General features: G+C 57.6%; 4 protein-coding genes across 5 annotated transcripts; 2 read left to right on the top strand and 2 right to left on the bottom strand.

Annotated features, from left to right (window-relative positions):
- Positions 1-9,421: 9,421 nt before the first annotated feature.
- Positions 9,422-19,205, bottom strand: ilf2 (interleukin enhancer binding factor 2). The gene is made up of 15 exons (XM_088905337.1): positions 19,098-19,205; positions 17,565-17,624; positions 16,357-16,399; positions 16,154-16,258; positions 14,439-14,516; positions 14,239-14,341; positions 13,821-13,886; positions 13,616-13,732; positions 13,105-13,183; positions 12,840-12,927; positions 12,353-12,414; positions 11,891-12,005; positions 10,982-11,072; positions 10,040-10,240; positions 9,422-9,701 (listed from the first exon to the last, which is right to left on the bottom strand). The coding sequence occupies exons 1-14, from the start codon at positions 19,100-19,102 to the stop codon at positions 10,089-10,091; spliced, it is 1,164 nt and encodes a 387-aa protein (XP_088761463.1). The 5' UTR covers positions 19,103-19,205; the 3' UTR covers positions 9,422-9,701; positions 10,040-10,088.
- A 1,363-nt stretch (positions 19,206-20,568) lies between these two features.
- Positions 20,569-23,085, top strand: LOC148815201 (uncharacterized). Its single transcript, XM_088905837.1, has 3 exons — positions 20,569-20,767; positions 21,247-21,838; positions 22,603-23,085. Exons 2-3 carry the CDS (start codon positions 21,309-21,311, stop codon positions 22,880-22,882), a joined length of 810 nt encoding a protein of 269 aa, XP_088761963.1. The 5' UTR covers positions 20,569-20,767; positions 21,247-21,308; the 3' UTR covers positions 22,883-23,085.
- Positions 23,086-23,493: 408 nt separating this feature from the next.
- adar (adenosine deaminase RNA specific) lies at positions 23,494-36,723 on the top strand. Of its 2 annotated transcripts, none has more exons than XM_088905414.1 (15): positions 23,494-23,575; positions 26,876-28,615; positions 28,715-28,895; positions 30,323-30,474; positions 30,575-30,716; positions 30,839-31,068; positions 31,165-31,318; positions 31,416-31,584; positions 32,269-32,362; positions 33,157-33,270; positions 33,801-33,931; positions 34,056-34,238; positions 34,361-34,473; positions 34,800-34,927; positions 35,042-36,723. In XM_088905414.1, the coding sequence occupies exons 2-15, from the start codon at positions 26,931-26,933 to the stop codon at positions 35,292-35,294; spliced, it is 3,729 nt and encodes a 1,242-aa protein (XP_088761540.1). In that variant the 5' UTR covers positions 23,494-23,575; positions 26,876-26,930; the 3' UTR covers positions 35,295-36,723. The 2 variants fall into 2 exon arrangements, with proteins under 2 accessions (XP_088761540.1, XP_088761539.1); XM_088905413.1 differs by lacking the exon at positions 23,494-23,575 and adding an exon at positions 25,724-26,081.
- A 729-nt stretch (positions 36,724-37,452) lies between these two features.
- chrnb2 (cholinergic receptor, nicotinic, beta 2) lies at positions 37,453-44,809 on the bottom strand. The gene is made up of 6 exons (XM_088905415.1): positions 44,131-44,809; positions 41,029-41,174; positions 40,881-40,925; positions 40,046-40,155; positions 38,937-39,966; positions 37,453-38,564 (listed from the first exon to the last, which is right to left on the bottom strand). The coding sequence occupies exons 1-6, from the start codon at positions 44,171-44,173 to the stop codon at positions 38,412-38,414; spliced, it is 1,527 nt and encodes a 508-aa protein (XP_088761541.1). The 5' UTR covers positions 44,174-44,809; the 3' UTR covers positions 37,453-38,411.
- Positions 44,810-53,851: the final 9,042 nt, after the last annotated feature.

Raw genomic sequence — 53,851 nt, 5'->3', positions numbered from 1 at the left:
TGGTACGGGCCCTGCGGCGCTGTGTGATGGCTGGGCAGCGAATGGACTCCTGGCACCGAGTGAGAGGAATGTGGTTACTTGTCATCTGTGTGTGTGGCGTGTTGGGGGCTTCAGCCCTGCCGCCCCAGTGCCCGGTGCGTACGGTTCTGTGCGGCGGCTGGTGTTGGCTCTGCAGTCTCCGCGCAGCCAGGATGGGCTGAACAACAGGAGAGAGGCCAGGCCTGTGGCTTAATCTGTGTGCAGTGACGCTTGCCGGGCACCGGCGTGGAGCAGTAAGGTGAGTGGTGGCCGTCGTGCCGTGTGCGGGGTGTAGGGGCTGAGCAGGGCACGGTGTGTTGAAGTTTACAGCAAGGTGTGAAGAGTGCGCGCTGTGTGGGCTGAGCAGTGTGAGCAGTGAGACGTGTGTAAGGGCTCAGCAGGCAGTATCTCTCCCTTACTAGTCCCTCTTCCTTCCTGTAAAGACGCGCTGTCGCCAGCTAGCGTCTTGCTCTCCGCTCCTCCGGGCTGCTCCTCCTCAGCTCCTCTCCTCGCAGGCTGCTCGTGTGCGGCGTGTTATTGTGTTCCTCCGCTTCCTCCCCTCCCCGCCTCGCCAGGCTCCGGCTTGCAAAGCCCCTTCCTGCCGGCTCCCCGCTTTTCTCCTCCTTCCTGCTCTGCTCCCTTCTGTCTCTCCCTATCCCTGCCCCGAGCTGGACGCAGACCAGACCCGGGCCGGGATCCAGGGAAGGGTCCCGGTGAGCAGACACCTCCAGTGAACTGACTCTGAACTGAGGACGGGTCCCTCCGGAGACTGAAATGAATCTGCTGCCACGTCCATTTCCCTACCTCCCCCCCCTCCCCAACAACCCCAAACTACTCCCCCACCCCTGTCGCCGCCAGATTTCAAAACTGCCGTGCGCTGCAGGATCGTGTTTCCACAACAGGATGCAACACAATAATCTGCCTCTCTCGCTCCTTTCCCCTTTAAGTGATCCGCGCGTTCCTGGCTGCAGGAAAGATGTTATCCCTTACCCTCTCCTCATCACCTCTCCCCTGGTTCTCTCCAGGCGCGGCGCGGACTCGCGGGATGAGACAATCCTCTACTCTTTACCGGTGGCGACCTCCCGGCGCGGCCAGGACCCGAGCGCGGGTCTTCCTCTGAGCCTGCCACATTCAAGTAATGGATCTGCTGATGGGACTAATGAGTCTAATCGAAAACCCCCTCTCTCCTTCCCTGCCTGGACGGCGCTCCCCTCTCTGCCGTCTGCGATTCCCGGCGCCGGCTCTCCCTTTCCCATGTGTCAGGCGAGACCTTCCAGTCGGAGGCAGCGCGGCCGGCGGCGGGGCTGTGGGGAGAGGGAGGAGAGAGCAGGTCCCTCGCCCGCGCTGGCTGCCTCTCGCTGTCGCTCGCCAGGCAGAGATCGCTAAGCAATTACTTCCCTGCCGCCTGCCCTCACCTACTCCTGCTCCAGCACAGAGGATGCGGCTGCACTGATAACACTTCACCGCTGCTGACGCGTGTAGGAGTTAGAAAGCCATCGGCTCATTTTCTCTCTGTGGATCTGAGCCCCCCCTCCTCCCTCCCTCTCCCTCCCTGTTGGTATCGGTTAGGCAGGAAAAAAAAGGGCAAATGCTGGATTCTTCCCGTGGCTCTCTCCGTGCTGAATGACTCCTGACAGACACAATCCAGCTCCTCGCTGACAAACTCTCCTGCCTTAACCCTGCGAGCGCCGGGGCGCTGCTGTTCCCGTCGATTCTGGATCGGCAGCAGCTAGTGGCTGCGGGAGAAGAGAAACAACGGTTAGGGAGAGCAAAGGCTTGGGCTTCTGCTCCTGCTCGGCACTGCCTTTGGAACAGCTGGAACGGCTCCTAATTGTAATAATAATGGATCAATGAGGGAAGGGTTTGCAGTTTACTGCACTGGGGGTTTTAAGTTACAGATCTACTCCATGTTTGTTTCCTCTGAATCATACACGAATGATTCAGAGATAGTTTCTGTGCGGCTGCTGGTGTGGTGTCCTCTTTCGAAGAGGCGTGAAAGTGTGAAGGGCAGGGGGCTGGGTTGAAGTGCTCTACCCTGACCAGCCCTGCAGGTTCCATTCTTAATTTCACACAGATCTGCGCTCGCCGAGGTCCCGACTTCACAAGCAGCAAAATCTCTATCTGCAAATGCAATACACATGAGGATGTCCTTGGCGGATCCACTCTGCTGGGGACGGTCAGGAAGATGAAGAGCTGGGCGTGGAGAATTCACCAGGAAGAGCCTGTGGCTTTGGGAACGGAGGATTACGCGCGTCTGTAACAGAACCGTGCCCTTTCTCCAACGGGCTTTAGTGTGTCTGCACTGAACAGTGTGCGATTCTCGGAGAGAACAATTCTGCCAGTTTTATGAGCAAATGTAAATACTTAAAGGTATAAGTCTAGCAAGAAACAACACCGGTGAGCAGCAGGGCCTGCTGCTATGTCGCCCAGGACACACCCACGTGAGGCACAGGGATGCCCGGCAGTCTACAGCGCCAATGGCCACACGAGACACTGCCTTTCTGCCACAGGACTGCGGTACGCACGCTGTTGTAGGGACACTTCGTGCATGTAGACTTATATCATAGACTTAACCGCTTCGCTTTTCTATAGTTTGTTTTTTGGCGGGGGGCTGGGGGGGTGTATATCTATCATTTCATTCTAAAGAGCACGTAACCCACTTAAAAATCTTTTGGTATTCAATGTGTATGCATATGTATATAGAGCAGAATCAGGACCACGAGACCCGCCAACTCTGTACCTTTGGAACTGAATGGACACATACAGTGTATGAAATAAAATACATTCCTGAGAAATCCGTTAATATGGAGTTCAGAAATGGGGCGGCACAGTGGTCCACATTGCTGCCTCGCAGCACTGGAGCCCTGGGTTTAATTCCTGGGCTGCTGTCCGTGTGGAGCTTGCATGTTCTCCCTGTGTTTGAGCGGGTTTCCTCCGGGTGCTCCAGTTTTTCTCCCACCGTCCAGAGGTAGGCTGGTAGTGTACCTGCCTTCTGGGAAAACTGGCCCTGGTGTGAGTGGGTGCCTGTCTGCGTCTGCGTCCGTGCTTTGCGACGCACTGGCGTCCCCGTGAGGCTGTACCCTGCCTTACAGAGCAGGCTCCGGCTCCCCCCGACCCTGAACTGGAAGAAGCTGTTTGAAAATGGATGGATGGAAAAAAACAGGACGAACACTACAGCTGGCACATAAAGAAAAGGATGGAAATTCGCTGATAGCTTGCACCTGTGTCTGACCTTAGCCTGTGAGCCTCCACAAGGCTGTGGACCTGATGCAAGCGCTCTGGGTGGCCCTGAAAGGCACGGAGGAACGCCAGCCACCCAGAGCTGCTACTGCCGCGGCCCGCCTGTGCATCGGCGATCAATTAAGACATCTGAAAGTGCCTCACCTTTCACTGCGTCACCACCGGCTCCCGGTACGCACCTGCCGTACCCAGTAATTATCCAGGCGACGCTAAATGCCACCTCGAAGCGCCACTCTGAATAATTATACAGCCTGAGCCTGGGGAGCCTGTCCCTGTGGGGGAGGGAGATGCAGAGACATTCAAAACGGAAGATTGAAGGGACTACAATTTCGGTCAGTGGAGGTCCAGTTCTCTCTGACACCAGACAGCAGAATTGCTCGTCAAAAAAGAAAAATAATAATTCGTAGACATTCAATTGAATTTTTTTTTTCACTCTGAGAAAACAGCAGCTGTTAGCGTGGCTTATTTTTAAGCCTTTTTGGGGATTTTTCCAGAGCCGGTACCAGATTCCTAAGACCCTTTCCTCCCAGTCAATGAGCCATGAACAGAAGCCCCTGCGTCACGAGGTCTCCTCCCTCGCCGGCCGGGGTGATGCCAGCGGACACAGAAAGGCTTACTGTGGGAGGGGGTAGTCGCTATTGTGTGGTGCATATGGCAGCCTCTGAGAGGAAACCTGTGTGCAAGGATGCATGCACTTCGCCCAGGGACGGGGGCACGCTGAGAGAGCCGGAGAGAGGGCTCTGCTGGCGCGCCAGGGCAGGGAGCTGGGGGCCAGTTGCTAGGCTTCTCTGTGCGAGAGGGGAAGGCATGTTTTTCAGGTCCCGGCCCACCTGACGAGTCCCCTGATTTATAAGGGCATCAGCGTCAGCGCTGGCGTTCGGGGGAAGCCCAACCCTCTGAACAGCCGGCTCGCTCTGGGCCACTAGGAAGATTTGAAACTCTGGAGTTCAGGACCACCGTGGCTCGGGCTGTAGCGTCCCCTCTGGAGGGCCGTCAGCTTGTCCTGTGTGTGTGTGTGTGTGTGTGTGTGCTGCGAGTCGGGCCTTCAGCACTTCATCGATCTGCTTCCTCTCAATCCCTGAAGGGGCTTTGGGCATGTATTCCCTCTGCGCCCTAAATCTCTTAATTGCCCTAATTATTTGTTTAATGAGGCCCTTTAGGATCCTTTGAGGATGTAATCAGACACTAATTCAAAGGCAGAGAGCACAGTGAACCAACTGAATCATGGGCAAGCAGGCTGTTTCCTGACATGCCGATGATTACAGTGCACAGCGTTCACATCAGGAACTCCAGGGAATGGGGTTACTGTAGCAACCCTCTGGGGTGAGGAACTGGACCACATCTCCTCGGCTCAGAAATGAATACGGAGCTCTGTTGTATTAAAACAATCCCACCTTCCAACATCTAGGAATTGTTAGACCAAACACGTCTGCACCCTGTGGTTGTACTATCATATACTATAGACTCCACACAGCCCACAGGCCCAGAGTACAGCTATGAGTGTCCCTCCACATGAGCATCAGTCTATATCAGACTCCACACAGCCCACAGGCCCAGAGTACAGCTATGTTTGTTTCTGCTCCATCTCATCACCAGTAGTTTACAGACCAAATCCATTCAATGGAAGCTCTAAACTGAGGTCTAAAACGACAAACGAGCCTATTTCACCCAGCTGTTCTAAATCAGAACTATTACCCGCGTCAGTTATAGAAAGATGCGAGTCTCACGGAGACATTTCATCTCACACATCCCTCCCCCAGCACCTGTGCAGCTGCCCCAGGCTCACGCCTCTCTCTGAACAGCGGTCCCAGCCTCCTCGTCCTGTGGCCAGGGGCTGTCCCTGAACCAAGCAGGCTCAGTCGTAACTCGTTTTACGAGGTCGGCATTCAGAGAGCCTTTACTCCTTGGGATTGAGGACTGGCCCAGCCTGGAAAACAGCAAACGGGATTGGGGCTGCTGCCGCTGCCTCCCTTCGCAACCCTGCGGTCTTTCTCCGCTAGAATCCATCCATCCCCCTTTTCAGCTGCTGTATCCAGTGCAGGGCCACGGAGGGGCCGGAGTCTATCCCGCAAGGCAGGGTAATACCCTGGATGGGATGCCAGTCCATTACAGGACACACACTCTCACACCAGGTCCAGTTTCCCCGGAAGGGAGTTAAACTACCAGCATGCCTTTTGCCAAAGTATCATCCGGGAGAACATGCAGACTCCACACAGACAGGCCTGGAACTGAACCCAGGGCCCCAGCTCTGTGAGGCAGAAATGCTCACCGTGCCAACCTTTCGCTGGAAGGGTTTAGGAAAACCAATTGGCTAAATGCGAGCTCTAGGAAAAAGGGGGGTGTGCAGGCTGGCTCACAGACACCAGAGCCAGAACCGACAGTCTTTCTCATTCTGCGCCAATCTGAAACACACAGGACCCACTGCGCCAGCTTTTACAAAGGATAAGGAATAAGGCTGTAATTATACTAGAGGAAAAACTTGGTCTCATTCATTATTTCATTACTTTTATTATTATTATTATTTAAATAAAGATTACTCGGAAATTAACTAGTTTACCTAGGGTTCAAAAGAGAGAGATGAATTTGCCCCCAGGGCAAGACAGGTCGTTGAAAGTCACCCTGGACGTTGAGGCTCGTTCGGTTAATGATGTGTCCTCCCTTCAGATATTTATCTCCCAGCCGAGAGGGACAGGGCCGCTCTTATCGACCCCCATAAATTAGCCGCTGTCTCGGCCAGCAGAGCCCGACCGGGCGGCCCCGCCCCCTCTCCGAGCCCAGGAACACCGCGCTCCGGAAGTCTTGGCTTTCTGCAGCCCAGCGTTTCCTGATCATTAGCCTTATCACCGGCTCTTTTTCTGGAGCGAATCCGCTGTGCTCTGCTTGTGGAAAGGCAGGTGCGTGTGCCCTGCTCTTGTGACAGGTGAGCCAGTCACTTCCCTCAGGAGCTGGCCGGTTGCGGTGCGGTCACCCCTGAAGGACTAACACCAGCTCCCGCACGACCGCGGTGGCGGAGCCAGGACAGGGGCAGGGCTCGGACAACAGCGAGTGGCAGGGCTCGGAGGGTCTCTCTAATTGTGCCAATCCAGCCCCCGTTTCCACTCGCTCCGATTGATCAAGGACAACCACCCTTTCAACAACATCTGTACAGTAGCAGAGATTGCGTGACTTTGCATGACTTGTTAAGAGTGAGAACTTATTGTAAGGTGTTTATTGTGAAATAAACTTTATTTCACAATAGAAAAAAAATAAAACACACCAGCCACTTGCGGCGGCTCGACCCAGCTAGGGCTGCGACCCCTCCGTCGTGCGCTTCGGGCTGGGTTGGGGCTCACACGCTGGGCGCAGGGACGGTGTCTTTAGCGCCAGTATATACAGTCTACCGACGAGACATCTAGGAGCGATCGAGGCGAGGACGCAAGCAGCCCCACGCTAACCACCCCACCAACCCACGCTGCCTGCGGGGCTCTCGGTGACCCGGGAGGCGGGTGATCGGAGAGATCTCTCCCCTCTGGAAGAGACCGCGGCTTGAATAATTGATGGCGGCGCTATTAATACGCTTTTCTGGCTGGGATCAAATAAGACACTGAGAAGCTTCAATAATTAAACACGCCGTGTACAGAAATAGGACAGTCCACACGTCAGCTGTGTATTTCAATATTATTTTAGCGCACTTGCGGGGAGGGGAGGGGAGGGGTGTTGTTAAGGATGAGGGCGCCGCCTGGCGGCCAGTTTAGGCTTTGAAGGGCTTGAGCTGCAGCCATCGATTACGATGCTCTGATGTTTCTGATTATTTCTAAACTAAACAGAAACTGAACCACTCTGTCCAAAATGACATTTTTACCAGGCCTCATCTAGGAGTGGACGAAAGCGGGTCATCGAGTCACACGTAGCAGGCTAACGGTCTAAATTTTTTAAATGTTTGAAATACCTCCAAGTCAATTTATTTTTAAACGTATTTTTCCCATTACCGCTAAACAAAAACCTTAATAAACCGAGGAATTCAAGTAAAACACTCAACTACAATAAAGTAGTTTCTAAAGACTGGGGCCAGTTTCACTGGTGATGGTTGACTAATTAAGAGATCGGTTAGAAAGCAACTCTGAGAGACATAATCCCCAGAGGACCAGACCTCCCTGAATTTAAAACGGCATTTAATTGTTATATAATAATATCTCACAGGCGCTCCCATTTTAAACTAAATCGTTGTGAACTAGGGGCACGTAGCGTTGTTTTTTTACAGCGATTTTCCCTTGAGATGTTTAGTGCAGCATCTGCACGAACGAAAATGTTCATAACCATCGGAAAAAAAATAAAAACACCACATTTCCTTAATACGTTCAGCTTTTAAATGAAGTCGCAGTCGATAGAGAAGAACACCAGAAGAATATATTGTCCGAAATCAGTCCAGACCCATTTTCCTGGCCTACCACATTCTCCTTCTTTAACGAACATATCGCTTGAAAACATACCTTTCAGCGAAGTTTTCCTTCTTCCATATAAATGTCGATATCCTCTGATAAAATTAGCCTCTGAGGAAATTATATATTTGGGGAAAACTCTCAAAATCGGTAAATTAGACGACAGGGCGTCAATCCGCCCAAATTTAAAAAAAGACCGGGAACGACGGCGGCAGTGCGCTCGCGCCAAACCGTCGAAGTCTCGGCAGAATTAATACAATATTTTATTGGTTATATTGGTTTGACTTGATCAGATAGCTGTCTAACTGGAGATCTTCCAGTTTTCTAGGCTGTTTCAAACGTAGCCTATTGTAACTTTTCAACTAGTCCGGTTTCCCACAGTATTATACCGGACACTTGCAGAAGTATTTAACCTATAACCACCTGTTGTACGTTATAAGATTTCACCTAGTTGCCGATAAAATTAAGGTCAAAGGGTCGGTTGTGCTGTTATCCTAATTATCCTTCATGTTTTGTTAGTGGAAAGCTTTACATTGTCAAAAATGACAAATCTAAAACTTTCAGGAACAAACAAGTTTTATCTGAGCAGTATTTTTTCTATTTCCTGTCGTAAAAAAACAATAGCTACAACGTTACAAAACTATTCCGTTTTGTCAGGACATTCTTTTTTTTTTAAACAGAAAAGTAAAACAAAAACTCCTGAAACTGGAGACCACATTATATCTGGCGGGTGGTTGTTTTCTTCCTAAACCTAGCCACTTGTCTGCAGTTAATTTACAATTTATTACAGCTCCCCCGGCGACCGGTTTTCTGTAATTCAAATTGTCTGCTCAGTAAACAGTCTGGAGTTATTACTGGCACAAGAGGATACTCTCGCTTCCTTTCTGGGTAATGCAATTAAATCTGAACAGACTGAACTTAAAACAAAAGGCGCAAGTTTGTAATCCTCGCTTACGGCTCATGATTTCCAGATGCACTTAATTACGTTAACCATTAACCAATCGCTAACCTCCACCCTGAATCATATCCGTTATATTGATAGAGCAAAGCACATTAAACGTTCGTAAACCCTTAAACATTTAAGTATTGAAAAATAACAGAAACCAGCTGGGCAAATCACATTTTTTGCTCTTATGCTTTGTAGTTTTAAAAAGGCACAGGGACACCCTGTACTGATAAATCATAAAAGCATACTAAATATGCATATATGGTATTGCTTCTAGGCAGCTGCAGCTGGTAGTACAAGCTGGAGTGGATCAGACTGCTGTGCACTGGGAGTCTGACAGCACTGTAAATCCTGGAGTGGATCATGCTGCTGTGCACTGGGAGTCTGACAGCACACTGTAAATCCTGGAGTGGAGCATGCTGCTGTGCACTGGGAGTCTGACTGACAGCACTGTAAAACCTGGAGTGGATCAGACGGCTGTGCACTGGGAGTCTGACTGCACTGTAAAACCTGGAGTGGATCAGACGGCTGTGCACTGGGAGTCTGACAGCACTGTAAGACCTGGAGTGGATCAGACGGCTGTGCACTGGGAGTCTGACAGCACTGTAAGACCTGGAGTGGATCAGACGGCTGTGCACTGGGAGTCTGACTGACAGCACTGTAAGACCTGGAGTGGGTCAGACTGCTGTGCACTGGGAGTGTAATTTTTCTTGCCTCTTTGTTTGAATAGATCAAATACGTAAGACCAGAGAAAAGAACAATGAGGCAGTTCTAGAAACCAGACACCAAGTAACCAAGCTAAAAAAAAAAAAAAACACAGAGGAGGATTTATTGAAATTACAAAAATCAAGGTAAAAGTAGTAGTATTGACAAGATGTGCCCGCCCCTCCCCGAAACCTGACCCCCTTGGGGAGGACGACTCCGGTATCACCTGGCTCGGTCCGGATTGCTGTGGGTGGGCCCGCAGAGCCGGCGGGGGAGATGGAAGGCAAAAAAACGGGGAAAAAACTAAACAAGAACACAAACAGGAGTCTCTTAGTGGGAATCTTCTCGCTCAGAGAATCACGGTAGGAGAGGGCCTGCAAAACATAAAGGCCACACTTAAAACAACAAAATCGTTTAAAAAGCTGGAGTAACACAGCACCTTTTTCCCAGTTCTGACCCGGTTTCTGGGAAATGCCAGAGCTCCGATTTTTCTTGGCTCACTTGCTGGCTTCCCCCCCCCCGCCCCACCCTTCTCTCAGTTAATTGGGTACACCCCATGACTATCCCCGCCCCTTTTCTCATCCCTCAAACTAGATTGGCCTTTGCCCCCCCATCTTCATCTGATTGGTTACATCATCTACCACCCTTCCTCCTTCTCGATCCGCCATTCTGATTGGCTGCTGCTGCCTTGCCCCTCTCCCTCCTCTCTCACCTGTTCTTCAGTGGATCCAGGGGGACGGGGGTGGAAGTGGGGTTGGGAATCACTCCTGCGTCTCCATGCTCTCCTCCTCCCCCTCCCCCCCTTCCTCCAGCGCCTCTTCCTCTCCCTCTTTCTTCTCCGGCGGCTTCTCGTACGCCTTCTCCGAGGGAGTGACAATCACGCCGTCCCACGTGGACATCTCCGACGCCAGGTCTGCGGAGTGGAAACGGGAGAGGGCTGACCTCGCGGTATATCCCCCCCCCCCAGCACACCCCCACCTCTCAGAACAAACACCCCCGCTAGCAACACCTTCCCAGAATGCATCACAGGATACACGTGCCAGCTGTGCACGTCAGGGCCTGCACGAGGCTGAGCCGCTGAGCTGAAACCCGCAGCTCTTGAATCTGCTTTTATTTCTCACGCAGCGCCTGCTGGTAGTGTTGTCTCTCGAGCTGAGGGCCGCTCCTTTACGGAGCAAAGAAGTGCCTGTAATCACCATCGTGAGACTGGGGGAAAAAAAATAAGACTGCGGAGATCCCTCTTGACCTCCGGTAATCGGAACGAGCAGAAACCCGGAGAGGAAGGAGGACGAGAGCTGCGGTGAGCACTCGACGCTCACCCACAGCTCACAGCGAGACACCAGCCCCCTCCACAGCCACTTCACGCGCGCGCACGCACACACACACACTCAACTCTCCGAGAGCCCGCTCCGCTCCCGAAGGCCTCCTCACCCAGCTCTGTCTCCGCTCTCGGATGCAAAGAGGACTGGGAGGGGGCTGGCGAGCCAATATCCAGTCGCCTTTCTCTACAGGCGCTCCACAGCCCCTGCCCATGAGGACCTCCCCCCTCGCTTGGGGGTGACAACGGACCCAGAACCGGCGCTCCTGGGTCTGTAGATTCGGAAGATTCGAATCCCGAGAGCAGCGCCCCCCGCTGGCCCCGGCTGGTACTCACAGCTGGCGTCCCCCTCCAGGCCCAGGATCTTCCTGTAGCCGCCGTGCGACAGGATCCGCACCAGAGTCTGAGCCGTGAAGCACACCATGTCCTGGAACAGAAGCGGCCGCAGCATGAGAGAGAGGCACTGCTCGAGAGACTGACCGCTGTTGTCACTGACCTCAGCTGACCGGGCACTGCCCGGGTGACTGACCACTGTTGTCACTGACCTCAGCTGACCGGGCACTGCCCGGGTGACTGACCACTGTTGTCACTGACCTCAGCTGGTGACTGACTGTTGTTGTCACTGACCTCATCTGACCTAGCACTGCCTGATGACTGACCAACAGTACTGTCCTCAGCTGACTGGGCACTGCCTGATGACTGACCGCTGTTGAGACTGACCTCAGCTGACTGGGCACTGCCTGATGACTGACCACTGTTGTCACTGACCTCATCTGACCTAGCACTGCCTGATGACTGACCAACAGTACTGTCCTCAGCTGACTGGGCACTGCCTGATGACTGACCGCTGCTGAGACTGACCTCAGCTGACTGGGCACTGCCTGATGACTGACCGCTGCTGAGACTGACCTCAGCTGACTGGGCACTGCCTGATGACTGACCAACAGTACTGTCCTCAGCTGACTGGGCACTGCCTGATGACTGACCGCTGTTGTGACTGTCCTAGGCTGACTGGGCACTGCCTGATGACTGACCAACAGTACTGTCCTCAGCTGACCGGGCACTGCCTGATGACTGACGAACCGTACTGTCCTCAGCTGACCGGGCACTGCCTGATGACTGACGAACCGTACTGTCCTCAGCTGACCGGGCACTGCCCGGTGACTGACCGCTGTCGTTACCGAGGGGCTCCCTAGCCTGTGTCCAGCAGGAGGAGGAGGGAGGAGAGCAATCCGGCACTGTTACCTGCTGCTCCAGCGTCATGACCGTGTGCACCCGGAAGTTGCCGCTCTCGCAGGGGTCAGTGATGCCCACCGATCCGGGCAGGAACAGCCCCGCCGCCAGCATCTGCAGGCACCGCCTGCAAGAGACGCCCACGCCACGCGCGTCAGAGCGAGAACACGCCTGGGGAAGCCACGCCACGAGGAGAGCTCAGTCGGGACCTTGCCGCCGTGAAAGGGGCACCCCAGTCAGTGGTAGTGGCACCCCGAAGGGCAACAAGGTCAAGGCCAGCTGCCTTCTAGACGTAAAAGGGTATTTTGGAGCAGGAACAGGAGGCAATTCTTTACACAGAGAGTGGTGGGGGTCGGGAACAGGCCAGTCTGACTACTTGTTTCCGAAGATGATTACAGATCGAGCCCTAGGAACTCCCCCCAAACTCAGAGTTGTCCCCATGAAGATATGGGGGCGCAGTCGGGGATGACCCACCTGTACGCCACATTGAGAGAGAGGGGCTGTCTGGAGGGGTTGTTCATCACGGCTGAGTGACCCTGAAACCCAAGAGCAGAGCATTACCACAGCGCCCACGCCACCGACAGTACCAGCACCAGGGAGGCCGCGCTGAAAACGGGCCGATCCACGCTTCCCCAGGGCTGAGGGTACCGCCCGGCACGCCACGCAACAGCGCCCCCCCGTGGAGGATGTGGAGAAGGACGACAAGGAAGGAGCACATGGTGTCAGCCCCCCACAGGTTCCAAGGAGGCTCCGAGCCCTCTACGACGCAAGGAAACTCCCACCCCGGCGCTTCTCCGCTGTGTCCCCTCCCGGCACGCTTCCAGGAACATGGAAACGTCACTGCGGCTCATGTCAGCGACCCGAGCGCGCTGTGGCCAGTCCACCCGGCAGGGCAGGCCGATGTCCGATGCGGAGAGCTCTAGGAACGACAATGAGCCACAGCAGCGCTCGAGCGTCTCACCAGCAGGTCGATGATCCAGGGCGTAAGAGGCTCGAACCCAGGGAACCGGGCCCGCAGGTCCTTCAGGAGCCGGATCAGAACCTTCACTCTACAGGAATAGGAAACAGGCGGTCAGGATTCCCAGCGTTTAGGAAGACGACAGCGTGCAGTTGTAAAGACACTGCCAGCTAACTGGCCTCAGGGGAGAGTCTCACACAACACACAGAGCGCACTGCACTGGGGCTCGAACCCACAGCCAGTAACGAAGAGGCGTCGTTGTCCTTACGTGGACTGGGAGGCATTCTCCTCGAACCAGCGGGCGTGTCGGATTGCAGCCAGCGCACTCTGGAGGACCTTAATATCCACTGGGAGAGAAAGAGACACCATTCCTGACGAGGCTTCCAGAGAGAGATGCAGAGAGCGTCCAACCCAGCCCCCCCCACCACAGTCCAGTGTCCAGTCGCCCCCAGTCTGTGTGGACAGCGGGGCTCAGTGTCCAGTCCGGTGTCCAGTCACCCCCAGTCTGTGTGGACAGCGGGGCTCAGTGTCCAGTCCAGTGTCCAGAGGACTCAGTGTCCAGTCGCCCCAGTGTGTGTGGACAGCGGGGCTCAGTGTCCAGTCCAGTGTGTGTGGACAGCGGGGCTCAGTGTCCAGTCCAGTGTCCAGTCTGTGTGGACAGCGGGGCTCAGTGTCCAGTCGCCCCAGTGTGTGTGGACAGCGGGGCTCAGTGTCCAGTCCAGTGTCCAGTCTGTGTGGACAGCGGGGCTCAGTGTCCAGTCGCCCCAGTGTGTACGTACAGTGCAGCTCGGGGTCCAGTTTGCGCAGGTTGGGTGGCACGGTGGTGATGAGGATCTTCACGGTGGCGTCAGCAGAGCTGATCTCGAACCCCGTCTCATTGGTCAGCATGGACAGCACTGAGAGAGAGAGGGAGGGTCAGAGCCCCAGAGCCGGAGCCGGGGGTCAGAGTGAGCCGAACGGGCAGGAGTCTCAGTCCCCACTCACCTTCCGCGGGGTCCTGCGTCCGCAGCGTCTCCACCACTTTGTTCCCCAGCGCCACGACGGCCTCGACTGCGGCAGGGGGACAGGAAGAAGACCGCCGTCAGAAACCCACCGAGAGAGGGGGGGCACCCCGGGGGAGACAGTAGAGCCCCCCTCTCTCCCACCAGCCCCCACCCCCCCTCCCCTGCTGGGTGGTCCAGGCCATCACCGCCCTGCCACAGACCGGACAGTCAGAAACCCACAGAGAGGGAGGGAGGGAGGGCATCCCGGGGGAGACAGGAGCGCCCCCTCTCCCACCAGCCCCCACTCTCCCTCCCCTGCTGGGTGGCCAGTTTCAGTGGCGGCAGGTTCACGGCGGGGGTGCTCTGGGGACCCGGGGCCTCGCACGTCGAGGGGCGCTTCCCTTCCGGCGGTCACTCACGCGTGGGCAGGATCTTCAGGATGACCACGAGGTCGGCCACGTTGTGCCCGGCTGTCATGGTGCCCTTCTTGTAAGAGCCGACCTGCCGCACTTCCTCGATTTGCTGCAGGGAGAAAGAGGGGGGACAGAGATAGAGGGGTGAGAGGGAGAGCGTGCAGTCTCCACTGGACCCCCAGACCACGTCAAAAGGTTAAACTCACCACTTCGAAGTTGCCCGGGGCGACGATGAGGTTGTCGATGACGTTGTTGATCTTGGTGACGAGGGACAGGATGGAGGACTAAGAGAGAGAGCGAAGAGTCAGGACTTGGGACGCCTTTCTCAGAGGCAATGAGAACTGTTCACAGAACAGATAAGGGCAAAAAGTTTAAACTGGGATAATACTTGTGGGAGAGAGTCTGTGCTGTACCAGCTCACTGGAGACAAAGAGAGTGTGTATAACAGTGAGTCTGTACTGTACCAGCTCACTGGAGACAGAGGGAAGATGTTGGTCTGGGTGAGAGTGTGTGACAGGGAGAGTCTGTGCTGTACCAGCTCACTGGAGACAGAGGGATGACACTGGACTGGATGAGAGTGTGTGACAGGAAGTGTCTGAGCTGTACCAGCTCACTGGAGACAGAGGGATGACACTGGACTGGATGAGAGTGTGTGACAGGGAGAGTCTGTGCTGTACCAGCTCACTGGAGATAGAGGGATGACACTGGACTGGACGAGAGAGTGTGACAGGGAGAGTCTGTGCTGTACCAGCTCACTGGAGACAGAGGGAAGACACTGGACTGGGCGAGAGTGTGTGACAGGGAGAGTCTGTGCTGTACCAGCTCACTGGAGACAGAGGGAAGACACTGGACTGGACGAGAGTGTGTGACAGGGAGTGTCTGTGCTGTACCAGCTCACTGGAGACAGAGGGATGATACTGGACTGGACGAGAGTGTGTGACAGGGAGAGTCTGAGCTGTACCAGCTCGCTGGAGACAGAGGGAAGATGCTGGTCTGGGTGAGAGTGTGTGACAGGGAGAGTCTGAGCTGTACCAGCTCACTGGAGACAGAGAGAGTGTGTGTGTGACAGGAAGTGTCTGAGCTGTACCAGCTCACTGGAGACAGAGGGAAGTTGCTGGTCTGGGTGAGAGTGTGTGACAGGAAGTGTCTGAGCTGTACCAGCTCACTGGAGACAGAGGGATGACACTGGACTGGATGAGAGTGTGTGACAGGGAGAGTCTGTGCTGTACCAGCTCACTGGAGATAGAGGGATGACACTGGACTGGACGAGAGAGTGTGACAGGGAGAGTCTGTGCTGTACCAGCTCACTGGAGACAGAGGGAAGACACTGGACTGGGCGAGAGTGTGTGACAGGGAGAGTCTGTGCTGTACCAGCTCACTGGAGACAGAGGGAAGACACTGGACTGGACGAGAGTGTGTGACAGGGAGTGTCTGTGCTGTACCAGCTCACTGGAGACAGAGGGATGACACTGGACTGGACGAGAGTGTATGACAGGGAGAGTCTGTGCTGTACCAGCTCACTGGAAACAGAGGGAAGACACTGGACTGGACGAGAGTGTGTGACAGGGAGTGTCTGTGCTGTACCAGCTCACTGGAGACAGAGGGATGACACTGGACTGGGCGAGAGTGTGTGACAGGGAGAGTCTGTGCTGTACCAGCTCACTGGAGACAGAGGGATGATACTGGACTGGACGAGAGTGTGTGACAGGGAGAGTCTGAGCTGTACCAGCTCGCTGGAGACAGAGGGAAGATGCTGGTCTGGGTGAGAGTGTGTGACAGGGAGAGTCTGAGCTGTACCAGCTCACTGGAGACAGAGAGAGTGTGTGTGTGACAGGGAGAGTCTGTGCTGTACCAGCTCACTGGAGACAGAGCTCAGACACTGGCCTGGGCGAGAGCGCGGCGGTGTTGAATTGCGCTGTACCTGCTCAGAGGGAGTGGGGCTGAGGTCCTGGTTCCTCTTCAGCAGGCACTCGCTGAACGCCGTCTCGTCAGGGGCCGGCTTCACCCGGGGAAACGCCATCTCGCACTGGGCACAAGGAGAGAGGGAGATGAGCACAGCCTCACCACCGCGCAATAACACACAGCCACCGCGAGGACAGCGAGGCCCCTCCGCTCGTCACTCACCACGTAGAAGTCGAAGGGGATGTGAGGCACGAAGGGCCGATACCTGCAAGACAAAAACTCCGGTGAGCCTCAAGAAAACAATCTGCGACGCCCACCCTACCATGAGGCGACCGACACAGCCTGATGCACCAGGGAGCCTCTGCCAGCACAATTTGGACAAGACTCTACATCCGACAGTCAAATCAGGTGTGGATCAGACTGCAGAGCACCAGGAGTCAGACTAACAACACTGTTAACCCCAGACTGCAGCACACTGTTGTTTGATTAACTACACTGTTAACCCCCGGACTGCAGCACACTGTTGTGTGATTAACTACACTGTTAACCCCCGGACTGCAGCACACTGTGGTGTGATTAACTACACTGTTAACCCCGGACTGCAGCACACTGTGGTGTGATTAACTACACTGTTAACCCCGGACTGCAGCACACTGTGGTGTGATTAACTACACTGTTAACCCTGGACTGCAGCACACTGTGGTGTGATTAACTACACTGTTAACCCCGGACTGCAGCACACTGTGGTGTGATTAACTACACTGTTAACCCCGGACTGCAGCACACTGTGGTGTGATTAACTACACTGTTAACCCCGGACTGCAGCACACTGTTGTGTGATTAACTACACTGTTAACACCGGACTGCAGCACACTGTTGTGTGATTAACTACACTGTTAACTCCCGGACTGCAGCACACTGTAGTGTGATTAACTACACTGTTAACCCCGGACTGCAGCACACTGTGGTGTGATTAACTACACTGTTAACCCCCGGACTGCAGCACACTGTGGTGTGATTAACTACACTGTTAACCCCGGACTGCAGCACACTGTGGTGTGATTAACTACACTGTTAACCCCCGGACTGCAGCACACTGTGGTGTGATTAACTACACTGTTAACCCCCGGACTGCAGCACACTGTGGTGTGATTAACTACACTGTTAACCCCCGGACTGCAGCACACTGTGGTGTGATTAACTACACTGTTAACACCGGACTGCAGCACACTGTTGTGTGCCCAGAGTCTGATTAACAACACTGTAAAACCCAGACTGGAGCACACTGCTGGATGCCAGGAGTCTGATTAACAACACTGTAAAACCCGGAGTGGATCAGTCTGCCACGGACGCGGTGTCCGACTGCTTGCACAGGTACAGTAAGCACGCCCCCCACCAGCTCCTTTAGACAGACAGTTGGCGCTACTCACCCCTGCGCCAGCCCTCCGCGGGCTCCAAACCGGCCCCCCCGGCCCCGCCCCCTGTCGCCTCTGGAGAGAGAGAGAGAGAGATGTTAGACGCTTCCATCACTGGATTAGAGAGACACCCAGCCAGCCGCCTCCACCAGGCCAGTCGGGACCAGAGCAGTGAGGCCACCCCTCTGCTCTCCGCTCAGGGGGTGAGCTCCAACGCGCCTGCAGAAAACCAGGTCCTCCAGTCACACGATCGCTCCACCTGGTTAATTCCATGATGGACTGTAGCACCTCCAGGACACTGGGGTAACACCCCTACTCTTTTGGAGAAACACCCTGGGATTTTTAATGACCACAGAGAGCCAGGACCTCGGTTTTACATCTCATCCGAAGGACGGCGCCTTTTTACAGTATAGTGTCCCCGTCACTGTACCGGGGCATTAGGACCCACACAGACTGCAGGGCGAGCGCCCCCTACTGGTCCCACTAACGCCTCTTCCAGCAGCAGCCTCAGCTTTCCCAGGAGGTCTCCCATCCAGAGATGGATGCCGAGCCCCGGTGGGCTGCCAGCTGGGAGCTGCAGGGCTTCTCGATGGGTAACTGTGCATGAATTGAAGTGAACATTAGAGCAGTCATCTGCACAAGACCACAATAGAGATCCCGTGTCTTGAGGATGTAAGGGGTCCTTACAGAGCGGAGCCACTGGGCCCGCCCAGCCGTTGGGTAATTAGTAGCTAACTGACCCCCGTTTACCCCCGCTGCAGCTTGTTCCACACTCCCACCCCCCTTTGTGTAAGGAAAGGCCACCTGTTCTGAACTTCTCCGTGGTCGCCAGTCGGTTCATTCACAGATCATCCTGCACGAGTCCCGCGGGCTCAGTGCCTCACAGGGCGATTCCAGACGGCCCTCCGACACTAGGTTCATGGATCTTAGACCTCAAGCCCCCCCCCCAGCACCCTGGCCGGCAGGAGAAGCCACTTACCAGCCGGCACGCAGAGACTGGGACCTTTGATGCCGGACAGCCGCACGGTGTTGGAGGCAGGAATGTGCCTCGGCACTCGTCGGGCATACAGACCCTCGGTTCGCCCGCACCTCGGCGGCCAGGTCACGCAGCACACACCGGCCTCGGTGCACTGCCGGTCGGCGCCGTGTGGAAACCGGCACGGTGGGTAACAAAGAGCAGGCCCCAGACCGGCCGCTCGATTACAGCCATTCATTCATCCAGCGAACGGCACAACACCCTCTTCCGAGAGCTTTTTTTTTTGTTTACAAAAAAACGCCATTTTCCTTTTACACATCTTGTCACTAAACGCCAGGAAATGGAATTCGAAGGGGACGCAGTTTCAACTTGGGTTTTAGCGATAACATGCAGAGCGCACGCACGCGCACACACCCCCGATCCGACACGGGTACGCTAGCTAACTCGAGACCCGAGGCCTGATATGAGGCCTACTTGAGAAGCCGGATTTAGTTCTGCCAGGACACATCGCGTTGTCAGATTGCGCACAGAAAAAAACAGTTTTCCCTTCCATCTCCTTTGAATTACTGTACCTCATTGCGTACGACGTCTTGACAACTTGAGGGAAGCCACAAAGAGAAATCTCCGGCCGCTTTCTCGCCGCCGACCCGTCCGCTGGCGTTGCCTTCACTACCCGGGGAAACGGCGTCTCCGATCGAGATCGACAGCCCAGGGAGCCAATCACAGGCGCCAAACGCTTTTTCAACAGCAAGTGGCGATTGGTGAGGTGGGGTAGGGGGCGGGGCTCGCAGGCAAACATCGCACATGATTGATCCTCGTCTAATAGTTCGTCTCTGATGCACTTTTGAAAGATGACCACCAGAGTGCAGCGCTGCAGAACACACTCGGGCAATAACAAAGCGAGTGACTTTTCACCAGTGCAAGCGTCTAGCAGAGTGGCGCAGCGGAAGCGTGCTGGGCCCATAACCCAGAGGTCGATGGATCGAAACCATCCTCTGCTAAGTGTTCTCGTTTTCCAGATGAGCCACGTACTAATCGCATTTTACAGAATAGAAACAACGTTAATATCAACACGTAATCTAAAAAGTAGTTATGCGCACACCTGAGATACTTTTCACACACGTAAAAGTGCTCCTCTGTATGTTAATGTTGTGTGAAACCTGTCGTAGAAACATCGGGATTAGGCTGAGGTCCATCCCTGGTCAAATTTCCCATTGGCCCTTACCATGGCCTCCTAATAACCCCCCTGTCTGAACTGGCTCCGTCACTCTGCTCTCCTCCCCACTGAGAGCTGGTGTGTGGGGAGAGGACTGGAGCACTATGGCTGCCGTCGCATCATCCAGGTGGGGCTGCACACTGGTGGAGGGGATCCCCATTACCTGTAAAGCGCTTTGAGTGGAGTGTCCCGAAAAGCGCTATATAATTGTAAGCAATTATTATTATTATCCCGGTGGGGCTACTAACTGGTGCTGGTGGAGGGGAGTCCCCATGACCTGTGAAGCGCTTTGAGCGGACTGAGAAAGGCGCCATATACGTGTAAGGATTTATTATTATTATTATTGTTGTGTGGAAGTTCAAGTAGGGAGCTGTGTCATCAATCGTAGGCTTCTAAGGAACCAGTAAAGGTTTATTCCATGCTGAAAAGAGAAGAAAAGGAAACGTTTCGGCTGTGGAGCCTTATTATCTTCTTCTTAACATTATTATTATGTGGTATTATACGGTACGGCACCAGAGGAATCACAATGGCGAGACTCGGTAAATAAGTGCAATAAAGGAGTGCAAATAATAATAATAATAATAATAATTGCTAACACTTATATAGCGCTTTTCTGGACACCTACCTCTCTTTTATTTTTCTTTGTTATTTTGCCTTGTGATTTTACTGCTGTTCTGAACGTCTTATCAGCGCTCTTGTTCCCCTCGGTGATGTAATTTTAATTAACAATCACGATTAGAATTAATGGTTAGCTACAAAACGCGCTTCACGGCGAATACACTGAAGTACAGCAGGGCTCGGATAGAGACATTCGCCCTGCTGGCCACACGGGGGCGCTGTGGGGGAGCCCTTCCGGGTCACTCGCTCAGACTCTCGGCGAGGGCGTTTGCGTTTTTATTATTTTAGTGGTGGAAGATTTTAAACAACTTTCTTTATTTTAGATTTTTTTTCCTCCGGGGAGCAGCCTCGTCTCCCGCTCGCTGTAGAGGGGGAAATGAGCGAGTCCAGTCTGCGCTGGGACACGGGGTGGGTGAAGACTGGCTGTTTCAGGACTGATCTCTTCCCACCTGCTTGTCTTTCTCCTGCTGTGATCCTCACTATAGCAGCATCCTTCTCTGTGTCTCTGTCTGTCCACTCCTGGCTCTCTCCCTGTGTCTCTGTCTGTCCACTCCTGGCTCTCTCCCTGTGTCTCTGTCGGTCCTCTCTCTCTCTCTCTCTCTCTCTCTCTCTCTCTCTCTCTCTCTCTGTGTCTCTGTCTGTCCACTCCTGGCTCTCTCCCTGTGTCTCTGTCGGTCCACTCCTCTCTCTCTCTCTCTCCCTCCCTGTGTCTCTGTCGGTCCACTCCTCTCTCTCTCCCTGTGTCTCTGTCCACTCCTCTCTCTCTCCCTCCCTGTATCTCTGTCTGTCCACTCCTCTCTCTCCCCCCCGTGTCTCTGTCTGTCCACTCCTCTCTCTGTCTCTGTCTCTGTCTCTGTCTGGTGCTTGACAGCTCTTCCTCTGCGCAGGTGCTGTGACTCTGGGTGAAGGTTCTGTGGGGGTCTTCTCCAGAACCCCGCCCTGGAGAGGGATGTCTGCCTCCGAGGGGGACGTTGGGGGCCGTGTGTGTGCGTTCCTGCGGACAGGGGCGCAGGGAGGCGAGAGGGGCCACGCGGCTGGGGAGATCGCGGCCGCCCTCGGGGGCCCCCCCGGTCAGGGATGTCAACCGAGCGCTGTACGAGCTGGAGAGGGGCGGCGCCGTCCGCCGGACCGGGACAGAGTCGCCGCTGCGGAACCGGACCCTTCTGCGACCACCGGGGCGTCCCCTGAACCCGGGCCGCCGGACCCTCAGAGCGTCCTGAAGGTCCTCCTGTCGGCGGGCCCCGGCGGCGGGCTGCCGGCACACCGGATCGCCCGCGAGCTCGGCGTCTCCCGGAAGTCGGCAAACCAGCAGCTGTACTCGCTGCTGCGCGGGGGCCAGGTGGACAAGACGGAGGGGCCCCCCGTGCTGTGGAGGCTGCCCAGCCAGACACAGGGCGAGGGGGCAGAGGGGCCGTGCACCGCCGCCCCCTGCAGGCCGCGCGTGCACACTGCGGACACGAACGGCAGCGACAGCGACAGGTATGTAGACGGGGGGCAGCCGGCATGAGGCCCTGAGTGCTGACTGGCTGAACTAGCTGAGAGACTGGGGGCAGACTGCTGCCATGGTTACGTGGGTGTGAGCCCGTCGCTGCCTAGGCGACAGGCAGGGCTGTGGGTGTGCCAGGCAGAGAGAGGGAGAGCGGTCCTGTGTCTCTGCTCAGCACTCGTCTTCCTCCTCTCTCCCTGCCTCTCTCTCCTCACCCCTCCTCCCTCCCTCCCTCTCCTCACTCCTCCTCCCCTCCTCCCTCCCTCTCTCTCCTCACTCCTCCTCCCCTCCTCCCTCCCTCTCTCTCCTCACCCCTCCTCCCTCCCTCCCTCTCCTCACTCCTCCTCCCCTCCTCCCTCCCTCTCTCTCCTCTCTCCTCACTCCTCCTCCCCTCCACCCTCCCTCTCTCTCCTCACCCCTCCTCCCTCCCTCCCTCTCCTCACTCCTCCTCCCTCACTCCTCCCCTCCTCCCTCCCTCCCTCTCCTCACTCCTCCTCCCCTCCTCCCTCCCTCCCTCTCCTCACTCCTCCTCACTCCCCCTCCCCTCCTCCCTCCTCCCTCCCTCTCTCTCCTCACTCCTCCTCCCTCACTCCTCCCCTCCTCCCTCCCTCCCTCTCCTCACTCCTCCTCCCCTCCTCCCTCCCTCTCTCTCCTCACTCCTCCTCACTCCTCCTCACTCCCCCTCCCCTCCTCCCTCCTCCCTCCCTCTCTCTCCCCACTCCCCCTCCCTCTCTCTCCCTGTCTGCCTCTTTCCCAGTGGCCCTGTGCCCCGGCCTCAGCCAGCCGGCCAGGGGGAGGCCCGCGCTCTGGCTGCCAGCTTCCAGCGCCTGGCCCTGGGGCAGGGGACCCACTGCGAGCCCCAGGACGTGCTGGGGGTGCTGGAGGGCCTTCCGTCGGAGACCACTGCCCCGGCTGCACTCATCGCCCGGAAACTGGGGGTCCCCAAAAAAACAGCCAATCAGCACCTGTACGGACTGCTGCGAGAGGGCCGTGTCCGAATGGAGCAAGGGACACCCCCAAAATGGGGTGTTCCATGAGGGGCACCTAGCTGTTCAAAGGGAAGAGGAATAGAAGATGGATATAAAGATCGTTGTGTTGATGTTCAGGACAGGTAGAAGGCTGAGTGGTCAGTTATCATGTCATTTTCTGTTTCTGGAATTGTTTCATTTTTGACCTGTAGTGGAGAACATGGTGCCTGTGCACTGAACTGACTGCAGGCAATAAACTTCTCCAAACAGTACTGGGCTGGAAATTGTGACTGTACTGCCTGACACTCACACTGTCACACTGACGCACTCACACTGTCACAATGACACACACTCACTGCCTGACACTCACACTGACACACTCACACTGTCACAATGACACACACTCACTGCCTGACACTCACACTGCCTGACGCACAGTACATTGACACCCTGACACACTCACTCTGACGCACTGACACACTACCTGACACTCACTCACACTGACACGCTGACACACTCACTGCCGAGCACTCACACTCACACTCACACTCACACACACACTGGCCAGCACATCGAGGCTGCCCCCAGCCTGCACCTCCCCCCCCTTCATAGGCTTCTACCCCTCCTCTCCCCTCAACCAATCCGTCGCCTGTTTTCGACGTCATCGCGCCGCTCTTCCTGTTTTCCGACGGCGAGGCGGTGGAGCCCACAACACACTGCGGAGCCTGAGCTGCACTGCCAAACCCCTTAATCCCTCTGCAGGTAGGGAGCGCCTTTCTCGTTCGCCCCGGGTGGGTGTTCGCGGAGACACGCGTGGCTGGTGTCGGGGAGGCGGGGCGGGGACGGCAGCGAGCCCAGTTGGTCTGCGCCGGGAGATGTGGCCCCCAGCCGCTCACGACCCGCCTGTGGTATCGCGACATGACGTTCGGGGTGCGAGGAGTGAAGGCTGGCGAGAGTGGGCTGGAGGTGGAAGAGGCAGGGGTCCCGGGTCGCGCTGAGTGGGGTGGGGTGGGGTGGGGGGGTCGGTCGGAGCCGATACTGGCTGTGCATCTGTGCCTGTGAGAAGCAGAGGCATCGGGGGTCGTGTGATCGCGAGTCGGAGCTCTACAGGCGCTAGGGCCGGTCCTGCCGGTGCCGCTGGATGTCGGGACAGCAGGGGTTCAGCATGAACAGTAGCTTCAGCGCGCTGCTGGCGCTGCACAGGGTGGTATCGTTGCGGGGTGGTCTGGCACGGCTTGGCCCAGGACGGTATTTTACCGGGAGGGAACAGTTCGCCGGCTCGGGCTGTGCAGAGCGCACTTCTCCTGTCCCGCAGAGCTGTCTCTGGGGACCGCAGGGGAAGGACGCCGGTGCGTCTCCCGGGCGTGTTCGTCCTTGTCCGCCCCCTCACACGAGTGCTGTCAGCCTCTCTTAATGACAACAACAACAACAACACTAGGAATAGTAATAACATGTTGTTTATCAAGTCCCTTTCCAAGCCCACTGACGCCGTGCATAGTGATGAAGAGAGACAGAAAAACACGGTAAAAAGTCAAAGGAAAAATTAAGCCAAAACATCCAGGAGTCGAAGCAGGACAGTCAGTCTGTAGCAGTGGGGACAGTGAGCGCAGCACAGAGCCGTTCAGGGCTGCTGAGGGAGCCAGAATATTTTGAGCCTGGAAGCCAGTTAGGAGACACGCAGTGCTGCGGCGATGACTGCAGAGGCGGGCAGTGTGGGGTTTCACTGTGTCCCGCCTGATCGAACCACAGGCCAGAGGAGACAGGCAGGAACTACAGGGAAGAGCATTTAAAGCCAAGGACAGGAAGCATTGCTTTACACAAAGGGTGGTGGGGGTGTGGAACAGGCTGCCCAGCTGTGTGCTTGAAGCTGGTACCCTGGATTCTTTCCAGAAACAGCTGGTTGAGATCCTCCAATCAGGACAGGAGGCACTCCGTTACACGGAGGGTGGTGGGAGCGTGGAACAGATCCTGAGATCAATTGACTACTAACAACCCAACGGGCTGGACAGGCCGAGTGGCTCCTTTGCTTTATAACCAGTCCAGTCCAGTTTATTTGTCGTATGCACCAGTGCAACGCGCAGCTTCTTCTGTTCTCAGTGCCTGTCCTGGTTTCCCTGTGTCCCAGTTTGTGCTGGGGGTGAAGCTATCTGTATCCCTTAGGATCTCACCTCCCTGCAAGTCCTCCTCTCACCCTCTCGTGTTCTGACTGGAGCGGCCCAGTTCCTCTCTGGAGAGGTCCGGTTCCTCTCTGAGACCCACAGTCACTCTACAGTGTGCTGTTCTGACTGGAGAGGTCCGGTTCCTCTATGAGACCCACAGTCACTCTACAGTGTGCTGTTCTGACTGGAGAGGTCCGGTTCCTATCTGAGACCCACAGTCACTCTACAGTGTGCTGTTCTGACTGGAGAGGTCCGGTTCCTCTCTGAGACCCACAGTCGCTCTGCAGTGTGCTGTTGTGACTGGAGAGGTCCGGTTCCTCTCTGAGACCCACAGTCACTCTACAGTGTGCTGTTCTGACTGGAGCGGCCCGGTTCCTCTCTGAGACCCACAGTCGCTCTGCAGTGTGCTGTTCTGACTGGAGCGGCCCGGTTCCTCTGTGGTTTCAGACCCACAGCCCGGTAGCCCTGCTGCTCTCGGACCCTGACAGGGAGCTCCGTTTCTGACGTCAGTGGCTTGAGTTCCTACACGTTGCTAGCTCGGCTCCGACCCGGCGTGCCAGAACAACAACAGGAAGACAGACACGTCCGGACCAGCCGGTCCAGTCGCGCTGTCGGTGGGGGGGGGGGGGTTTGGGAGTCGGTTTATTCGGTTTGTGTGGCGCGGGTGTCGGGGTCCCCCTGGCGGCGCCGCGCGGGCACAGCGCCGGCTTCAGGGAATCGGAGCGCTCGTGCGGAGAAAGGAAACCGAAAGCGGAGCGAGGACAGGCGCTGGGATTGCGGCGAGGGGCTCGCGCGGCAGACACACGCGATCGCGGCTGGGCTCCGGGAGCAGCAGAGACCCGGGCTGCACGGATCTCTCTCAGCACAGCGGGGAGGTGCCGGTTCGGGTTTTAAAGTTGAAGCCGCTCGCCGTGACGGTCCGTCCCCACGGACGCTCGGGGAGAGACGAGGACGGGACCGGTTTCCCCCGCAGCTCCGGAAGGCGTCTTTGAATTTCTGCTGACGGGTCACTGATCACCGGAGTCGTCTCACTCCGCTCTCACTCCGCCGGGCAGGCGAGGGCTTTTAGACGAAGTTCCTGAGCCGCCGGTCGGCTGTCGGTGTTCACCGTAAGTCATTAACGCAGAGCGGTGTTGAGTGGGGTTGAGTGGGGTTGAGCGGGGTTCAGTGGGGTTCAGTGGGGTTCAGTGCAGCCCGGTTGTTGGCGAAGCATCAGAGCTTCCAGGAGCGACAGGGCAGGCACGCTCTCCCCTCTGTCGTCTTCGGGTTTGTTAAACGCGAAGAAGACGGATTCCTAAAGCAAGGGCTTGTACAGGGCTGATGAAGTGATCTGATCTTAAATTAAATCGGGGGACGGGGGGGGGGGGGGGGGTCACGTCACCCCCCTTCAGGCGCTCGGGGCGTCCCGGCAGAGCCCCTCGCGCTGCTGCTGCGGCTCCGCTCCGATTAGCTGAGCCGTGAGTCACGGCGCGCGCTGTCGCCCGGCGTTAGCGTGATGCGCGCGGCTCCGCGCGAGGGGAGCTACTTGATTTTGTCGAATCTTCTTTTCAGCGCCTCGTTGGCCTGGATTGAACGTGTAAAAGCTGCATTTTTCATAGTCCTGGTTCAGAATCGCCGGTCGGTTTTGTTGGACTCGTTGCGGGGGGGGAAGTGGGGAGACTCCTCTGCGTGCCAGGAAAAGGCTGGGGTGCGATTAGAGACGGGCTGACGGCCGAGAGCCAGCCCGGGGGGCTCGCTGGGGGAGTACGGGTCTCCGTCAGCTGGTGCGGTGACCCGGGCTCGAACCCGCGCTTCCCGGGTCTCCGGTGCGGGATTCTGGCGCCAGTCCCGCCGGCTGGCTCGGTGCGGGGGGGAGGTCTCGCCCCCGGAGCAGCACTAACGCCCCCCTCTCCTCTCTCCCCAGGTGCTCGGGGCCCGAGCCGGTGTGCCCCCCCCCTGCCCGGCCCTCCCGGCGCGCTATGAGCGCAGGAGGTGGCCGTGCCAGAGCACCGCGCCAGCCTCTGTCCCGCCGCCCGCCCCTTCACCCCCTCCACCCCCTCCAGCCCCCCCCCGCGGGCCCCCCGGACTTCCGGCAGCAGCAGGTCCAGTTCCTCACTGGCCAGAACCCCGAGGCCCCCCGCTTCTGCCCGGCCCAGCCCGGAGCGCGCCTCGGTTTCGGGTACCCCGCCGGCTACCCCGGCCAGCACCCCGGCTTCAGGGGCCCACCCCGATACAGGGGGGGCTCGTACGCTCCGGCTTACGGTCGCGCCCCGTTCCGGCTGCCGGGCCGGAGCCAGAACCAGAGCCCTAGGGGCTGGGAGCAGAGCTACGCCCAGAGGCGGGCCCAGGGTGCGTGCCCCCGGCCGCCCGGCCCGGCCCGGCAGGACCCCGTCGACGCCCTCTCCTCCAGGTTCCAGGACCTGGGCGCCGGGGACGACCGGCCCGCCCGCGGCGCGGTCCTGCAGAGCCTGAGGGCGCTGGGCCCCGGGGAGACGGCGCACGCCCGGCTGCTCGCCAAGCGGCTGCGCCTCCCGAAGAAGAGCGTCAACAAGGCGCTGTACGCCCTCGAGAAGGAGGGGCGCGCCCACAAACAGGGGGAGACCCCGCCCCTCTGGAGCTTGTGCCGAGAGGGAGGAGGAGGAGGAGGAGGGCAGAGGGGAAAGGAGGAGGAGGAGGGCGCGAGGGAGGAAGAGGAAGACCAGGAGGGGAAAGCGGCCGGTGAGGAAGAGGAAGGCGGGAGCTCCCAAGAGGATTCCGACTCGGACTCGGACTCGGAGGGCGGGGGAGAGGAGCCCGGAGGCGAGGCTTTCCGGGAAGGGCCGGGATCGGGAGGCGGGCGAGCAGAGCGGGAGGCGGACCCCGGCTGCGAGGGAGGGGCCGGCGGGGGGGAGGTGGTCGTCGAAGCTGTCTTTGAGGGCGGGGCCGCGGGAGACGAGGAGGAGGACGCCAGCATGTCGGACACCAGGGAGCGGATCTGCCAGTACCTGTACGAGTCGGGCCCGGCCAGCGCCCTCGGGATCTCCAAGCACCTGGGCTTCAGGACCGCCAAGCAGGTGAACCCCTCGCTGTACGCCATGGAGCAGCAGGGCGACGTCGCCCACCAGGGCGGCGCCACGCACCCCGTCTGGGACCTGAGCGACCGGAAGAGGGAGCGGATGGGGCGCCACCGGAGAGTGGCGCAGTCCCAGGCGCAGGGGGTGCCCGGCCGGGGCGCGGTTCCGGGATCGGGATCGGGACCGGGAGGCGGGGAAGACCAGGAGGGCTCCCAGGGGGACGTGATCGGCGCTTTTCCGCTCGGCGGCTTGGAGCCGGTCCGCGGGGCGGGGGGGCTCCCGGGAGGAGACAGAGAGGCGGGGGTGGGGAACGGGGGGCAGCCGGAGGTCAAACCGGAACCAGCCAGCTCCGCCCCCGCGGCCCCCCTGTCTCGGGTGGGGTACCCCGTGGAGGAGAACGGGCAGTGGGCGTCGGATGAGATCCCCGAGTTCCTGAACGCCATGAGCGGGGCGGGCCCGGTGACGCAGGACAGGGGGCCCGGGGCCCTGCAGAAGCTGCAGGAGGTCCAGTCGAAGAACCCGGTCAGCGGGCTGATGGAGTTCGCCCAGCACACGGGCGACAGCTGCGACTTCCTGCTGCTGGAGCAGAGCGGGCCCTCGCACGACCCCAGGTCAGTACGGTCCGCCGTGCCGTCCCGTCGGGCCACAGCGAGTACAGTGTGTGAGAGCATGGCCCACACTGATCGCACACTCTCGTTCCCCGTCCCCAGGTTCAAGATGCAGGTGGTGCTGGGAAGCAGGAAGTTCCCCGTCTCGGAGGCGTCCAGTAAAAAGACCGCGAAGAAGGAGGCGGCGGCCGAAGCCCTGAAGGTCCTGCTGAGAGAGCTGGAGGGGGGAGAGGAAATGAGCTCGGAGGCCATGGACACGCAGAGTCTCACGTCTCACACCACAGTGAGTACAGTGTGTGAGAGCATGGCCCACACTGATCCCACTGCTCACACCACAGTGAGTACAGTGTGTGAGAGCATGGCTCACACTGATCCCACGCCTCGCACCACAGTGAGTACAGTGTGTGAGAGCGTGGCCCACACCGCTCACACCACAGTGAGTACAGTGTGTGAGAGCGTGGCTCACACCGCTCACACCACAGTGAGTACAGTGTGTGAGAGCATGGCTCACACTGATCCCACTGCTCACACCACAGTGAGTACAGTGTGTGAGAGCATGGCCCACACTGATCCCACCGCTCACACCACAGTGAGTACAGTGTGTGAGAGCGTGGCCCACACTGATCCCACTGCTCACACCACAGTGAGTACAGTGTGTGAGAGCGTGGCCCACACTGATCCCACTGCTCACACCACAGTGAGTACAGTGTGTGAGAGCGTGGCCCACACCGCTCACACCACAGTGAGTACAGTGTGTGAGAGCATGGCTCACACTGATCCCACTGCTCACACCACAGTGAGTACAGTGTGTGAGAGCATGGCTCACACTGATCCCACTGCTCACACCACAGTGAGTACAGTGTGTGAGAGCGTGGCCCACACTGATCCCACTGCTCACACCACAGTGAGTACAGTGTGTGAGAGCGTGGCCCACACCGCTCATACCACAGTGAGTACAGTGTGTGAGAGCATGGCTCACACTGATCCCACTGCTCACACCACAGTGAGTACAGTGTGTGAGAGCGTGGCCCACACCGCTCACACCACAGTGAGTACAGTGTGTGAGAGCATGGCTCACACTGATCCCACTGCTCACACCACAGTGAGTACAGTGTGTGAGAGCATGGCCCACACTGATCCCACTGCTCACACCACAGTGAGTACAGTGTGTGAGAGCATGGCCCACACTGATCCCACTGCTCACACCACAGTGAGTACAGTGTGTGAGAGCGTGGCCCACACCGCTCACACCACAGTGAGTACAGTGTGCGAGAGCATGGCTCACACTGATCCCACTGCTCACACCACAGTGCGTACAGTGTGTGAGAGCGTGGCCCACACTGATCCCACTGCTCACACCACAGTGAGTACAGTGTGTGAGAGCGTGGCCCACACTGATCCCACTGCTCACACCACAGTGAGTACAGTGTGCGAGAGCATGGCTCACACTGATCCCACTGCTCACACCACATGACATGATGTCATGGAGATCATTGAGACCACTGGTCTCAATACCATGGTCAGGGGAAAGAGAAAAAGAAAAAAGGCTTAAAAGGAAACACTGCAAGTACAGAGAAAAAGAGAAGGGGTGGGGAGAGCTAGGGGTAAGGGAAAAAACCTAGTTCTGAGGTCACTAATCCCACCATGACACTGTAGTGGATACAGAGGGCACAAGACGCACTGTATGACCATGTCTCCCCTTTGTTACAGTGCACTGCTCCAGAGGGCTCGGCGGAGGCGGTCTCTCGCTCGTTGCCGGGGGGCAAGAACCCGGTCAGCATGCTGATGGAGTACGGGCAGAAATCGGGGCACCCCTGCGAGTTCCTCACCGTTGCCCAGCAGGGGCCTGCTCACGACCCCAGGTAACCCCGAGTCATTCCTGTCCGTCAGCCCCTCTCGAGCTGGGGTACAGTGTGTGTGTGTTAATCCACGCCCCCTCCCCTCCTCCTGTCTCTCGCTCAGGTTTACATTCCAGGTGAAAGTTGGGGACCACGTCTTCCCGCCAGCTGTGGCCAACAGCAAGAAGCTGGCGAAGCAGCTGGCAGCAGAGGTGGCCGTGAAGGAGCTGATGGGTGATGGGAAACGCGGGCTGGTACCCAGCAAGGTACGGCGACCCGCCCCCACACGCACACGCACACGCACACGCACACGCGCCCCTACGCTGTGCCTCCGCCCAGCCCGCGGTCGGTAACCTCTCTCCCCCTCCCCTCCCCTCCCCTCCCACAGCCGCAGCTCAGTTTCGAACCCGAGGACGGCGCCCCCAGCCTGCCGCCCGGCCCCTCCCTGCCCCCCCTGACCGTGGCGGAGCTGGAGGCCGCGCACGCGGCCGGCGTGGGCGACCTCATCAACCACCTGAACAAGAACGCCATCAGCGGGCTGCTGGAGTACGCGCGCTCCAAGGGCTTCGCTGCCGAGATCAAGCTGGTGGAGCAGTCCGGGCCGCCGCACGAGCCGCGGTGAGGACGGGGCGCCTGGCGCTGGGGCGCGGGGCCGGGGGTGGCGAGGGCGGGCGCTGACCGCTCTCCCCTCTCCTCTCCTCTCCTCTCCTGCAGGTTCACGTACCAGGCGAAGGTGGGGGGGCGCTGGTTCCCCGCGGTCAGCGCCAGCAGTAAGAAGCAGGGGAAGCAGGAGGCCGCCGACGCCGCGCTGCGCGTGCTCATCGGGGAGGCGGAGAGGGCCGCGCGCACCGGAGAGTTCGCCCCCGAGGTGCGCTCGCTCGCTCGCCGCTCGCCGTCCGGCCCCGTGCGCGGCCCCGTCCGGCGCAGGCTGACCCCTCTCTCTCTCTCCCCCCGTCTCCGCCCAGCTCCCGCTCACCGGCAGCACCCTCCACGACCAGCTGGCCATGCTCAGCCACCAGCGGTTTAACGCCCTGACTGCCAGGATACAGCACAGCCTGCTGGGACGCAAGATACTGGCCACCATCGTCATGAAGAAGGGAGACAGCCTGGGCACTGTGGTCAGCCTGGGCACCGGTGAGTGAGAGGGAGGGACAGATGATGATGATGGAGTGTTCATGTGAAGATACAGAGGAGCTGGACTGAGTGTCTGTACAGTGACTCTCCAGCTCTGATGATGATGAAGGAGTGTTCATGTGAAGATACAGAGGAGCTGGACTGAGTGTCTGTACAGTGACTCTACAGCTCTGATGATGATGAAGGAGTGTTCATGTGAAGATACAGAGGAGCTGGACTGAGTGTCTTTACAGTGACTCTACAGCTCTGATGATGATGAAGGAGTGTAAGTGTGAAGATACAGAGGAGCTGGATTGAGTGTCTGTACAGTTACTCTCCAGCTCTGATGATGATGAAGGAGTGTTCATGTGAAGATACAGAGGAGCTGGACTGAGTGTCTGTACAGTGACTCTCCAGCTCTGATGATGATGAAGGAGTGTTAGTGTGAAGATACAGAGGAGCTGGACTGAGTGTCTCTACAGTCACTCTACAGCTCTGATGATGATGAAGGAGTGTTAGTGTGAAGATACAGAGGAGCTGGACTGAGTGTCTGTACAGTGACTCTCCAGCTCTGATGATGATGAAGGAGTGTTAGTGTGAAGATACAGAGGAGCTGGACTGAGTGTCTCTACAGTCACTCTACAGCTCTGATGATGGCAGTTGTGATGTAAATGCTAACTGAGTATTTGGCTTCTTTGTTGCTAGGAAACCGCTGTGTTAAAGGTGAGGAGCTGAGCCTTAAAGGGGACACAGTTAATGACTGCCACGCAGAAATCATCTCCAGAAGAGGGTTCATCAGGTAAAGACTTGAGTGATGAATACTCCATTGTTTGTGTAGATGGGCAGATGTTTAGTTATGTAGTGAGCTAGAAAATACACAACACTTTTCATCCCAAAAAGCTTCACCAAGATGTGCAGGCCAGAGTGAGTTTAGTCAGGACTCCAGGGTCAACACCCCACTCTTACTGACAGTGTCCTGGGGTCTGTGGTGACCAGTAGTCAGGACTCCAGGGTCCACACCCCACTCTTACTGACAGTGTCCTGGGGTCTGTAGTGACCAGTAGTCAGGACACCAGGGTCAACACCCCACTCTTACTGACAGTGTCCTGGGATCTGTAGTGACCAGTAGTCAGGACACCAGGGTCAACACCCCACTCTTACTGACAGTGTCCTGGGGTCTGTAGTGACCAGCAGTCAGGACACCAGGGTCAACACCCCACTCTTACTGACAGTGTCCTGGGGTCAGCAGTGACCAGCAGTCAGGAGTGTTAAACTGTGAGTTGGAGGGGTGTGTGTGTTGTGTGAATCAGGAGCCGTGAGCCAGTGTACAGTTTCTTCCTGCGTCCTGGTGTCCTTCACAGTGCAGGAATGACTCCTGTGCCCTGGAGAGAGAGAGAGGGAGGGGGATGGAGGGAAGTGAACGGAGAGAGAGAGAGCCAGGGCCGTCTCCTCTCCTGTGTCGTCTCTCTCTGCGTATCGACCTCTCCTGCCGCTGCGGTCTCTCTCGCTTGTGCTTCCTCTGGCTGCCGCAGTCTTCCTCCCCCGCGGAGCTGCGCAGTGCGCACGATGACCGCCTCCCCCTCTGCCTCCCAGGTTTCTGTACAGCGAGCTGATGAAGGGCCTGGAGTCCCAGGACAATATATTTGAGCCGGCTGAGGGAGGGAAACTGCGCCTCAAACCCAGCATCACGTTTCACCTGTACATCAGGTAAGCGCTCCCACACGCAAGAGCACCAGGAGCTGGTCAGGCTTCAGTGCTGTCAGTCACACCCCAGATGCATTGCAGTCTGATCCATTCCAGGTTTTACAGTGCTGTCAGTCAGACTCCCAGTGCACAGCAGTCTGATCCACTCCAGGTTTTACAGTGCTGTCAGACTCCCAGTGCACAGCAGTCTGATCCACTCCAGGTTTTACAGTGCTGTCAGACTCCCAGTGCACAGCAGTCTGATCCACTCCAGGTTTTACAGTGCTGTCAGACTCCCAGTGCACAGCAGTCTGATCCACTCCAGGTTTTATACAGCGGCCAAGCAGACTCCCAGTGTACAGCAGTCTGATCCACTCCAGGTTTTACTGTGCTGTCAGTCAGACTCCCAGTGCACAGCAGTCTGATCCACTCCAGGTTTTACCGCCAGCTGCAGGCCTGTGTCATGGAGATCTCAAGCCGCCTGACTTGTCTCACCCCCCTGTGCGCAGGGGGGCGGGTGGTTAACAGTGGTGTTCGGTCTCTCCCCGCCTCAGCACGGCCCCCTGCGGGGACGGCGCCCTGTTCGACAAGTCGTGCAGCGAGTCCGCGGCCGGGGTGGGCGCCGGCCACCAGCCGCTCTTCGAGAACTCCAAGCAGGGCAAGCTCCGCACCAAGGTGGAGAACGGTGAGGCGTGCTCCTTCTCCCTGTGGCTCCCACCTCTTCCTTCCTCTTCCTTGCCCCCTCCCCCTCCTCCAGTCTCTCCAGTCCATGGTAACCCCGAGCTCTCTCCCCTCTCCGGCTCCGACAGGGGAGGGCACGATCCCGGTGGAGTCCAGCGACATCGTGCCGACGTGGGACGGGATCCAGCACGGCGAGCGGCTCCGCACCATGAGCTGCAGCGACAAGATCCTGCGCTGGAACGTGCTGGGCCTGCAGGGGGCGCTGCTGAGCCACTTCATCGAGCCCGTCTACCTCAGCACAGTCACCCTGGGTGAGGAGGGGGAAGGAGGAGAGGAAGAGGAGGGGAGGAGGGGGAGATAGATGGGAGGAGAGGAAGAGGAGGGGAGGAGGTTAGAGACCCCCGGCTCAGAGGGGCTCTGTTTGTCCCTGCAGGGTACCTGTACAGCCACGGTCACCTGACGCGCGCGGTGTGCTGCCGCCTGGCCAGAGACGGAGACGAGTTCACCAAGAGCCTCCCGCCTCCCTTCAGACTCAACCACCCTGAGGTACGGCTGCACACGCGCTACACACTCCCTACTTGCACAGTACACAAACTCTACTCACACCCTACTCATCATGCGCTACACACACCCTACTCACACAGTACACAAACTCTACTCACCATGTGCTACACACACCCTACTGGCACAGTACACACACCCTACTCATCATGCGCTACACACACCCTACTCACACAATACACAAACTCTACTCATCATGCGCTACACACACCCTACTCTCACAATACACAAACTCTACTCATCACGTGCTACACACTCCATACTCCCACAGAACACAAATTCTCAGTTCAGTGTGTGCTCTCTCTCTGCAGGTGGGCCGTGTCAGTGTGTACGACTCCACGCGCCACACAGGCAAGACGAAGGAGTCCAGTGTGAACTGGAGCCTGGCGGACGGGCAGAGCGTGGAGGTTCTGGACGGAACCAAGGGCAAACAGGACGGGTAGGTGTGGGCTGGGTCGGGCCGAGCCGGGCCCGGGGGCCCACAGGAAACCGGCCCCCTACAGCCCGGAGCCCTGACGTTGTCGTCCTGCTCTCTTCTCCCCTGCTGCTCCAGGCCGAAGCTGGAGACGTCCCGGGCCTCCAAGAGCAGCCTGTTCCGGCTGTTCCAGGCGCTGTGCCAGCGGGCCGGGCGGGCCGAGCTCCTGGCGCTGTCCGCCTACGGAGACGCCAAGCTGGCCGCCCACGACTTCCAGCGGGCCAAGACCCAGTTCTTCTCGGCGCTGCAGGCCATGGGCTACGGCACCTGGATCAACAAGCCGCTGGAGGAGAAGAGCTTCGTGTGCGACAGCCACTGCGCCGAGGGCTAGGGGCCGGGGGGGGCCGGGGGGGCCGGGGGGGCCGGGGGGGGGGCAGGGGGGGTGTGGCGCTTGGGCATCGTGGCCGCCGGGCACGTGATCCACTCGGACCGCAGCAGGCATTTCTAACACACTGCTCGAACCCCCAGCTCCCAGGAGCCCCTGCGTCATGGAGCGGGGGATGGTGGGACGCGTGGCGTGGTGTGGTGTGGCTCTGCTGGGGTGGGGTGGTGGGGGGGGGGGCGGTGTTCCCCGCGGTCTCACTGCTGTGCCGACCGGACTCTCGCCCAGCGGCTCCCCGTGTCCAGGCTGCGGCTCGAGCCCGATCTCCCGCGCGGTGTCCCTGCCGGCGTGTGCGTGGCCCTCCCCCGCGCCGCCCTGTTCTGCGGGGCGAGGGGCAGGAATCGCGCCCGTCGGCCAGCCCCTCTCTCGGTTCGTCTCGTCTCGAGTGGCGTTCCGCTGGGATCTTCCCCAAGCCACCCAGCCAGTCAAAGTGCCTCACAGAGAGCTGGTCGGCGCGGATCCGGGCCGGCTCTGCCCCGCTTAGCGAACCGGACGCCGAGGTCCAAACCGGGTTCTTCTTGTTTCTCGACGTGTTCGATTCTGTGAAAACGGTATTCGAGGTTATTGGTCAAATTCAGATGTTCTTTACCAGAAAACGGTACGATCAGGTTAGTGGGGGTTTACTGAAGGGGCGATGAGCTGGACGGGAGACACGGGACAGTCCTGAGCAGCCGGGGGGGGGCGTGGGGCTTCTGTTGGGGGGGGCATTGCTGGCTTAACCTTTTCAACTCGGGGGGGAAAAGGCTTCTCCGTCGCAGGCCGGTACCCGTGCGTCGAAGATGGAGGTCGGTTCCTCCCCGGGGAGCCACGCAGCCAACGTGAAGCAGCACAGAGGCGGGAGGGTCGCTGGGAAGGGGAATCATGGGATTGACTGGCCTGTGGCGGCAGGGGCCGGCACAGCTGTCGATCGCCGCTGCCCGCCTCAGTGATGAGCACTCCAGGCGCCTCTCCGCCGCCCTGATGCCGACCCGATATTCCCGTCGGTGTCCAGAGAAGAAACGGACAGCTCGGTTTCATTAGCGTCTCCCGTTCCAGCTCGCTCGTGTCCCTGCGGAGGTCAGTCGAGTTGCGCCCAGCTCACAGGCGAACGGCGGCGGGCGTCACGAGTTTATTAAGACTTTATTTTAGGAAGCCATACCTCTGGGTTTTATCTCCTGTTGGTTTTAATTTTTCGAAATCGGCGCCAGGGGCGTTGGGCTGCGTGTTCATTCCTGTTCCTGCGAGCGGCAGACTGGAGCGCTTGGTTTAAGCGCTGTCTTTGTTTTGTTTTCCCAGCTGTGATGGCAATGTCACAGGCCCGGGCCTCTGATCGCTGCTCGATCCCGGGCCTGTGAGCGTCTGACGTGTTCTGTTTTTAATAAAAAAGGTTTGGCAGGACCGTGGGTTTGGCCTGGTCTTTGTTCCGGGAGGAGGGTGGGGGGCTGGCCTGGGAGGAGGCACTCAGCTGCTGCAGGAGCAGCACTGCCACTAGGGGTCTGTCCACCTGCCTGGGTCTGTCCACACTCGCCTCTCTGTCCACCTGCCCGGGTCTGTCCACACCCACCTCTCTGTCCACACCCACCTCTCTGTCCACACTCGCCTCTCTGTCCACCTGCCCGGGTCTGTCCACACTCACCTCTCTGTCCACCTGCCCGGATTTGTCCACACTTGCCTCTCTGTCCACCTGCCCAGGTCTGTCCACACTCACCTCTCTGTCCACACTCGCCTCTCTGTCCACCTGCCCGGGTCTGTCCACCTGCCTGGGTCTGTCCACACCCACCTCTCTGTCCACACTGTCCAGTGTCCATTAGTCAGTTTGCTCTTGCTGCTGTTTTCTCGGACACGCTGGCCCTCAGCACCAGGACTGGGGTCCCCTGGGTCCGAGGAAGAGCTGCGGAACCCCCCCTCCAGCCTGAGAGGACAGCAGGGACCCCAGTTTCACCAGCCGGCTGAGACGGGGGAGAGGCTGAGAGTGATGTCATACTCCTCGATGGCACTGGGTGCCTCTCTACTGCACTGGGTGCACCCCCAGCACCCCTGAGCCCCTCTCTTGCACGCAGGGAGAAGAGACGGGGGGTGACGCGGTGTGGGCGGGTGCTGGAAGGAAGGACGCGGGTGCGAGCGAGTCGGACTACTATCTTTATTGAAGCTCTAATGGCGCTGGGTCATTCCAGGACACAAGGACAGTGAAACCACAACGAACAGCGAGTGGCCGGGGGCCCCCCCAGCCCCCTTCTCCACTCCAGAGAAAACCGAACAAAAAACAGAAAGAGACAACGAGTCTGCGCCCCGTTCACCCGTCCGCTCTCGGGGTCACTCCAGGGGAGGGGGGGGGGCGGACAAGCTGAGCAGCCTCCCCCCTTCCTTTTCCTAATGCAGGCCTCCTGGATCCTGGTGCTCCTGGCTTCAGCCCCGGTGGGCTCAGAGTTAACCTCCCCTTCCTCACCCCAGAACATTGGTCCCCTTTTCTGGGGTCCCTTGCCTCGAAGCCAGGGTGGTCCCCGACTTTACTGTCCCCCCTCACCCTGCCACCACCCCCTGCTCTGAAGTTGAGGTGCGCCACTCTAACGGCCCTCAACAACCTGGGGGTGACTGAAAGACCCCTCGAGCCCCCTGCTGAGGCTGTGCCCCCTCCCCCCTCCCCCACACTGGATTGGAGCTGGGGACCCCCGAGCTGGGACATGGAGTGTCACTTCAGGCGCTGTTGTGCAAAGTCATAGAGACGCGTCAACGCTCCAGAGATGAGAGCAGGGGGCGGGGCTGTGGTCTGCCGGAGAATCTCAGCTTGGGACTGGCCTCTGTGGTGGGAGAGGCTGGCTTCCTCTGAGTCCGCTGCTTGAGAAGAGACCAGCTGCGCTCTCTCTCTCTCTCTCTCTCTCGCTGGCTGGATTGTGCAGCGCTCACGCAAGGGGACTCCAGGAGGTGCTGCTGTTTCTTAGATTCTGCTGCTGTTACTGCTGAGGTGTAGGCGTGGCTCTGTTTTCTTGCTTTTGGGTTGGGTAGCCCAGCTGTCAATCAGTCTTCAATCGCGGAAGGTGATTGGCTGTTGGGTCCCCACCCCCCAGCCCCCAGGCGCCAGGTGATTGGTCACTCCGGGATATGGAGGGCGGTCTTGGCGGTGTAGTTCTGGAAGAGTGGCTGCAGGAACATGCCCACCGTGCCGAAGACGCAGACGAACACGAAGATCCACAAGAAGAGGCGGTCGATCACCATGGCAACGTATTTCCAGTCCTCGCTGACCTGCAGCCAGGGGAGACCGGGTTAGGGTTCAGGTGGGGGTGGAGAACAACACTGACCGACTCTCTGAGCACCCCAGTCACCCCAACAATGACCGACTCTCTCCAATCACCCCAACACTGACCAAGTCTCCCCAGTCACCCCAACACTGACCAACTCTCTGAGCGCCCCAGTCACCCCAACACTGTCAGACTCTCCCCAACACTGACCAACTCTCCCCAATCACCCCAACACTGACCGACTCTCCCCAGTCACCCCAACACTGACCGACTCTCTGAGTGCCCCAGTCACCCCAACACTGTCAGACTCTCCCCAGCCCCCCCAACACTGACTCTGTGACCGTCCCCAGACCCCCCAGCCCCCTCAGTGACTCACGCTCTGGTCGTCGTCCTCGCTCTTCATGTGGTTGGCGATAAACCTCACACCCTCCACCGCCTCCTCGAACCCGGGGCAGGCCTGGCCGAGGAAGAAGGAGGAGGAGGAAGAGGAGGAGTGAGGGGGCGGGGCCGGCTGGCTCCTGGGGGGCGGGGCGTCCCTGAGCCCGTTCAGCCCGTCGGGGCCCCCCCCGGCGCCCCCCACCGGCGCCCCCAGCTCCGCCCCGAAGCCCTGCACGGTGGCGCGGTTGACGTAGCAGGTGCAGGGGGCGGCGCGGCCCTCCCGCTCCTCGCGGGCGCGGCGCCGGTGGCGCAGCCGCTGCCGGGCGCAGTTGTGGCGCGGCTGGCGCATGAACAGCAGGGCGGGCAGCTTCTCCAGGAAGACCAGCTTGACCCAGGGGGGCATGGTGTGCGTGGTGGGCGAGCGGTGGTGCACGTTGAGCACGCACACGCTGGTGACGATGGAGAAGGTCACCAGCACCATGGTGAACATCAGGTACTTGCCCACCAGCGGCACGTCCAGCGAGGTGGGCGGCACGATCTTGGAGATGAGCAGCAGGAAGACGGTGAGGGCCAGCAGCACGGAGATGCAGAGCGTCATCTTCTCGCCGCAGTCCGAGGGCAGGTAGAAGACCAGGATGGCCAGCGAGGTGATGAGCACGCAGGGGATGATGAGGTTGATGGTGTAGAAGAGGGGCTTGCGGCGGATGATGAAGTCGTAGGTGATGTCCACGTAGGTGGAGTCGGCCGGGTTCTCGTTGCGCCGCCCCGGCAGGGCGATGATGTCCCACTCGCCGCTGGGGGTGAAGTCGTCCATGCTGGCCACGTCGGAGCGCAGCACCAGGTCGATCTCGGTGCGGTCGTAGGTCCAGGAGCGGAACTTGAGCGTGCAGTTCTGCTGGTCGAAGGGGAAGTGCTTGACCTCGATCTTGCAGGCGCTCTTGTAGATGGCGGGCGGGAGCCAGAAGACGCTGCCGTCGTAGGACACCACGGCGTTGGAGTAGAAGGACACCTCGTACATCCCGTCCGCGCTGCCGGAGAGAGAGAGAGAGGGTGAGGGCGAGCGGAGGAGGGGGCGGTGTTCGGAGCCGCGGGGGCGGGGGCACCCACTTGTTGTAGAGGACGACGTCCGGCAGCCAGATGTGCTTCGAGGGCAGCCGCACCTTCACCATCCCTTCAAACTCGTTCGGGTCCCACGTCAGGCGGTAGTCCTGCCACTCCTGCCAACACACACAAGGGGGCGCCGCTGAGAGCTCTCATCTAACCTCCCACCTAATCTAATTCGGGGGGGGGGGGGAGCTGTAGTCTATCCCCGCAAACAACGGGTGCAAGGCAGGATACACCCTGGACAGGACGCCAGTCCATCACAGGACAGATAGACACACACTCTCACACACCCCGGAGAGGACACCAGTCCATCACAGGACAGATAGACACACACTCTCACACACCCCGGAGAGGACACCAGTCCATCACAGGACAGATAGACACACACTCTCACACACCCTGGAGAGGACACCAGTCCATCACAGGACAGATAGACACACACTCTCACACACCCTGGAGAGGACACCAGTCCATCACAGGACACATAGACACACACACATTCACACACCTTGGAGAGGACACCAGTCCATCACAGGACACACACACACACACACACACACACACACACACACACACACACACACACACACACACACACACACCAGGGCCGGTTTTCCCAGAAGCCAATTAACCCACCAGCGTGTCTTTGGACTGTGGGAGGAAACCCACACAAACACTGGGAGAACACACGAACTCCTCCACACAGACAGCAGCCCAGGTCCAGAACTGATCCCAGGGCCCCAGTGCTGCGAGGCAGCAATGTGAACCACTGTGCCGCCCTCAAGCCAGTCTATTGTGCAGTAGAGAAGCAGTGATGGAGAGAGACAGAGAGACTCACCTGCGTCAGCCACACATTCGTGGTCATGATCTGCTCTCGCTCGTGCTGCAGGCGTAGGGGAACAGGAAGAAACCATGTTAGTGGTTTAATGCAGAGCGACGGTGCAGAACAGACCCCACGGTGCAGGCCAGCCCCTCTGGAGACTCACCACGCTGATCAGCTGAGCCAGAGACACCATCAGCTGCACAGTCACAAGCTCCGAGCCATTGGTCGCCGGACGGATCAGTTTGTTGTAGTGGGCGGGGTTTAAGAGATGCTCCACCAATCGTTCTTCTGTGTCTGCTGTCAGGCTCCCTACAGTATAGATCAATGGTTAAAGATTTCCTACTCCTCTTGTCCTGGATTCACCAGCAAACTGAGACACACCTGGCTGGACTGGAGACACTGCTAGAGACACTGCTGTCCCTTTCCTCTCACACTGCCCCTGAATTCACACACTGACACACCCCTGACTGGACTGGAGACACTGCTGTCCCTCTCCTCTCACACTGCCCCTGAATTCACACACTGACACCCCCCTGACTGGACTGGAGACACTGCTGTCCCTCTCCTCTCACACTGCCCCTGAATTCACACACTGACACACCCCTGACTGGACTGGAGACACTGCTGTCCCTCTCCTCTCACACTCCCCCTGTATTCACACACTGACACACCCCTGACTGGACTGGAGACACTGCTGTCCCTCTCCTCTCACACTGCCCCTGAATTCACACACTGACACCCCCCTGACTGGGCAGTACTGGGTAACCAGGCTGCTGCTGTAAAAGGAGTTGATGGACCAGTAGGGGGCGTTCTTCTACCACACCACCGTATGGTGACTGTGGACACTTAAAAGTGAGGACATTAAAAATCCCAGGACACCTTGTTCTCACTAGATTCCATAGAGAGATGTACTGTCCATCCTCCCTAAATTCCCCTTTAATTCAGCTGGTACAGCAGTGTCTCTCTCCTGCCCTGATCTGTGTACACTACAGAGAGGATGAGGTGCTGTAGGAATTATTATTATTGCACTGACAGCTCATCCTTACACACACACTCATGCACACAGCATCCTGTGAGATGTGGTTGCCAAGACAACAGGCTCTTTTCGCCCTGTAGCAGAGAGCAGAGGGCAGGAAAGTGAGGGAGAAGAAGGAGGGGGCTGGGGGTGAGGGTGGGGGAGGGGGTAGGAGACACTACAGCTGCCTGGAAACTGACAGGGACACATACAGCACACTGCACTCCTACTGCTCCATACATCACACACACTGCACTCCTACTGCTCCATACATCACACACACTGCACTCCTACTGCATCCATACATCACACACTGCACTCCTACTGCTCCATACATCACACACACTGCACTCCTACTGCTCCATACATCACACACTGCACTCCTACTGCTCCATACATCACACACACTGCACTCCTACTGCTCCATACATCACACACACTGCACTCCTACCGCTCCATACATCACACACTGCACTCCTACTGCTCCATACATCACACACACTGCACTCCTACTGCATCCATACATCACACACACTGCACTCCTACTGCTCCATACATCACACACTGCACTCCTACTGCTCCATACATCACACACACTGCACTCCTACTGCTCCATACATCACACACTGCACTCCTACTGCTCCATACATCACACACACTGCACTCCTACTGCTCCATACATCACACACACTGCACTACTACCACTCCATACATCACACACACTGCACTCCTACTGCTCCATACATCACACACACTGCACTCCTACTGCTCCATACATCACACACTGCACTCCTACTGCTCCATACATCACACACACTGCACTCCTACTGCTCCATACATCACACACACTGCACTCCTACTGCATCCATACATCACACACACTGCACTCCTACCACTCCATACATCACACACACTGCACTCCTACTGCATCCATACATCACACACACTGCACTCCTACTGCTCCATACATCACACACACTGCACTCCTACTGCATCCATACATCACACACACTGCACTCCTACTGCTCCATACATCACACACACTGCACTCCTACTGCATCCATACATCACACACTGCACTCCTACTGCTCCATACATCACACACACTGCACTCCTACTGCTCCATACATCACACACACTGCACTCCTACTGCTCCATACATCACACACTGCACTCCTACTGCTCCATACATCACACACACTGCACTCCTACTGCTCCATACATCACACACACTGCACTACTACCACTCCATACATCACACACACTGCACTCCTACTGCTCCATACATCACACACTGTACTCCTACTGCTCCATACATCACACACACTGCACTCCTACTGCTCCATACATCACACACACTGCACTCCTACTGCTCCATACATCACACACTGCACTCCTACTGCATCCATACATCACACACTGCACTCCTACTGCTCCATACATCACACACACTGCACTCCTACTGCTCCATACATCACACACTGCACTCCTACTGCTCCATACATCACACACACTGCACTACTACTGCATCCATACATCACACACACTGAACTCCTACTACACCTGTACAGTGCACACAGCACATATACAGCGGTGAAGTTGACATTCACACTAGAAGTATTAGTAATAGTAGTAACAGTAGCAGTACAAACACCACAGCCATTACGGAATCAGAGTGCTCTGGAGCAGCTGTGCCCCCACCTTGGCGTTGAACCTGCAGCCACCCAGAGGCCCCGCCCCCTTGTCCCCGCCGGTGCCCTGTCCGGGACGCTCGTGTGCAGACCAGGCGTTCGGAGGACTGGACTGTCAGGACTTTGACGGGGCACACAGTGGACCACACAGCCCTAACAGCTCATTAGTGCCGCTTGACGCCGGGGAGGAGACACCCCTGCGTGTCTCCACTGTGGGGACGTCCTGGCGTGTTCTGCGTGGTCCGCCTGCCAGGGGGCCCACGGTTCGTGGGGACACGCTGTCACAGGGTGCCCACACTCGCACGCCACTGCGATATCGCCCTGCTCTCCCCCAGTGCTCGATTGTAAAAGACCCCAAACACGGAAACACAAAGCCAACGCTGATGACGAGCGACAGGGCCGACAGCGGACACAGCGCGCGAGCTGACCCTCCCGCGCCGGTCACATTACATAAGTCGCCTGCGCACCGCACGCGACAGCATCCCAGCGGCACGCGACGCGCGACGCCCAACCCCCCCTCCCCCCTCCTCCTTACACGCGCACCCGCACCCGCACTCACGTCTCCAGCTCGCGAGCAGGCACAGCCACAGCAGCCGGGCCATGGCTGTCCTCGGGACGGCCGCGCGGCGGTCCGCTGTCAAGGCGCCGGGGCAGGAAAGAGCGGAGGCGGCGGTTCTGTGCTCCTTCGCTCGACCGGTCCGTGGCGCCTCGGTCTGCCTTAGCCGAGCCGCAGGCAGCGCGCTGGAAGCGGTGCCGACATGTTCTGAGGCGGCGCAGTCCGGTTCGGGCTCCCAGGAGCCCCGAGTGCTCTCGCGCGCAGGGAGGAGGAGCCGCGCCTACATGATGCGCTCTCGAGAACCGGAGCTTGTTACCCCAGCGCCCCGCGCGACCCAGTCCTCAGCGCATCGGGCTGGAGGGGGTACGCGGTTTTCACGAAGGGGGGTCGGCGGCGGTCCGCAGAGCGGGAGCCGATAAAATGAGCTCATTCCATCCCGGCGGGCCGGTCCGGCGCCGCTGTCCGCTGTCCGCAGTGCTGCTGGGAGGCGTCTCTCTGCGCTGTGCCCGAGCCCTCTTTCGGGAGTCCAAAATCCACGTAGCGCGACGGTTTCTCGTCCCGAGTGCGGGAGCCGGGGGGGTGGCAGCGCGTGACGGCAGAGGGAGAGCCGAGGTGTGCTTCGGTTAGAGTCGCGAGGTGCATGCGGCGTCTCTCTCTCTCTCCCCCCCCCCCCTCCGCCTCCTCCTCCTCCTCCTCCTCCCAGCTCTCTCGCTCTCTCCAGAGGCTCCCGGAATTTCTTCGCGCGTCACGCGTCGTGTCCTTTCCACGGGGTCCGCCGCCTTCCCCTCGTCACACCCGGCCCCCGCTCATGAACCAGCCAGCCGGAGCCGGGCTCGCAGGCAGCGGCGGCGGAGGGAGCGGAGCCAGGGGATGTGTTTGTATTGACGAGTCGAAATGCCCGGCGGCGGCAGAGCAGGGCACGTCCGGCGGGGCTCGGATCTGCGGCTGTTCCTGAGTGGGGGGAGATGACAGCACCGCCGGCCCAGCTCATGAGGCCCGGGCTCCCGGCTGTGAGGCTGTGAGGCTGAGATGAAGGGAAAGCACAGAAGTCACTCTGAGGCTGTGTCTGAAGTGTTGACGTCCGCAGGGCGCCAGGCCCACCCTGATCCCCTTCAGTCCCCAATCTCGGCCCGTCCTGGGGTTCTGCCTCGCGCCCGGACTCATCCTGCGCCTGTCCCCACACAATCCCACACAGGGGTCTGACCCCAGCCTTCACAGCGCTGAAGGGGTCCGAGTGATGGTCGTTAAAGCCCAGACTGGACCGCCGCCGAGCTCTGAAAGGAGCCCCAGAACCAGCCCGGGTCCGAATACCGCCAGAACCCCGCTCCCACGGGGTACCTCCGCTGACCCGGCTCCAGGAGCCCGAGGCTGAGCTGGGGGAGGGACTGGGAAAAGCACAAGGCTCCGGGAGTGTGGAGGTGGTGCTGGCAGTGCTGGGATCGAGAGGGTGTGAGGTCCGGACTGATTAAAAAAACAGCTTGGCCCATTATGGAGTTGTGCCTCCCCCCAGTCCTAGACTGGTCACCAACCCAATCCCACTCCGAGGCCCCAGGTCCGTGAAAACAGAGTCCGGACTGTAGGACTCCTCCCGGTTCCTGCAGCGGTCAGTGGGATGGACTGGACTGGACTGGACTGGATGCTGCTCCATCACTGGGGTTATTGCCCCACTGACACAGCAGGGACTCGAACCCGCAAGCCGCCCGTTCACACCAGGACCGTGGGCGGTGGCTCTCGGGGTTGACTGAGTAAGGGGGACCTGCCTCTCTTCGCCGTCCTGCTCCCCCTCTCTGCCTCTGTCCCTGGTGCTGAAACACACCAGCAGTCTGGAGCAGTAACCACGTCCCTGCACCTGCAGCCACAGCTACTGCTACCTCTACTGCTGTCTCTGCTGCTCCTACTGCTGTAACTGCTGCTCTTTCTACTGTTACTGCTGCTGTTACTACTGTTACTGTTACTTCTACTACTGCCATTATTACTGCTGCTACTGGTAGTACTGTTACTGGAAGTATTACTAATGCCACTACTGCTGCTTTTAATGCTCATGGTTCTCCTGTCAATGCCTCTGCTGTTACTGCAGTTACTGTCGCTGCTCTTCTCCTCTTCTCTCCTTCACCTTTCCTAGATTCTTCCTCCTCTCCCTCTCCCCTCCTCCACTGTCACGTCCTCTCTGGCTCTGTCCCTGAGACAAAAACTCTATTTTTATCCCTCTTCCTGCCTGGGTCCCCCAGAGACACTGACCTCCAGTGCACCTTCTTGTATAAGACAGCGCTGAGCCTCACTGCTCTCAGCCAGGAGAAGATATGAGCTGGTAAAGCAAGTGAAACTGTGTCACAGCACAGGGTCTGTGTGACACAGAGCGGCTCCAGTGTATCACAGCACAGAGTCAGTGTGACACAGAGCAGCGACAGTGTATCACAGCACAGAGACAGTGTGACACAGAGCGGCTCCAGTGTATCACAGCACAGAGTCAGTGTGACACAGAGCAGCGACAGTGTATCACAGCACAGAGACAGTGTGACACAGAGCGGCGACAGTGTATCACAGCACAGAGTCAGTGTGACACAGAGCGGCGACAGTGTATCACAGCACAGAGACAGTGTGACACAGAGCAGCTCCAGTGTATCACAGCACAGTGTCAGTGTGACACAGAGCGGCTCCAGTGTATCACAGCACAGAGTCAGTGTGACACAGAGCAGCGACAGTGTATCACCGCACAGAGTCAGTGTGATGTACAGCAGTGACAGTCTGACAGAGAACTGTAACAGAATCACAGTATACAGGAGCAAGGGAGACAGAGGTGACAGGACACATACAGGAGAGACAGAGGGAGGGGGCAGAGAAGGAGGAGGCTAATGAAAGAGAGGTAAAGCACTCTTTTTCCTGGAGAGGTTTGTCCTCAGAGCTGACACAGCCACTGCCAGAAAGTGCTTCCGACGGCTCCCAGCCAGACCCTGAATTATTAATGAGCCAGGACCCCTGGAGTACTCAGGCACTCTGCTCCACTGACTCGCGCTGCACTCGCTAACAGGATAATGGGCCCAGTTTAGACACGGCTTGTGCTGCACCCACAAAAACAGAGCTTCCCCAAATGTGTTCCCCAGTAAGTTCCCCTGAGTCCTACACTGACTGGAGTCAGTATTGCCCTGACTGGCAGACACACTGTGTAGTAAACAGTCTGACTGGCTCTCTCATGGACTGACACACTGATTGACTCTCTGATGGACTGACACCCTGACTGGCTCTTCAATTGACACTCTGGTGAACTGACTCTGTGATCGAATCTCTAGTTGACACTCTGATTGACACTTTGATGGACTGACTCTGTGATGGACACTCTGATGGACTGACACTCTGATGGACTGACTCTCCAATGGACACTCTGATCATCAAAGAGTCAATCAGAGTGTCTGCTGGACTCTCTGATGAACTGACACTGTGATTGACTCTCTGAATGACACTCTGATGGACTGACTCTCCGATGGACTCTCTGATGAGCAGACACTCTGATTGACACTCTGATTGACTGACACTCTGATGGACTGACTCTCCGATGGACTCTCTGATGAGCAGACACTCTGATTGACACTCTGATTGACTGACACTCTGATGGACTGACTCTCCAATGGACACTCTGATTGACTCTCTGATGAGCTGACACGCTGATGGACAGACACTCTGATTGACTCTCTGATGAGCTGACACGCTGATGGACAGACACTCTGATGGACTGACATGCTGATGGACACTCTGATGGACTGACACTCTGATGGACCCACTGATGAGCTGACACGCTGAAGGACAGACACTCTGAAGGACAGATACTCTGATGGACAGACACTCTGATGAGCTGACATGCTGATTGACACTCTGATGGACTGAAACTCTGATGGACTGACATGGTGATGGACACGCTGATGGACAGACACTCTGATAGACTGACACGCTGATGGACACTATGATGAGCTGACACACTGAAGGACAGACACTGATGGACTGACCCTAATGAGCTGACACGCTGAAGGACAGACACTGATGGACAGACATTCTGATGAACTGACTCTAATGAGCTGACACCCTGTGGACACTCTGATGGACAGACACTCTGATGGACTGACATGTTGATGGACACTCTGATGGACTGAAACTCTGTTGAAACTCTGATGGACACTGATGGACAGACACTCTGATGAGCTGACACTCTGATGGACAGACACTCTGATGGACTGACACGCTGATGGACAGACCCACGCTCTGACTGCCTGAGAATGATTCGCAGCCCCACGTGGGCACACTGACTCCCCCCCCTCCAGCGCATGACTGACCTACTTACTGCTCAGGAATGAGAGGCAGAGCAGGGCTGGGGAGCCGTGCTCCGAGCCGCAGGGAGAGGAAAGCAAGAAAACAAGGAAGCAGAGAAGCTAACGCCTGGTCTATTTCTAATCTGCACAGGCATTCTCCTCCTGGACTGCTCGGGGCTGCTAGAGCTGTTCGTCTCTGTGTCAACCCAGAGCTCTGAAGATCAGGAGCTGGGGTCTTGTCTGCTCCCCGGAATAATAAGTGTCCGGTCATGTCAGCCTCGGAGAACTTCGGGGTAACACTTATTAACTCATGCGACTGTTTTTGTATCGCTAAAGAAATGGGATGCTCTCTCTTCTTTCCCAGTGCACAGCAGTCTGATCCACCCCAGGTTTTACAGTGCTGTCAGTCAGACTCCCAGTGCACAGCAGTCTGATCCACCCCAGGTTTTACAGTGCTGTCAGACTCCCAGTGCACAGCAGTCTGATCCGCTCCAGGTCTTACTGTGCAGTCAGTCAGACTCCCAGTGCACAGCAGTCTGATCCGCTCCAGGTCTTACTGTGCAGTCAGTCAGACTCCCAGTGCACAGCGGTCTGATCCGCCCCAGGTTTTACAGTGCTGTCAGTCAGACTCCCAGTGCACAGCAGTCTGATCCGCCCCAGGCTTTACAGTGCTCCCAGTGCACAGCAGTCTGATAAAACCCAGATTTTACTACTAGATACAGTGCTCTTGTACAAACTGTGCTGAGGTAGCATAATGGCATACAGATAATCATGAATTTTTAATCATATTTTAAATTCGTCCTCGGCCTTGTCAAAGTCATTATTCTAAACTTAACAAGATGATCCAGCTGAACTCCCTGATCTGTCCGTATGTTTCTGTAGTTCATATCCCTGCAAACCTTTGGCAACAGCGCTGTTCCTGTATCTTGTAAGAGAGGTCAAGCGTGTCTGATCCAAACGTACTGAACCTGATCAGAACCCTGGACCCAGGTCAGAGCGGTCCAGTCCAGCAGTACTGGACAGATTAACACGAGGGGGGGACTCGGACTTCACGGCGAATAAACCAGTGTAACCTGCAGACCCCAGACACCAGGTCCCCATCACAACGAGACAGCCCCTGGCGAAAGCTTGTAATTAGCCATCCAAGATGTGGGCGCCACTGTCCGTCAACATGTCTCTCCTCTTCCTTGGCGCTGGGTCCCCACAGGACAGCCCCCATCCTCCTGCCCATCGGCATGGCAACTGGGTAATCCCCTCTCTTGCAGGGAGCGCACACTCGGATCACATGACACACACGCTCACACCAACACAGGGGTGCACACAGACAACCCCAATCGCTGTGCTGAGCTAATGACTGATCTAGAACTCAGACTGTCTGCTCCCTCACCCCCTCAACCCCAATCACCGGGCTGAGCTAATGACTGATCTAGAACTCAGACTGTCTGCTCCCTCACCCCCTCAACCCCAATCACCGGGCTGAGCTAATGACTGATCTAGAACTCAGACTGTCTGTTCCCTCACCCCCTCAACCCCAATCACCGGGCTGAGCTAATGACTGATCTAGAACTCAGACTGACTGCTCCCTCACCCCCTCAACCCCAATCACCGGGCTGAGCTAATGACTGATCTAGAACTCAGACTGTCTGCTCCCTCACCCCCTCAACCCCAATCACTGGGCTGAGCTAATGACTGATCTAGAACTCAGACTGTCTGCTCCCTCACCCCCTCAACCCCAATCACCGGGCTGAGCTAATGACTGATCTAGAACTCAGACTGTCTGCTCCCTCACCCCCTCAACCCCAATCACTGGGCTGAGCTAATGACTGATCTAGAACTCAGACTGACTGCTCCCTCACCCCCTCAACCCCAATCACCGGGCTGAGCTAATGACTGATCTAGAACTCAGACTGTCTGCTCCCTCACCCCCTCAACCCCAATCACTGGGCTGAGCTAATGACTGATCTAGAACTCAGACTGTCTGCTCCCTCACCCCCTCAACCCCAATCACCGGGCTGAGCTAATGACTGATCTAGAACTCAGACTGACTGCTCCCTCACCCCCTCAACCCCAATCACTGGGCTGAGCTAATGACTGATCTAGAACTCAGACTGACTGCTCCTTCAGGTCAGACTGTTAAGTCTGCTCACTCCGTCCCTGCCACACCTGCAGCACAACGAGAGGCGGTCGCGCTGCAGATGGTCTCGTTACGGCCTTTCCTCGAAACGCGGTCAGAGACGGGCTCTGGCGCCATCTAGTGGACTGATGGCAGAAGTGAAGGCTTGTTCTTTCTGTTGGGCTGTATTTCTGTCTCAGTGCTGTATCACTCTCACACTGACCAGGGCTGTATTTCTGTCTGTCTCAGTGCTGTATCACTCTCACACTGGCCTGGGCTGTATTTCTGTCTGTCTCAGTGCTGTATCACTCTCACACTGGCCTGGGCTGTATTTCTGTCTGTCTCGGTGCTGTATCACTCTCACACTGGCCTGGGCTGTATTTCTGTCTGTCTCGGTGCTGTATCACTCTCACACTGGCCTGGGCTGTATTTCTGTCTGTCTCGGTGCTGTATCACTCTCACACTGGCCTGGGCTGTATTTCTGTCTGTCTCGGTGCTGTATCACTCTCACACTGGCCTGGGCTGTATTTCTGTCTGTCTCGGTGCTGTATCACTCTCACACTGGCCTGGGCTGTATTTCTGTCTGTCTCGGTGCTGTATCACTCTCACACTGGCCTGGGCTGTATTTCTGTCTGTCTCGGTGCTGTATCACTCTCACACTGGCCTGGGCTGTATTTCTGTCTGTCTCGGTGCTGTATCACTCTCACACTGGCCTGGGCTGTATTTCTGTCTGTCTCGGTGCTGTATCACTCTCACACTGGCCTGGGCTGTATTTCTGTCTGTCTCAGTGCTGTATCACTCTCACACTGGCCTGGGCTGTATTTCTGTCTGTCTCAGTGCTGTATCACTCTCACACTGGCCTGGGCTGTATTTCTGTCTGTCTCAGTGCTGTATCACTCTCACACTGGCCTGGGCTGTATTTCTGTCTGTCTCAGTGCTGTATCACTCTCACACTGACCAGGGCTGTATTTCTGTCTGTCTCAGTGCTGTATCACTCTCACACTGGCCTGGGCTGTATTTCTGTCTGTCTCAGTGCTGTATCACTCTCACACTGGCCTGGGCTGTATTTCTGTCTGTCTCAGTGCTGTATCACTCTCACACTGGCCTGGGCTGTATTTCTGTCTGTCTCAGTGCTGTATCACTCTCACACTGGCCTGGGCTGTATTTCTGTCTGTCTCAGTGCTGTATCACTCTCACACTGGCCTGGGCTGTATTTCTGTCTGTCTCAGTGCTGTATCACTCTCACACTGGCCTGGGCTGTATTTCTGTCTGTCTCAGTGCTGTATCACTCTCACACTGACCAGGGCTGTATTTCTGTCTGTCTCAGTGCTGTATCACTCTCACACTGACCAGGGCTGTATTTCTGTCTGTCTCAGTGCTGTATCACTCTCACACTGGCCTGGGCTGTATTTCTGTCTGTCTCAGTGCTGTATCACTCTCACACTGGCCTGGGCTGTATTTCTGTCTGTCTCAGTGCTGTATCACTCTCACACTGACCAGGGCTGTATTTCTGTCTGTCTCAGTGCTGTATCACTCTCACACTGGCCTGGGCTGTATTTCTGTCTGTCTCAGTGCTGTATCACTCTCACACTGGCCTGGGCTGTATTTCTGTCTGTCTCAGTGCTGTATCACTCTCACACTGGCCTGGGCTGTATTTCTGTCTGTCTCAGTGCTGTATCACTCTCACACTGGCCTGGGCTGTATTTCTGTCTGTCTCAGTGCTGTATCACTCTCACACTGGCCTGGGCTGTATTTCTGTCTGTCTCAGTGCTGTATCACTCTCACACTGGCCTGGGCTGTATTTCTGTCTGTCTCAGTGCTGTATCACTCTCACACTGACCAGGGCTGTATTTCTGTCTGTCTCAGTGCTGTATCACTCTCACACTGGCCTGGGCTGTATTTCTGTCTGTCTCAGTGCTGTATCACTCTCACACTGACCAGGGCTGTATTTCTGTCTGTCTCAGTGCTGTATCACTCTCACACTGGCCTGGGCTGTATTTCTGTCTGTCTCAGTGCTGTATCACTCTCACACTGGCCTGGGCTGTATTTCTGTCTGTCTCAGTGCTGTATCACTCTCACACTGGCCTGGGCTGTATTTCTGTCTGTCTCAGTGCTGTATCACTCTCACACTGGCCTGGGCTGTATTTCTGTCTGTCTCAGTGCTGTATCACTCTCACACTGGCCAGGGCTGTATTTCTGTCTGTCTCAGTGCTGTATCACTCTCACACTGGCCTGGGCTGTATTTCTGTCTGTCTCAGTGCTGTATCACTCTCACACTGGCCTGGGCTGTATTTCTGTCTGTCTCAGTGCTGTATCACTCTCACACTGGCCTGGGCTGTATTTCTGTCTGTCTCAGTGCTGTATCACTCTCACACTGACCAGGGCTGTATTATATTACTGACCCGTCTCCTGTCTCTGTGACGATGTGGCTTAAGGCGTCTGCTGAGACTAAATGTTCGGAAATAAAAGGAAAGATCAAAGACGAGGAGGCGAGAAGGAGGAAACGGCTCTTTAGCGCCTGTAGCCATGTTAAAACTCGCGAAACAACGTGACAGAGATCATAAGAGCCGGCCGCCGCGTTCGCACGGACACCGAGAACCCAGAACCCCGCCCCGCCGCACCAGGCCCCGCCCCCCACACAGCGAGCGACCTCCCCCTCGCCTCGCCCCGCCCCCCCCGGTCCCTGCGCCGCAGTCCCAGGCGGTCCGGCCAGTCAGTGTCGGGACGCCGTGCGGGCTGGGTCTAGCAGTCCGGGGATGGGATCAGCCAGCAGGGGAAACTCACTCGGAGCAGCGGTCTCGTCCGGCGGGCGGTCGTAGCGGGGACGGCTTGCGGCGGGCAGCGGCGGGTCGTGTGAGTTTTTAAAAGTCGCCCAGGACGCGGGTCAGGGCGGTATCGGCTGTGTCGCTGCCCATTGTTCCAGAGCTGGGGGAGCGGGGACCGCGGGGGGGTCGGTTATAGCTGCAGGGGGGCAGGAGAGGGGGGAGGGGGGTATCAGGGCAGGAGGGCAGTGGGGGCTGGAGATCAGGACTGGGGGGGGAGTGAGGACAGGAGGGCAGTAGAGACAGAGGGGCAGGACAGGAGGGCTGGAGTGCAGGACAGGGGGACGTGAGGGCAGTGAAGGCAGAGGGGCAGGAGGAGCAGGGCAGTGTGGCAGTAGAGATAGCGGGGCAGGACAGGAGGGCAGGGGGACAGCGGGGCAGGACAGGAGGGCAGGGGGGCAGCAGAGACAGCGGGGCAGGACAGGAGGGCAGGGGGACAGCGGGGCAGGACAGGAGGGCAGGGGGGCAGCAGAGACAGCGGGGCAGGACAG

This window comes from Atractosteus spatula, chromosome 25 (assembly GCF_055471065.1).
Source record: "Atractosteus spatula isolate fAtrSpa1 chromosome 25, fAtrSpa1.hap1, whole genome shotgun sequence".
In the NCBI taxonomy this organism is placed as follows: Eukaryota; Metazoa; Chordata; class Actinopteri; order Semionotiformes; family Lepisosteidae; genus Atractosteus; species Atractosteus spatula.
Note: the sequence above shows the minus strand (reverse complement) of the source record. Positions and strands in the feature narration are given on the sequence as shown.

Excerpts from the sequence above, each read along its gene's own strand:
- ilf2 (XM_088905337.1), bottom strand. Across the intron at positions 13,887-14,238 it reads CCTGAAGATCCTGCCCACGC|TCGAGGCCGTCGTGGCGCTG; the intron begins GTGAGTGACCGC and ends CCCCTGCCGCAG. Across the intron at positions 12,928-13,104 it reads GAGAATGCCTCCCAGTCCAC|AGTGAAGGTTCTGATCCGGC; the intron begins GTAAGGACAACG and ends CTATTCCTGTAG.
- LOC148815201 (XM_088905837.1), top strand. The coding sequence starts at position 21,309 with ATGTCTGCCTCCGAGGGGGACGTTGGGGGCCGTGTGTGTGCGTTCCTG. Across the intron at positions 21,839-22,602 it reads AACGGCAGCGACAGCGACAG|TGGCCCTGTGCCCCGGCCTC; the intron begins GTATGTAGACGG and ends CCTCTTTCCCAG.
- adar (XM_088905414.1), top strand. The coding sequence starts at position 26,931 with ATGAGCGCAGGAGGTGGCCGTGCCAGAGCACCGCGCCAGCCTCTGTCC. Across the intron at positions 31,319-31,415 it reads CCGGAGAGTTCGCCCCCGAG|CTCCCGCTCACCGGCAGCAC; the intron begins GTGCGCTCGCTC and ends GTCTCCGCCCAG. Across the intron at positions 34,474-34,799 it reads TCAGACTCAACCACCCTGAG|GTGGGCCGTGTCAGTGTGTA; the intron begins GTACGGCTGCAC and ends CTCTCTCTGCAG.
- chrnb2 (XM_088905415.1), bottom strand. The coding sequence starts at position 44,173 with ATGGCCCGGCTGCTGTGGCTGTGCCTGCTCGCGAGCTGGAGAC. Across the intron at positions 41,175-44,130 it reads CCTGCTCGCGAGCTGGAGAC|GGAGCCTGACAGCAGACACA; the intron begins GTGAGTGCGGGT and ends TCTATACTGTAG. Across the intron at positions 38,565-38,936 it reads GCGAGGACGACGACCAGAGC|GTCAGCGAGGACTGGAAATA; the intron begins GTGAGTCACTGA and ends CCCTGGCTGCAG.